The following is a 71406-nucleotide window of genomic DNA, read 5'->3' as shown; positions in this document are numbered from 1 at the left end:
TATTTTCTACTTGTTCAGCTGTAAATAGAGACTGACAGTTTATTTTCAAACATCCTGGTTTAAAAAAAAAAAAAAAAAAAAAAAAAAAGAAAGCATAGAAGAACCACCAACATTGGAAATAAATACTTATGAGCCCATGACAGACTACAGACGTGCAGTCAATGCTCCGCAGCAATCTCTCGGAGCTGTCACACTCCGTGATCAGTCTTTTACAAACACAAACACTGTTGATTTCTTATCAAATGTAAAACCTCCGCAGCTCTTTCGTAAGTGGTTACGGCGAGCATGAAATCGACATTGTGAATCACATGTGACACTGCCTTGTCTGCTTGTAATTGAGCCGCGCCGCGCCGGCATCGCGCTCTGCACCTCCAAGAGGGAGGATGAGTTGGTCTGGAGGGGTGGTGGGCTTGTTTGCTGCCTTATTTATGGCAGTAAGGGCTGATTCCTCCCCCATGGGTGGTGAGCTTGGGTTCTGTGTGTATGCTGTCACGCACAGGGATGTGCTGCTGTTGTCTTTGGGGGATGAGGGGTTTGTTTTATATATATATATATATATTTTGGAGATGGGCTTGGGGTGGGAGGTTGTGGAGGAAGTGGGTTCTGGGTGCTGCCTGTGCCATCCTGAGCGTGGCAGGAAGGAAAGCAGAGCTGCCATGATAACAGGATCCTGTTTAGCTAAGCGAATGCCTTCCGAGACCCAGAAGCTCGTCAGGATGTTGCTGCAGGCCCAGATGAAGGCTGTGGGTTCCAACCTCAGCTCAGACCTGTTGACACAGTCAGATGTCCCCTCCAGGGATCCTTCTCAGTTTCTGACCGTGCACTGGGAACTGCATGGCACATCCCAGTTTCTCAATGCCATCTCAGATGGGTCAAGTAGAAGCCACCCTCTCCCTTCCCTGTCTCTGCTACTTTTCAGCCTTGGCCAGATGAGTAATTCCTTGGGTGACAATGCCCAGGCATCCCTCCACAATCCAGCTTCAGTCATTACTCTCCCACGTCAGACGCATGGAAGGATCTGTTGTCTGATCTCCTTGACTTTGGGTCCAACTGGGCAGCTCAAAAATATTCTCCTCTTTGCATGGGCAAATTGTCTAGCTCAGATTGGTACAATTGGGTGACAACCTGTTAAAATAAAACACAGAGATACAACAGAGTTATGAAACATTTACATAGAAACATTTTCTGCATCTCTATCTATAAATAAAACTATGTCCTATTAACCAGGAGGTGGAAGATGAGTAGAAATAGAGTGGTCTATCTATTTATATAATGATATAATCTATCTAAATAAAAGTAATCTATTTTTCATGCCATCTATTTCTCTAATCTAAAATATACTCGTTACCATGGAGCAATGATGTCACTAAAATGAATGACACCCATAAATGCAGACGAGCTGTAGTTATTCTGATGATCCAGGACTTCTCTCTTTGCTCATTTGCTTAATTTTACACATGTGAGGAGTAGCTTGGAGCTAAATGGGATCGCACCAGCAGCCAGCACAGCAATGTTCCTGCTGACTGCAGTCTCAGGGCCATGATGCACCACAGCTGATGCAGTATTGTGTTCATGAGTGTGCCATGAGAAGGGCAAACAGACTTTCTTCCACACATCAGAGTTTCCCCTGTTCTGGATAGCTGCTGCTTTATTTATCAGTGTTTGGGAGCAGTATAGGTTGAGGCACTGCATGTCTTATCCATGCAAGAAGTTTAGCTTAATGCAGTGTTGCATTTAATTTATGGAAAGCAGCCTGTTGCTATGGCATTGAGAACATTAAAAAAAAAATCAATAAATAAGTGAGATTGGTGTCAGTGGGAGTTTTGTACAAAGACAAGCAGTAGAGTATGACTTTTAATTTAGAAAGTCAACTGTACAATTTCTTTCACCCTTTCTGGATGTAGTTTAACCCCTTCTTCTTTGGAGACGTGTGTTTCCTGACCAAGAGTTATGTCTGTATTGACTTTACTTAAGAATAATAAAAAATGTTTTCCTATCACTGAATTTATGGAGACCTTTGGCATTCTAGGACAGGATCTTCGTATTCAGGACTATAACCTACAATCTAGAGCATCCAAAGGAAATGAAGTTGTGTATCAGTATGACATACATGTTCATGGGCAAGTAGCGATTAGTGGGTGAGGCAGGCAGGCTGGGGCAAATAGGAAGGTTCTGGTAGCAAGATTCACAGAAGTGGTCAAAAGTGCCAGAGTGCTGTGTCCTGTCAGAGCGGCCTGTTTGCAAAGGTTTGCCAACAAGGTCAGTTTTCCTCCCCAGGATGTTGTTAAAACAGATGCTCACTCATCAGAGTCACGCTGGCTCCTCTCTGTGCAAAAATCAGGGGGAAAAAAGTGTGTGTGAAAAGCACAAACCCAAGGTACGAAGTTTGTTTGTGTGACCAGAATAAACACAGAATCATGATGGTTGGAAAAGATCTCTCAGATTACCGAGCCCAATCCCAGCCCATCCCCACCATGCCCACTAATCACATCCCTCAGTGCCACATCTCCAAGGTTCTGGAACACCTCCAGGGACAGGGACCCCATCTCTCACCACCCACTCACCAGCCAGGCTTCAGCACCTGGAGACCAACCAGAGGAGATTTGCCCTGAGTTCTGTGTGTAAGATTCCTTCTATTTCTCATTGCCTTTAGTTTTTTTTATCCTGCCTTTGAGGAGGCTGAAGCTGTGACAGATGCACTGATTACCTGAAGTCTGAGCTGCAGATGCTGCTGCCAGGACAGCCTCCATCATCCTCACCAGCACTCTTCTCTACCTATGTGCCATCTTAGAGAGCCATGAGAACTCCAAGCAATGTCTTATTTCAGAGGAAAGGCTTCTCCTGAGCTGCTGAGGGTGGCAGCAGGCTTGGGGGGAATTTCCTCAGCCTCTGAGGGTCTCCTGCTCCCCCCCATGCTCCAGGCAATCCCACAGGGTGAGGATGGGAGGAGGCAGCCTGCGTGGAGAGCAGAGCGACAGCCCCTGGCTAGCCCCTGAATGAGAGGGGAGGGAAAAAAATCAAAACTTTAAGGTATATGAACTGTGAAATTAAATCGAAATACTCAAATAAGGAATCACATAACAACATAAGCAAAGATGTTTACCAGGGCTTGAAGTTAAATACAGATTTTTTCATAAACCCTTACACCAGATGCAATAAAGTTCTCTGGAATGTTAAATATAATTTACAGGGGAAAAAATGTGCCCTGCTGCCATGAAGCATCTCGTGCAGCTCCCTTTCCAGGGACCAGTCCAGGAGCAGAAGGGAGCGCACACTGCAATGCCTCACTCAGGATCTCCCTATCCAAATTCATCACGGGGTGAGAGAGCAGCCCCTCCTAAACCCACATCCAATGAACAGGAGCTAATTAATCCACTATGCTGCTCCAGCCAAGGGCCTGCCCGGAGCGGCAGCGTGGCTCAGGCTCTGTGCTGATGCGGTCTCGGAGCCCTTCATTGCCCATCTGGAGCTCGTGGTGCTTGCATCAGGCTCAGTCTCAGGAACACTGCGGTCTCACAGGATGCTTATTACTTGCCTATTGCCCTCCTCTCTCCCCCGGCGGATCTGACATTAACACCCCAAACTGACAGCACAAAGGCGGCATCTGGATAGCATAGCCTGTGGCTCTGGAGTCACGGCTGGTGGACTTGTGGTATATCCAGATATATTCATTAAAACACTAATCAAGCAGAAGCTCATTTGTGGAATTGTCTTTGAATTTAAAGGGGAAAAGGATGGTCAAACTGCAAAGTCTCTGCAGTCCAGAAGCGCTCCCTCCATAAAAGACTGTCAGCAGCCCAGGCCATCTCCTGCCAGCCCGCTCCTGGATGCCCATCAGGGTTTGCCAGACCCTATCGAAGTGCCAGTGAGTGACAATTCAGGCACCGTGGTGGCAAACTGGGAACAAAGAGCCCCTCTGGCACGCTGTGAGCTGCTCCCATGCATCTACATGCAGAGGATGGTCCGAGCGTGCTTCTACATGGGCAGTTCTGCTGGGATCATATGGGCACGCGGCAACCATCAGAGGAAAGAACACAAATACACACTGTGCCCCCTTTGAGTGTAATGTTGATGGGTCTTCTGAAATTTTGGAATGCAAGAAGTTCCCAATGTATATCTTCAGCAATCACCTCAATTTCTGAGGAACAGATCCTTCATAAGGGCAAGAAAGAGCTGATACAGACGTGGGACATAAACCCTAGGCTTGGCACATCTAGTCCTGGGCCAGTGGCAGCTTTAAGCAGTGGATGTATTTTCCTAGAGTTTTAAGGCTGGAAATGAGAAGCATTACCTGAAGGAGCCCTGAGATCCAGCTCCTCTCCCTCTGTGGGGTTACATCCAGAGTCCTTGACACCACTGGGATAGGCTCCAAGAAATGACCAGAAAGAGGAGGTGCATCTTGTGGTTGTGGGCCTCAAGCTGATGAGCTGCGATATAGAACTGAGACTAACCTCAGGCTTGGACCCAGAAACTGGAACAGACCCTGCTCCAAAGGATGTACGGACACGTTGCTGGAGATAAACGTTTATGCTCCAGGGAGTTTTCCCCTAAGGACAAGTCACTGAGGCTTATTTCCACTGTGACTGGGGACAAAACCCCACCTCGATGTCAAGAGGGTCCCTGGGCTGTTTGGGACTCTGATGTCTGGAAGGGACATTCAGCATTGGGGTCTAGGTTTTGGGGACAACAGCAACAAAAAAAACCCCAAAGCCAAAATCCAAAACCCCAAAACCTCACAGGAGACCAAGAGCCCTCAGGACTTGTTCCCCAACAGCAACTTGGTTGGAGAAGAAGGTACGTCTGCTCTAAAACTAAACTAATTTTCAGCCTCTTGGAGGGAACAAAATGACTGTTGCTATGATGGTGTAGCGTGAAAGCCTGGGTCACGGGGGGACGGGAGACAATCCTTTGTTCCAGCAGTCCCAGGTGCATCATGTACTGGGCAGAACTTTAGCTTACAATTTGGGATTAAAGTAAATCCTAGTATTTTTCTGCATGCCTGCCCGCTCCCTGGCTCCCAGAGACTGCTGGGTAACTGCCTATTATCCCGTGGTTCCACTCCAGTGCCCTCCCCAATAAAACTTTTCATATCCTTATAAACGAACTAGATTGCCGTGTTATAAACATTTACACTGTGCTAACAGATCATCTCCGCACATCAGAATTGGCTAAATTCCCTTTTCCAGATGAATATATTGAAGGAGATTAGAGATATGATAGCTTTTCAGATTGCTGAACCCAGAGAAATTAGTTTAGTGAGCATTTACAGAGGCTAAATTGGAACCATTAAATAGTGGATTAAATTGATGGTACTTTCATTGTCTGTCCTTCGGTACTGCTGTAAAATCAATTAGCCGTCACTATTCCATTCTCCATATAGTGAGATTGTCAGCCTGGCTAGGAGCTGCAGAGCCTCACAGCAGTAGCAAGCAGTGTGAAAATACACCTATTAGGTGATGTGGCATGAAATAACATCATAGGGCAGAATGTCCCAGTGAGATTTATCCCAGCCTTATCTCTACTTTAACAGAGAGGGGACAGACAATAGACTCTGGTGACACTCTTATCCTCTGAACATGTGCACCAGGATGCTCTCTGGACTGACGATTATTGCATTGCCTCTCAACCATCCTGAATTTTGCATTGGAAATCCTCGCTTTGCCCCACTCTTAAACTGGCAGTGTCCCACATCAAGAGCAGAGGATTTGAGCAGAGTAGATTTCCATCTTACTTGGGACAAAAAAATAAAAAAATAATAAAAAAAAATCCAGCTTTCTCTCATCTGCTTCTGTTACAGCAGCTCCCAGTCCATTAGCTGGCTGATTTAGGCTCATGGCCCAACGTGTCCTAAAAAATGAGCGTGGCGCAGTCCGGAGTACTGCGTCATGAGTCCAGAGCATCCTCTAAGAGCTCTTAACCAGCCCTTCTCGGCAGCAGTTCCTTGCTTTGTTCCCATTCTGATGTGGGAGAAAAAGCATGGAAGGTTTAATCCCTTGTTCCCAGATCGTGGGGTGAGGTCAGTGAGATTCTTGGTCCTCAGCCCATCTGCTTCCCACCACTGCTCTGCCAGGAGGAGAGCAAAGCACTGCAGCACCGCATGCACCCACTGCACGCAGTGACCTCCAAAGGGGAAAAAGTGAAATATTCCCCCAAATTTGTGCCATTAAACTCTTCTTTTAAAGTGTGAAATTAAAAAGTAATGAGGAAAACAAGTATCGTAAATTTAAGCTTCAACCTTTTGACCTTACTCCTGCGGGTTTTGCTCCCACAGGAGGTCTCAGCCCTGGTTTGAAAAGCAGTTGTCCCCGTTTCCAGCTTTAGGGAGATTTTCCATCCCCTGAGAGCTTTCCTCCCAGTGTTTAAGTTCTCTATTGAACCTGGAAATGGAAAAAAAAAAAACCCTTCACATTTCCAATAAAGCAACATCCTGTTCCAATTTCTTGAATTGACGTGGCAAAGTTTTTAAATCCCTTGTCAACGTCTTAGTTATGCTTCATGAAGGAACCATCTGGAGCTGCTGGCCCTTGTATTAAACATTTGCTAGGCTTGTGGTATGAAGACTTCCCTCTGTTCTCAGCAACACTTCACTTTGTTGATTATCCTGGATCCAGAGGATGCTTGAATTTCCCTTTATCCTGGGCAGGGTATGGGGTGAGATAGGGATTTCAGCACAGTTGTGTTTTACGCTGTGCTCTTCTGCCTAAACTAATCCTCCGTCTCAGGTAAAGACAAGCATCACGTCTGTCAAGTTGTGTAAGACACCATACAAGGTCCCTGCAAGAGTTTGTTCCTCAGATCTCCATCTGTCCAGCCCCAGAATGACTTCTCCTCAGTGGAGACCACACAGAGAATGTGTGTTGATACTCTCACGTGATCTCAGCCCAGAGAAGCAGGAGGAGCATGGAGGATGATCATTAATTCCATCCCAATGGTTTGCCTGGGATTTGTCCATGTTTACAAAGACATTCTCCAGCACTCCCCTAATCAGTTCTCACTGTCCTCCAGCCGAGCAGTGCTTCATTATCACTGGAATCTCATCATTAATTGAGATCTGAGAACCTCTATTTCCTGGACATCTCATGCATGGTGGGGGCACCACCTTTCACAAATATATCATGTCATCACCTGTTTGGCATCATTCCCCTTTGCTGAGGGCTGTGGATCACAACAGCAATGCTTGTTTTCTCAAAGCCACTGCTCAAGGTTTCCTCTACCTCCTGGCCACACACAGCTCTCTCTCTTCAGATCAAGCTTCCTGAAGTGATCTCTGTTGTCAGTTCTGGAGTGAGTTTGTCATTCTGTGGGCAGCTGAGTACCTGCAATAGCAATTCCCCTGTCTAAATCCATATATTGACACCTGCATGGTTTTTTTTAATGCACAACATCTCCACTTTTTGCAATCCCTCAACTCTTTCTCTTGTCCCTTCTACAATCACCACCCTACTTTTCAAGTCTTGCCCATGATGCTAACCCTAACATGCAAACACAGCTGCATCTTAGCAACAGCTTTGCCTTGGTTTAGTGCAGTTTGGCAATGCTTCTTAAAGGTCTCAGCCTCACGACCATAGTCCTCACTGGTTCCCTGTGGATCCCATAGCAGATTGTAACAAGTTACACTTTTTGACTCGGCAGTTCACCCCTTGTTGCTGGTGAAGGGTGTTGTACCTCAATCAACAGAGAGCTTCTGCAATCAGCCTGCAAGATAGATCTAACTGCTTCTATCATTGCCCCATTTATCTTCATTTCCATTTTTGCGTTGATGGGTATCATACACCACAAAGAGCCAGCCCAGCCGTGAAATGACACCGGACTGGCAACCTCATAATTATCCGGGCTCACGTATCAATTCCCTTCAATCCCTTTGTGACACTCCATTGCTTCCTCATAACTTCCTCATCTGACAGATCAGCGCTGTGCACCCGAACCGCCTGAGAGCCCCGGGTAATAGCCTTAGGGACAAAGTTAGCCCTGGCAGAAGTGGGCAGAGAAGCTTGTTGGCTTCAGCCTGAGCTTTGCTTGCTTTGTGCCAGGCCTGAATTTTCTGCAGACCCTCTTCCCTGCACACAAAGACCCCAGTTCCATTATCTGCTCTACAGCAAGACTCAGGGGCTGCTGCAGCTTAAAGGTGCACGCCTGGCTCATGCCGGAATTGGTGCTGGGATGGCTCCTCCTCTGTGCTTCAGGCATTCCTGTCTCCAGGCATGTTTACATTTTTCCTCCATTATTTCAGACAAAGACAACAGTGAAAGGTCTCCCAGGGCTGGGGTTGGTATGGAGCAGCCAGCTTATTGATAAAGCACAGGAAGCCTGTACTCCATTGGTCCCTGCTTACCTAGCAATGCCACCAGGGCTCACTCTGAGGTGCTCACTGACCCCTGAGCCTCAGCATGGACCATTGGGTACGCCCTATTCTGTGTATTCCTGTTAATCTGGGCTTTAAGTGCAATTAAGTAACTCAACTCTGGCACTAAAGAAAATGTGGTGATCCATAGACAGGAACTCTAAAGCAATGTTTTCATCCATCATTCATCGAGTGCAAAACTCTTGGGAAGAGGTAAATATTCTGTGGGAGGCACCAGGCTCTACACACGGCCACGTTTGCAAGGAAAGGCTTGAATAACATTTAAAAACAGATTCCCAGTGCGGGATGAAAACATTTTCCCCAGGGGTTGGAGGTACCCAGGATGCACTCACCTCCACTACACAGCATCTTTACACAGGACGACAGCCATGGCAATGGAGAGAAGCCACCAACCTCCAGGCTGGGGCAGAACCTGGACGCTGTGCCAAGGCTTTTATTGGAGTTGCTGTCTATCCATAGGTATTTTCCTAATTTTGAGTGAAAGATCAGAAAGTAGCACATTTTATACCTGCCTATTGGTGGTGTGGCTCTGGTCCTTGCTGAACGAGACCTGTCTGCACGGGCTGCTCTCTGGGACAGAAGAGCAGATTGACAAGGACCTATTTAGATCCTGAGCTGCAGGGCCTCCTGCTTGCCCAGTGAGCCCTGGGGATGGCATGGCTTGATGCTTCCTTTTTCCTCTCTTTGGGATGCACTTCAAACTCTCTGTTTGTCCAAATGGATTGTACCGTGGATCGGGTCAAGATACGAAGATTTCAGGGTCCATGGAATTATGTTTATTTCCCCTACATAATCTGATTGTTTCTCCCAGACCGTCTCCCCTGTTTTGGAGCAAACAGATTGCAGGATGAGCTACAGCCGTGGGATAAACTCTGCAAGGAGGCTAGTGGACCTGGCTCATCTCTTTCAAACAGACCACAACCCTCCCATCTCCTTGGAGATGTTCCCATCCCCAGCACCCAGTCAAAGCTCATCGACAGTCCCTGCCACAGAGGTGGGAGGTGAAGGGATGCTGGGCAGAGAGCTGGCGGCCGGTCCCCAGAGAAGGGGGGGATTTCCATCCCTGCTGCCGCAGCCTCTGCTGCTCCAGGCAACTGCTTCCCTTGTCCCAGCTCGGGCCCCTTCTGCCCATCAGCCACGCACAGCGTGTGGCCCTGAGATGGGGGGACGGATCCTGCTGCCGGGGGGAAGAGGGAGGCTGGGGAGGCTGCATGCGGCCGGATGCGGAGCCGTTGGAGCCGGGGAGAGCCTTGCCACTGGTTTTTAATTTGCTTTGGATCGTGGCCATTATCATTAGAATAATCTCCAGCAGGTGATAGGCAGGAGTAAATTAATTCTGAATAAAGGCGTCTGGGGGTGGGTGCCAGGGGAAGGCAGGGCTGGGCAGCGGGCACAGCCTGCACTCGGGTCAGAGGGGAGATTTGGTGGCAAAGAGTTCTATGCCTCCTCTTGCAAAGAGCACATTTCGCCTCCGATGTGACATTTCTTTCTGCTAAATATACCCAGATTGGAAATGCACAAGGCGGTGTTCCACAGCAGCGTAGAGGGTGGCAGGAGCGGGGTTATTCATGCAATTGTATTTTTAATTCTCCCTGTCCACTGAAATCATGTGTATGAAAACAATTGAAAATAAATTATCTCCCATCTCCAGAAAGAACCTTTTGCTGTTGTTCCTGGAGCCACCAGGACACGCAAACAATTAATCCTCGGCTCTGGACCCAAGTGACTCAACCAATAAAACAGCTGTCAGCTGCCGGTCCTGGGGAGGTGCTGCCTAATATCCCAGGAGAGGATAATTATTCTTATCTGATTTGGCTCTGGAATGAAATCATAAAAAGCCTCGTCCCATTCTGTAAATTCAGTTCTTCTTAGCAGGTTAAGCAGAGCCCAAATGACTAACATTTCTGTCAGCACTGACTCTGGCTAAGGGCTAATATACCATGAAGAATAACCCAATAATAAATCTTATTACAGAGAAAGAAAAAAAAAAAAAGATAGAGGGAGTGCACAAGAGTGTAAAACCGATGAGGGTGCAAGGCAATTTAAGTGGCTGACAAAAGTGGTTTCAGATGGCTGTGATGCAGAGGAAAATTTAAGAATCATTTATTAAAAATTCCCAAAAATGCCAACTCAGATTTCAGTGTTTTGAGTGGAACTGTTTCTGGAGCTGGAATTTTTTGTCTTTTGGAGGTTCATCTTTGCTACAGTCGATGCCCCTTGGTGTGGAATGAGCAGATATTGTGATGAAACCACAGATGCTGTGAAGAAAGGGCAGGTAGACCGGGGTGGTCCCATAAGAAGGGACAGCCCAGGGCTGGGTCCTTTAGTGGCAAAGCAGCAAAAGATGAAGCCTGGCATGATCTAGGGCTTCACAAACAAGTATGTAAGACTCTCCCACGGGTGAACACAGGCTCTGATGCTGAAGTAGATGTCTGGGAAGTGATGAGTTCTCCCTCATCACAGCAAGATTTACAGCCAGGGTGGAAAGTGCTTTGGCAGGGGGATGGGGAGGGGTGTTGGGTTTAAAGTTCAGAATGACCTTTGTTGTTGCCTTTCATACCTCTGATCAAGAGGCTCCTGGAAATTATGACCGTGCAACTCAATCTGATGATGTCCCTGGGTCTCTGTTTCCACTGGTTCCCAGTGGAACAGGTTGGTGCAGTGGGGTGTGTGGATGGCTGGGGAGGGAGGCTGAGGGGTGTGGGGGGGATCCTAGGTTTGGGAAACTGCTGGGCTGTCTGGTGAGGGGGGGCTCTGCAGAAGATTGATGGTGGAAGGATGCCTCCAAAGTGCTCCTCCAGCACCTGGGAATGACGTTAGGGAAGAGCAGGGATCTTATGGCCAAGATGGGCTGGAGAGGAGCTCAGGGAAACCCCAGCTGCGGCCACACAAATCACATCCAGTTCTGCTCTTTGGTTTGCTGCTTCATCCTGGCAGCTGTTGGATGCTGGTGGAGGATGGGAACAGCAACAAAGAGCAGGGAGAGAGCTAAGGAGATGCCCCCAACCCCAGAGAGCCTCGAGGCCCATCTCAGCTTCCCCAGGGATGCCTGGCACACCACGGCGCTGCCTTTCCAAGGAAGGTGCAACCATGCCCAAGGCAAAAGGGCTGCAACAAGGTGCCATTCATCAGCATGCTGACCAACAGCAGATATTGGGAGCAGGAGGGACAGAGCCCTCAGATGTCACCCGGACACAAGGTCTCCTCTTGCCCCTCCAGGGCAGAGACGTCAGTTTTTATATCTCTTTCCTCTGTGGAGCTGCCCACTGCGTTGTGCTGGGAGCGAGGGCCCAGAGAAAGGCAATACAAATACCACGCATTGCTGCCTGCATCCCGAGCACCTCACAGCCAGGCAGACCAAATCTCTAAAAAGGTGGACAAATATTTGCTGAGAAAGGCTCTTCCAGGCCTGGCTTGTGCTCAGGCTGATGGGTGAATTAAATGTATAATCCGAAACAGCAAGGCTTGGGATCTGGATATTTTTTTTTTCTTTAAGAGATTTATCTGTTTATGGAAGAAATGTTAGGACAGCTACAATGTGCTATAATCCCTCATAAATGGGTGTAAATGTAGCATGGAAATATAGTATATAAATTTCTATAAATCACACATTCTTTGCTACAATCTGGGCACAATTAGATGATGCTACAGTAATAAAGCTCTATACAATTCATTTTCATTCTTAAAAATGCTCTGAAATTCTGTTTCTGGAACAACTATGGCTCACGCCTCATTTTCCCTTCCAGCCCAGCCAAGAACCACATGGGAACAACAGCTTCAGCTGGGGGTAAGCTTTATTATTATTATACGAAGATCTAAAAAGAGGAAGACAACTGGTGATGCACTTGGGACAGTAAGGATGTTCCACCTTCTCCCCTTGCAAAGTTGGATGTTTACATGCACATCAAATAAATTTACCCATGAGAGATCTTGGTCCCACGTAGCTTTGAAAAGTGTTCAGACCCAATTACCTTTATTAAGACCAATGTACATTTTTAGCCCCTCTCCTTTGACAGCGTGGTGCTCCAAGCTGTACCCAGCTTAGCTTTCATTTCAGACGTCTGCTGGCCAAAAAGCCTGGAATAGGTGGCACAGTAACTTCTTCCAATGAAAATTAAAAGCGGAGGTTTCTCCGGCCGAGGGAAGCAATCAGTCACCGAAATCAAAAGATCCGTCATCAAAGTCGAAGGCGAGGAACGAATAGCCTCCTAAATCAGTCAAACAATTTAAACATCCCTTTTGTAATTGGCAATTTTGTAATATTTATTCACAACAGATCTGATTGCCGGATTCCCACTGGCTCCCCTCAGGAGGATTCGCGTGAAATCAGTTTGAAATGGTGTGTCAATTTTTTTCTGAAGTCACCATCTGGCTGATAGACTTGAGTCTGTTCTAATACACTGACCCAGTGAATCGCTGCTAAACAATTCCCGGGGGTCCCGCTCCTCTCGCAGGCAATCCAGGAGAGCGCTGCCGGGAGGGAGCGAGCCTGGCAGGCACATCTGAGCGCGTTGTGCTGAGGGATTGTAGAAGAATTTGATTTACGTAAAGAAACAGAAATCTTGGGATGGTCCTGTTTGCTCCTGAGCTCTTGTGATGGTTTCAAATAGGAGGGGAGGCTTGGGCTCAGCTTTAATGACTCGAAGCCACCTGAAATTTTGCTGGGGGGGAGGGGGGAGGGAAAAATTAATAAATAAATACCTCACCTCCCCCTCCGAAAGAACTCCAACAAACCAACCCACTCCACAAAGCCCAAACCCTCTCAGATCCACAGCAAGGAACGCAAACATTTGAAAGCAGCAAACTCTACAACCTGAGTGGCAAGAATAATTCCTGGATCCGTTACATCGTACATCTATTTCAAATATGTGATAGCATATAGATGATGCAGGAGTACTGCAAAGTCAGCCCCTCTCTGTGTCAGCAGCAGTCCCCGGGATGAAATATTGTCAGATCTTCTGTGCTCAAAGACAGCTCAGTTTAACCTATAATGTGAAATTAGGCCTCTGCGTATGTGCTTTGTGTGCTCTCCTCCAGGTCCGTGATGAGCTCCTATGGCACATGTTGATAATGAGATGCTTCCTCTCACCATCCCTCTGCAAAGGACTGCTGCCACTGCTGTGAACTGTACTTGCTGCCATGTGAGAGCCTCCTTCTCACTGCATTCCCAGACCCAGAGCACATGTGTACACACTGTGAGACAGGCGTAATGTTGTGTGCACTTGCACACGTGTGTTGGTGTACGTAACCATCCACACACACACACACACACACACTCTAAGCATGATTCTGCACACTTAAGATGACTGATTTTTTTGACAGGTGAGCACATCATCATTACAGCATTTGTTTTTTTTCCATTCCCATCAATCATTACTGTATGTCTGATCGAGCAGAATTTGTCTCTGACTGCTTAAAATTTTCTTTGGCGTTTTTCAAGGCTAAATATCATCTCCAGATAAATAACACTTACTGTAATAACCTGCCTGCTAAAGAGATGATCCCAACCCCACTCAAGTCACATGGACAGCATTGGCCTGATGGACGTTGATTCAAATCCTAAAGAATCATTTGCTCCCAACAGAACTGCAGTAAAGACTGAACATGGCAAATGTTTCATAGTGCTTGACCAGGGCACCAAAAATGGGGAAACAAGTGTGGACAGGTGCAGGAACTCCAGGATGTCTCCCCCTACTGTACTTAAGAGATATGGGGGTGCTCCCAAACATCCCGAGATCCCCCATTGCTGTGGCTGTCCCTCCAGCCCATGTCTGCCCACCGGTGAATTCCTTTGTTGCTGCGGGGCCAGGCAGGATGGTCACTGCATGCCCCACAGACCACAGACAGCTGCAGGACAGAAGGACAAGCTCCTGTCCCCCACCATCCATCCCCACAGCCAGGTGCCCTGCCCAGGCCGGTGCTCAGCGTGGGCCCTTGTCAGTGTGGGATGTGTGTCCATCTCACTGCCATGGACAGATTGCTTTTCGTGGGGCTTTGCCAGCTTTTCCCAAGTCGGATCCAAAGAGAACAGCATTTTTTCTCAGGAATAGGCTTTTCGTCCTTGAAGGATTCTGCTGTTATCTCCTTACTTCTCTTAATTGTATAACCCCAAGGTATGCCTCAGATTTACACAGCCTAAATCCAGCCTTATTTGGTCGTATTTGTCATTATTCCAATTAATTGTGCATCAGCTAATTGTGTAACATGGCTATTTGCATGCCAAACCAGGGTTCTCATGCTGTTCTTTGCAGTGTAATTGCTCTGGCTAAGTGAATACCAGGAATATTCCTGAGGTTTCAGCCATTAATCAAGGTCTGTTGAAAGGAGTATTAGCACTCTGGGAAATAATAATAAAATAAAAAAATTAAAAAGAAGGAAAGATGCAAAATATCAGTGAGATTTTTAAGATTAAAAAGAAGTCATAAATGCAACAGTGTGAGTCTGAAGGCCAGGAAGGTCTGGCCAAGGTTGCAAAAGCCGCATCCTGTGGGGGTCTGGAGGCTCAGGAGGTGTTTATGATAAATGGAGGCACAGTGGTTGAGCTTTCTCTCCTTGGTGCTCATTTTAGGGGTGTCTGGGCAGCGTTGCAAATAGCAACAGGACTGTGTACAGTGCAGGGAGCCCAGGTGTCAGTGGGATGGTCTTTTAGAGCTGGACGTCTTGAGGAATCAAAGCATGGGCTATCCAGGACAGCTACAGCAAAGAGGGGAAATAGCTGGCTGTTGTGGCCATGGGGAGGTGAGGTGCTGCTGCAGGGAAGAGCTGCATTGGGACAGCAGAAGAGCAGAGGCACCCGGTGATGAATGGTTCCTTTGCTTTGGGCAAGGGAGGATTTTTATTGTCAGCATTGTTTGATGGATATAAGGTTGTCTTGGGAGGAACTAACTCAAGGCTGCAATGATGGAAAAGATTATTAATGATGAACTACTCCTTGGTGAACTACCACTAACTTAGTCAATGACTTAGGGACAGACTGGTGCCGAAACTCGGCCATTCCTCTGTTCCTGCCATGCAACTGGTCTGTCACATTTTGCTCCCCTACATTACACAGAAAAAAAAAGTCCTGCTTAAGGATTTTAGCATTAAGGGACATAGCCTTAGACAGCATTAAGGACATAACCAGGATCCTCGAGGATGTAACAAGGACCCCCAGTAGTGTAACCAAGATAGTATTCCCCATCAGAAGGAGGTTTGCAAGACACGTTGCCTTTTGCAACAGCATGCTTTCAGCCACACTTCGTTACCCATCCCAAGCTGAATGGGAGCCCCATAGATGCCCACGGTCCCATGCTTGGCTTGTTCAACCCAGGCTCCTTGAGGGCTCAGAGCTCCTGCTCAGCTGCTCCCCATCCCTCACACTGCGATGGGCTGCGGTTCTCATTTCTGCTGCTCTCCACCGAGGATGAAGTGAAAGCAAAGCTGGGGCTTGGCTGCTGTTTGCAAACAGAGATGAAGACAAACAGATGAGTTCAAGCTGCTGGAAGGAAAACAACCCTCGCTTAATGGTGGGAACATGAAAGGGTAAACAAAACCCTGGGCAGGTCCTCATTCCCACCGCCCCTTGGAGTCCACTGGTGTTTTTCAGTCTGTACCTCCTGGAACTGACTGATTTCATGCCAGCCTGTAACTCTGCTGGCGTTGTGGCTGTTTCACAGACAGCCAGGTGCTGTGGGCAGAGGAAGAACTCCCAGAGCTGGGACCGCTCCTGCTCCTGTTCTCCCAGAGCTGGAGGTCCCTGCAGGAGAAGCCTCGGGCTCCTTCCCCATTGCTGCTTTTCTACTGCTGGGTCTGTGACCATCCTGTACCTGCAGGTCTGCCCAAGCACAAAGATGCACACGAGCTCTTTGATAACTGCATTTCAGCACCGATTCCCAACGCCTTCAGCATCGTTATGAGACGTCCTACCCCCTTGAAACTCAGCAAAAGGCAGCATTATTCCAAAACATTTCCGCGAGGAGGTGTGAGCCTCTCTTACCAAGCCAAACTCCCCTCAGACTGCATTGCTGGCTCTTGGCTTGGCAGGCTGCTGCGTTCTTCCCCATGTGTCAAGTCAGAGAAGTGAACGCAGTATCTCAGTTCTTTTTTTTTCCCCCTTAATTAGCATGAGATTTGACGAAATTCGCCAAGGAAGCCATCCATCTGTTTTGCTGACTTTCAGCAACAATATTTATCATTGCGGAAGTGTCAAAACAATAAAACCAGATGACGTTTTATGCAAAGGACTCCAAACTACTTAAAGAAAGGCCCCAACCTTGAAAGCCTCCTGCAGGATTTTGCTGGGAATTGTTTGCAGACACAAAGCTGAGAGTGATTCCTTCTGTACCAGCATAAATATTTAAAATAAACTGCAGAAGAATTTTCCGAGGGAGGCACGAGGATGGCAGATGCTTCTCTGTAGCAACTTTGTTCCAAGCAGCCAGGCGAGAAAAAAAGGAATTCCCCACCCTGATGTGTTCTCCTGGTTTCACCCAAAAGATCAATATTAATTTTTGGTGAATGCTTTTCACATTCCAAAAGAATGCTACGTGTATTGGTTCGTGCCGGTGGTTCTTCTTAAGAATTTTAACCTGATCTGCCATGCAGCAAGAAAGGGGAATTTAAAAAACATCTACTTATTTAACTGTATGCTATTTAAATCAATATATAAGTGAGGATTGATAAACCCTCACTCCCCACTGTCAGCACTGGTTGATTACAGTGCTGCAGAGCCCTGCCAAAGGGTGCGTGCAGCACACTAAGTTCTGCATGTATTCAAATCCTCCATAATGAATTTTCCTAATGAATTCAAGTGTGGCTGCACCCTTCCCTTGTCAGAGCTGCTCTGGCTGTGAGCACTCAGAGCTGTGCTATGGCTGTGGGCACCCAGCAGGAGCTGAAACCCTGTTTTGTGGGTGATGGCTGATGCTTTTTTCTGGGGAAAGTGGCTTTGTTCAGATGTGGATGCGCTCAGCTCACACTTGGGTTGAACATTGGTGCCCATTCTTTATCCTCTGTCAACCTGGGATTTCAAAGCCATTTTGTTCTGGCAGAATAATTTCTGCAGATTCTGATCTCACATCTCTTGACCCCTTGGTGCTAAGGGATCTTAAAGGACATCTGGGTGTCAGCTCCAACAGGGAGCAGGATGTAGGGTGCTGCAGCATATTTGGGTACCGCCCCCAGTTTGGGTTCATGTAAGAGCATCCCACCAAGCAGTGAGCAAAGCCTGCAGGCAAATCTGCTCCCAGAGGAGCTTCATCCTCAGCACTAGGACTGGCCCATGCATCCTGCCTCAAAGGGGCAGGAGAGCCTGAACCCCGCAGAGCTGGGCTGAGCTTGGCGCTGATTGCAGGCATCTGTCTTCTCCTGACAGCTCTGCCTGTTAGTGGAGGGAGTCTGCTGCTTAATTTACCTGACTTGTTAACAGCTCCCTGTTTTGAAGTTGTAAGAAGCGGCTGATTTCACATTTACAGTTGAAGCTCTGGACTCCTATTGGGCAGCTACAATTCACAAATAATCTGATGATTTGTCCTCTGCCATGGGAGCCCATGGGGACACTGATCAGTGTCAGATGTAGGGCCAGGAACCCTACAAACAGAAACTCTGAGGGAAATCTCTGCCAAAGAAAGCAGGGATGGGAGCTTGCACAGCCCCATGGAGGGGTGCAAGGGCCTTGTTCCATGCACCTCTGCTTGTAAGAAGCTCCAGCACCATGTTTGCTGCCCTTTGTGGCTGGGAGAGAAGCAGAGCGCTGTCACAGGTGGGCTGGTTTATAAATTCCAGCCTTGGATCCCTCAGTTGTCTTGGGTTCGGCCCCATCCTGAAAGCAAGGGCTTAGGAAGATGCAGAGCAGAGCAGGTTGTGCACAGTCACTACAACATACATCTCCGATGGGGAAATTGGCTCTTAGGAGCTCTGGCACAGGCAGACATCACACCCAATAGCAGCAAACAGAGTAACAACTCTTGGGAGTCTCTCATCATTAATTGCCCACCAACCCCTGTGGCACCCAACACGTCAATAACCGGCAGCTCTGGGAACTGTAGGAGAAGAAAACACAGCTTGTGCACCTGGGCCATCCCCAAACACCCCATGAGCGAAGAGCAGGTTCACCATCCCTCACACAAACCATGGAGGAGCCCTAGGAAGCTGCTGGTCCTCTGCTATTCTCAAACCCCTTCCCCAACTGCCTGCCTCCACCGCACCACAGGCTTTGGAGACCTGCCCAAATGCAAGAGTCAAAAGGACCGTGTCAACAAGTGAATGAGCACATGGAATCAGAGTGGAGGGAGGACCACCAGAAATAGCCCCGGTGGTTCTGCCCATTCAGGCTTGCACACAGGACAGCACTGTGGCTGTGTTGTGCTCTCCTTTGCATTAACTACTGTTGTGAGCTATCGTGTAATGCATATTGTTCTTATTGTTCTTGTTGTAAATACACCTAGAGGCATCTTATAAGTGGAATTAATTAGAGTTGTTTAATTCATCAGTTAAGTGCATAGCACAGGCTGTCTGCTCACTGGGGACGTGTGGATGGCTGTGGTCAGGGCAGTGCATGGTGCACACATCAATGTGTCAAATCAACGTTTCAAGAATCAACGTTTGCCTCTCCAGATCTCCAGTTCTTGGCTTCAACCTCAGCACTGCCCTTTTCCTCAGAAGTTCATCTCAAAATTATTCATTTGCAAGAAAAGTTTGGAAAGGTTTGCCTAAGAGAGGACAGCAGAGTGGAGCAGGGCGGATGCAAGGCTTGCAGCTGAGGTTTATGAGCTCGTCCAGCCCAGGCTGCCCTGGCCAGAGGCTGCACCACAACTGAACAAACACAGCAGGTCAATACATCACAGGGTCTGCACATGAAAGGGAAGGGGAATAAACGTCCTGTCAGCAGTGCAGGGCAAACCCTTGATGTTTGGGACATCTCCAGGGCTGGGAACTTTCCTGTTTTGAGGATGATGTTGTTTGCTCAGAGCCTTGCTAAAGCATGGGGGAAGTGGGAAAAAAGTGAAATAACTCCATGAAGAGCAGTGGTTATTACCATGGGCACCCACAGGCACAGCCAGAGAGGGTGCTGAGATGCTCTGCTCCTGGGGCACGGCTGGCACCAGCCACAGCCCTGTGTACAACACAGTGGTGACGGAACAACTGGGAAGGAGATTCAGGGCAGGAGCAGCCAGGCTTGGGAGAGAAACATTTCCCACAATCCTTCCCCACAGCTGCAGCAGCAGCAAAGGGATCGTTTTTCTCCCCAGCCATCACGGCTGCTAAATCACTGCTCGAAGGACTTCCCAGGAATGTAGATCGCCCCATCAATCCCAGCCCCTCTCCCACCCACCGTGCTGCTGGCTGGCCCTGGGATGGGTCCTCACCCACTGCCTGCGCTGGGGACTGCTCCCCACACGATGATGATGCTCAAAAAGATATGGGCATCCCAAGCCATGGTGTGTTTGGGCACGGACCAATGCAAACCTGAAATGAAAACCACTGGGTGCCAGTCCGTGGTCCTTGAAAACTCTGGTCTAAATGCTGATGTTTCCATGAGCTGCAGCATCTCCATTCTCCCCTTCCCAGAAGAGGAACTATCAGGACGGAGTCTGAGCTGGGATGCGAGTGCCTCACTATGAGAAGCTCATTTGTGGTCATCAGGCCTTGTTCTGAATTAATCCCATCTGGAAGGAGCAAAAATGTCCAAAAAAAAAAAAAAAAAAAAAAAAAGGAAAAAGAAAGAAAGAAAGAAAGAAAGAAATAAAAAAGATAACATAATGTAGCTGGCATAGGGCTGTGGTAGTAGTTTAAAGAGCACCCCAGCTTTCACCCACCCTGAGGACACCACAAGCATCTTCAGAAGGCGACGTTACACCCTTCTGCAGGCAACTGCCATCAGCCAGTGCAGAACGGGAAACATTCCCAACAAGATGGGAAAAAATAATAACCAAAGAAATCCCAGCGAAGCCCCATGTGATAATAAAGGCTGACTCTAACTAACAGTTGCTATTCAGACACTGTTAATGATACTATAAGCACTACCATGTGCTAGGCAAGCTGTGACACGCACCCCGGTGGACATATGGATAATAAGATCACATGCCTATTTCAATCAAAGCCATAAGTACGAACTTGATCTGAATCAGAAGAAAGCCCAGGCAAGCTGTAGCTTTGGGAAAGCAAGCTCCTGCTGATTTCCTGGGGATTCGGCTCTTGCAGGAGCTGCTAAGGACCGAGGGGTTTGGATGCTTTACCTTGATTCACCTCCCCTGCACAGCAAGTTGCTCCAGCCCACACCTGAGCAGAGCCAAAATCACGGGCAGCTCGCTGTCATCAGAAACACTGAACATAATCACCAAATGTAATGTCTTTATCGCTGCTCAATGGATCAGCAAACAGAGGAGCTGAAAGAAAGACAATTACAAGCGTCAGTCTATGCTAAATTTTTCTTCCCTTGCCTTGCTTTTGTCTAAAGAGTTATTCATTCCCTAATTGCGAAAAGTAATTTTGTTTGGAGGCTTTTCTTCTATTTGTTTTGCTGTGTGGCTAATGCAGTTATTTGCTGCACACAGCCTCTTTCCTCCTCTTCAGCCCGTTTAATGGAATTCTTCAGCAGCTTTGATTTAAAACCATTTCGCTTTAGTGACCAGCGCATTTCTGGAAAGGGGGAATCAGATTGTTCATATTTTGCCTGGCAAGGTTCACTTCTTTAAATGCGTGTTTTCACAAAGGCCTTTAATCCAGCAGCTTTAGATTCTGTGGAGACGAATCTCAGCCAGAAGCAGCACCTTCACCCCATTCCCACCCTCTGCTGAGCCACAGGCAGTGACAGAGCTCAGACCTTCCCCTGCTTTGCTCAGAGAGCCCCATGTTGTGCCTCGGAAAGGGCTGCGCATGGACGGACCCCCAGGAGCTGTTTTCAGTACGTCCTGAACCACACCTGAAAGTTGTTTTTTCCACTCCTAGTGTTTAACTCGAAGGCCTCCTACAGCTCCAGAGCCCTGCTGAGCCTGAATGGCAATGCAGGGAGTGAGTAAATTGCCCTTTTAGCACGTTCTCACCAACAAGGGGATTTTCAGTCCCAGCTCCCCCCCACGTCACGAAATCCAGAGCGAAGGGAGACTGATTTAAAACCAATCACTAACACTTAGACGGAGCCCTTCGTTCGACCATCCCAAGCCTCATCTTAGACTATTGAATCAATCCTGTCTCCACTTTTCCCTCTGCTAAGTAACAAACCAAATCAGACGGCGGCACGGTCTGCTCTAATTGACTGAGCTGCACGAGCGTAGCCATGCCGCAGGATGTGGCCATCAGCTGTGCTGCACAAGGAAGACAAAGTGTGTGAAGCTATTGATAAATCCCAGTCTGAAGAAGGGAGAGAGCAGGACTGGACCTGGGCATTGAGGTCTGGGGGCCGCTATAGGGAGTGCAGCTTGTGGGTGGCACCTAGGATGGGCGGCCAGAGGTTGGTTTCTTTGTGCCAAGACCATGCGTGGTTTTTTGGACTCACGCTGTATGGACCTGAGACCACATGTGGAACAGGTCAGTTTGTCTTTAGAATGCACCTGAGAAGCATTGGGATTCATCTGATCTTAAAAGCTGTTTCCACTCCAAAGCTATTTCATTTCCCTGAGAGATGGAATTTTCAACTCGGTTGTGTTGGGCTCAATGAAAACACCTCCATCTGCTGCCTGTCCATCTGGTTTTCAGTGCTCACCTGTCCCCCCAGTACAGCCCCTCCAGCTCGCTTGAACCACACTGTTTCCAAGGTGAGCAAACCCATTTCCACACCAATTCCACCCCAGCTCCTTCTTGCCTTTTCCCTTTGGTCTTTTGAAGATGGGCTTTCAGGCTCCTGATCATGTGTTGAAGACATGCTTACTAACAAAGCATCTCTAGAAAGAGGAGATAAGAGGAAAGTGGGGAGAGATAATCAGGAGGCAGTATGGGTCAATGGTTGGACTAAAGTATCTTAGCAGTTCTTTCCAACCTCAATGATTCTATGATTGCAGGAGGAAAAGCCAAATAGAGCAAGCGTCCTGACAGACCCATTTACCCAGCAGAGCCTGAATTATGCAGCAATTGCTGTGGTCACACAAGGCAGGGACCACTGAGCTTGGATTTCTGGCTTGTCTGAAGGGAGCTGGCTGGGAGAAGTTCCACAAGGGGGCTGTGGGGCTGGGCAGGGCTGGAGCCATTCAAGTGGGGACCATGTTTTGGGTTTTTCCCTTTGCAAAGCTGAACCAAAGCATTTCCAATTTTGGAACCTCTGCAACAGCCCCCGGGTCTCTGCAGTGGCTTTAACCCTTGTAGAGCCATGCTTCTGAGGGGTGAAGAGCTGCCTGCCCATCTCCCTCAGGCTGCTGCTACAAAGCCTCGGCTCCTCCAGGAGAAGAAGGGAAATCACTTACTGGTTTGGCTGGGAACAGGTGTGTGAAAATCAGCACCCAGGCACCCGCTCCAACAACGTTGTTTTTTCCTTGCGTTCCATAAATCAGCACTCTAATCTTTCACTGTCCGGCGAGGTCTCTCACTGGGAGGGTGATAAATTGCCCTCCAGCCCCTGACAGCTGCTGGGAAATCACTCACGGCCTGAGACAAACCTCTAAATCTGACATTATAGAGTGTTGAAAGGAAGAATGTCTGTTTTTATAACCTACCTCAGTTATAATAAATATTTAAAATCCACATTAACATCCTCTTATAGTTACAATCTGCCCTCTATGGAACAGTGTCCAACTTAGATTTAATTAGCAACTGAACCTTTCCAGCCCAAGCTCCCAGTTAGGCTGAAGACCCAAATCTCCAGTGAGAAGCCTCTGTTTTCTTAAACTACCTGCACTGTCATAAATATCAGCCGTGTCGCCAGGCAGCCCTGCTGGAGACAGTGCTCCTTTTGTCTTCTCAAAGGCCAACATTTAATTTAAATGATAAGGTCTTTCCAGACTCCGAGGGGAGTTTTTTTCCTGCTCTCCAGAAACTTTGCCATACTTCACCTCTGAGCACCAGGAGGATGCAGGAATGGAAACACCTCGGTGCAGGTATGGGATGGGGAGTGGGGCAGTGGCAATAGTAAATCCAGACAACTCCTCTGGCAGCTGGCTGTGGACCCACATGGAGCAAGGTTTCCTGCATCCCATGCCTGGTCCTGCTGAATTTCAGTGCTTCTCTCCCACTACTGCCTATCTGCTGCTGTGTCAGAGGGAAGGGGCAGTGCTATGGCCAGAAATCAGCCAGATCCCAAGAGCAGCTTTGGGACCAAGGCCGGGGGAAGGCTTGCTAGGAGTCTGGAGACAGCAGCCACCCTGCACCCTCTGCTGGGAGCCCAGCTGCTGCTTGCATCATGAGCAGTGCCTCAATCCAGGCATCCCAAAGCTGTTCTCCCAAAAACAAGCAGACGTTTTCCTTCTGCTTGTCACAGAAAGCTACGAAGGGCTCCCAGCACTGTCTGGATTAAGGGTGAAAGGGACATTGCATCTTAGGCTGTGCCGTCAGACGTAGGTTATGGAAATCACGTGTCCCCTGTACCCTGCTCCTCCTGCCAGCTGTTTGCACAACCTGCTTGAGATAGCATCACCCCCCTCAGAGGCAGCCGGTATGTTGTACCAGGAAACCTGCTGCTCTACACAGGGCTTGCCACCATGGATCTGCCTCTGAGAGAAGTTACATTCTCAAGCATTCAAAGTTTGTTTTTTGATTACGTGGGAAGTGGTGCGAATGGATGTCACAGAGTTCTCAAGGGAGAGAGGTAACATGAATCCCTGGTAGCTTTCTTAACCTTTGCTTTTGCAGATGTTCTCAACTTTGCACAAGGAGATCCCAAGAAGCCTCAGCTGCACAACACGTGGGGTGAAAGTTGCCCAGATGCCCATGCTTCACTCAGACCCTGCATAGGTCCTCCTCCTCTGCTCACGCCAAGGAGCAAACTGGGGGTGCACAGTAGTTTTGGGGTGAGCAAGAGGAACTGGAGAAACTCATCTCAAAGCTGTAATATCCTATAAGAAGAGGAGGATTTTCCAGCTCTTTCTAGGCACCAAAATTCTATTTCATACAGAATTGGTATTGGAGGATAGTCCCCATGCATGCATCAGTGGGAAAAGAGTCCGCTGGATAGGATGAGAAGGGCTGCAGGACCACATCCAGGCAGCCTCAGCTCCTCTGAGCTGCCACTCTGAGCACTGCCCTGTGGGGGTCAGAACCCCTTGGGAAGGTCTTGGAGCAACGGGCTGTGCCCTGTGTGGTCTGAGGAGGACAAAAACTGAGGAGGGACAAGGACTTGGGTGGTGCTCAGGTCTCCAGGATATGTCTGGGGTCCTTAGGATGACAGACATGAGTAGCCAGACTCCAGAAGGAATGAAGGTCCCCTGCAGCTCTTTGCCCATCTTTCAGCTCCTGCCAATGGTCTAAGAGCGGCTAATGCCTCCTCCAGCTTGTGCCATCACCTGTGGAAGCTCAGGGAGAAGCTGAAACCACAAAGCAAAGAAGGAAAAGCAGCTTTTCTGGCCAAAGACTGCACCATCTTCCTGAGCGCCAGCACAGTGCTTTGTCCAAAACCAGCACCAGGTCACACAGAGGTCTGTCCCCAAGCAGGAAGGTGTCCGGAGTGTCCGTCAGGGGGCAAAGCCAAGCTGCCAGCTGGACCCAGGCGTGCAGGCAAGGAGCAAGCAGAGGTGAGGGATAGCATTGGGGCTGCCACAGGCGCCTCGCCAGTTTGATGTCTGAAAGCATCTTGCACACAGCCAGCACCTCGCTCGCTGCGAACACTGCTGCTCAGTTCCCTTATATACAGCCATTCCCTGCAGATTGCAGTGAGCAGAGCAGCCCGCCGGCAGGACGGAGCTGTGCGCCGTCATTAATCAACGTCATGCTTTGGGAGAGACGTTGAGTTCATTCTCATGTGTCTCTGCAGACCTCTGGGGACCGTGCTGTCTCTATCCGGGGCTGGTAGTCACCTGGAACAGTTTTCCAGCCCCCCTAAGCAGCAGGAGTGTCCATTAACTACCACGGATCGGTGGGGATGGTTTGTAAACTCCGGATACATACAGAGGGGCCCGGGCTCGTATTGGCTGATGCTTTCCGCTCTCAGAAATGGGTCATTTAAACAGAAAACTGTGAAGTGTTCATGCCTCTGAATGCAGGGAAACTATCAAAACAAGCTCCTGTCTCCGTGCCACAGACCCAGCATTCAAACAGAGATTTGGGGCATGTTGGACGGGAATGAACCAAGTGCTCCCAGCAGATTCCTTTCCTTTTTCTGATGTTTCACACAATAAACATTTCAGCTCTCCAGCGCAAGAGCAGACCTACCCCAATTACCAGGACAGCTTGTTTTGTTTGGAGTAATGGTTAAGGGTCCCATCCTGCATCAGTGGAGACAGAGAGAAAGCTCTCTTTGCTCCCAGTGGGCCTGAATCCAAGAGAGCCCCATGGTACGTTGGAGACGTGGCTGTTACTAGTGGGGTATTTTGCCTTTCCTTAGGGAAGCAAAACCAGTTCAAGCAAACTCTGCACGGCTCCACCTACACAAAGGTGGAGACAATGGAGGCTTCCCAATGAAACTCGAGGCGTCACCAAAGGATGCTGCAATAGGCTGAGCAGTGACAGCAGGCCACCAGCTTCATGGTGTCCTACAGCTGAGTGACCTTTTGTCCGTGTCACTTGGACATCTGCAAACCAGAGAGCGGTGCTGCAGTCCCTGGGGCCTCAGAAATCACTGCTCTGCAGGGCTATGTCTCAGAAAGGTGGAGGGGGGAGGAGGTAGAAAGGGACTGGATGCCTTGGAGGTTTGGAAATGAATGCATGCTAGGAAAAGGACTGGATTTATTCAGTGAGATTTGAATAAAAACAGATCATCAGTAATTGTTATGTTCAGTGTGGGCATGATACAAAGTTGGATTGCTTTCCCCAGTGCAATAAGGGGTGCATGCCTGGGAGGCTTAGTGGTATGGAGCAGTGAGCTGCCTGGTCCCAGCACAAGGAGACGTGGCTGCAGACTCGGGGGCTCACCAGGAGCCACTTGGAGGAAGGAGAACATGGAGGAAATGCAGAGGTGAGACAGGAGCCCAGAAAGAACACACATCATGGGGGTCACCACCCAGCCCTCCTGCAGTGCATGGCAGTAAAGGGGCCAGACTTGAAGGTTCTCAGTGCCAAACACAGTGCAAAGGCCTTGGAGAGCAGCTAAGAAGGAATAAGCAGCTAGAACTGCTGTGCCAGATGACCCAGTACAGTGGGAGACCTTTGTGAAGTGCCTCCAGGTTATACAGACTCGAGGGCTACGCAGACTCCATCTTTACCTTATCAGAAGGCTCTGGTGAAGCCCCTCAGCTCACTCATTTACCTTGTTAAATGCCATCTGTGCATTATCAACCATGTGTCACATCCAGTTATTCCTACCAGCTCCATCACTGCACTCAGGAAAGGTACATCTATAGCTGAATATTCACGAGCAGGATGGTGTCCATCTGCCAGTGCTACCAATATAGAGTAGCTTGTCAAGATGGTTCCTGTATAAGGCCAACATCATGGAGGCGATTTCATCCTCAAAGTAATCTGGTTTACCTTACTACAGTCTTCAGAAGCCACCACTTCGAGAAGAGTGGTATCAAAAGAGAGTAGATAATTCTAGGCTGTCAGAGTGCCTCAGTGCAGAGAGATGTCAGGGTTTGCTCCCTGTCCTTGCAGCTCTGAGAATACCCCAAACGTGCACAAATGTAGCCCTGCAGGATCCTACCTAGCTAGGCAGAGGCCTCAGCAGCTCTGATGTGGAAGTAATCTACCATCGAGCATCTTTCTGATCCTGCTCTGATTTCAGATTGCTGCCCGGATGGATAATCAAATATCACAAAGAGCCGATGCACTGAATATTGATAGAGGTCTCTGCAATGTGCTACGAAGTGTCTGCTGGATGCCTCTGGAGTCTCAGTGTTCCAACAGGGCCACAGGGCTGGTACTTTGAGAATGGAGGGATAAGCATATTTCCAGAAAGAGGTGAAGAATGTAAAATAGATTAGAAAGTAACCAAAATATTTCTATCGTTTTTTCCCCAACATCTTTATTTATTTACTTATTTATTTTCCCCCAGGAAAGGACGGTTTGTCAAAATTCACTCCACAACGACAAGTGTTTCTGAACATCCTCCAGTGACATTCCTTCCCGAGTCCATTATTTCCAGGAACACACACATCTCTGCAGAGGTGCCCATGCCACCAAGTGGGGTGAGAGGGGAGATCCCAACCTGAAACACCGTGTGGCTTCATGTCATTCGAGCTTCGGCTTCAGCTCCTTTGTGCCAACAGCCTGAGCAGATGCAGAATGTGGGATTTCATCCAAGCATTGCCTCCACCCTCCCACCCTTGATGAGGCATCAACCAGCACTAGTCAGTGGGTGGGTCCTAAAAGTCTCTGACTGGATGAAACCCAAGAACATAAACCCTACAGTGTGCCCACTCTGGGCCTTCCCTGCTTATTTTCCACTGCAAAGCAATTCTCTCCATGGTCTGGCTTGCAGCTTGCTGCATTGCTGCTGCTTTCTCCTTTTATCATGTGTGCTTTAGCACAGGGTGGGTATCCCAGGCTGTGGGGCATCCCTTCGTGTCCTGGAGCCCATCACCTGCCCAGGAGGACAAAACCTACAGCTCATGTCAAAGCAAAGGGGCCGAGAGCAGTGAGCCGTCAGTCATTCTGTCTGCCTGGATCCGTCTGCCTTTGTGCACCTTTCCTTGCAAGCAGCAATTTCTGACAGCTAATATTTCACAGAAACCAGAGCCAGCTCCCTCCCTCCCTCCTTTTTCCCCTCTCTCTCTCTTCTGTTTATGAAGCTGAGGGTAAGTGTTTAATTAGTTGCCTAATTGCCTGGGTAATTGGTAGACATACTCAGCTCTCCAAGTAATCAGTCTGAACAGGCCTTGAAAATATCTGGCCCAATATTCATTAGTGCAGTTAAATCGTTAAACAGTTACTGTGTTTGGTTCCTGACAAAGCCCTGCCAACGGCTGCACTGCGGCTCTGCAGGACTGGGATGGCACCTGGGGGGTGGGGGGGGGACCTCAGGGTGCAGCTCCATCCCAGTGATGTGGGCAGAGGTGGAAGTGATGGGGAGAGGGTGATGGGCTGATGGATGCGGGCAATGCCCCGCTGCAGGGGGATGGGGTGGGGATGCTTCCTTTCTCTGCTTGTCCTCTTGCTCCAGACTCCTGTAGGGCTGGGAGCAGGTTTTGCCAGTATCCCCAGGATCAATGTGAATACTGTCTGGCTGTGTTAGGGCAGGCTGCCCTCAACAGAACAACTCATTAAAGAGTTCTCAGAAGGTGCTGCTGTTGCTGCTGCTTGGTACAAAGGCACTGTGAGCATTGCCAACCCACTGCCTGTCCATTCGTCCGTCCGTCTGTCCTTCCTGCCTGCTGGCCTCCAAAGGGCTCCTCTCCTCAACACTCAGACTTCAGTTGGGGTCTAACAGCAGTTTCAGTCACATAGCAAATTGTGGGTGCAAATCCCTGCATAGCAACCTAGCAAAGGAGGGAGGCATCGGCTCAGGTGGCTTTTGGGGCAAAAGATTTGAGATGTAAAGAAAGCAAAAGGAGGAATCGGCTTCCCTCAACCTGCTGCCTTGGTCCCTGTGGTAGATTTTTGGATGGCACAAGGTGCTGCAGAAGAAACCGAGGTCCTGGGTAGTGGCAGAGAGGGAGATGGCAGCATCCAGGCCAGCAAATTCTTCATCAGATCCCACACCTTGGTTTTTGCCAGGCGAACAGTTGGGCTCCTGGCAGATGGGATGTCGACCTGAAAATGAGCACGGGACGCACTCTGCCCACACCGGTGCTGCCAAGGCCCAGCCCTGCTGTCAGGGTGGGATCTGGGGCAGGGGTAGAAGGGAGATGGAGGAAGGCACAGCAAAGACCAGAAGGTAGCGACAGAGAAGGAACTGTTTGGACTTAGGCTTAGACCCAGAGGTGAAAGGGAAAATTGGAGATGGTGAATTAAAAAGAGAAAGGATGTCAAAAAGAGATGTTTGTTCCCATGCAGAAGATGCTGACAGCTAAAGGAGAAAACCTGAGAAGGTGACATAAGTTTTTAAGGGGAAGGTAATACATTCTATGTGCAGGAAACAGAGATGTGCATGGACCCAGGCTGCTGCTGAGCCCTGAAGCTGGCCAAAGCACGGAGCTCCCTATAATGTTGGAGGATGTGTGTAAAGATGGGGATCAGGCCCTGCCCAAGGGAAGGCTTTTGGGCACAGGGGAGCCCCAGTGAGCCTCCTGGGGAAGAGGGAGAGCAGGTGAGAGCGGGCAGTGTCAGAGGTGATTCAGAAATAGGTATCCATCCATTACACTGCTGGGCGGCCCTTTCGAGTCACTGGCTGGCTTTGTTCCCACTAACATCTGTAAGAGATTACAGATGACTTCCTAGCTCAGGACATGTATGGGATCTATAAATATCTGCAGCCAGGGGATGCTGCTGTCAGAGGGAGCTCTGCCTGGGTGGCCTGGAGGCCAGAGCGGGCAGCAGGAACGCAGGCTGTGTCCCTGCAGGGGTGCTGGGAAATGGGACAGGAGCAGGCAGGTAGCACCACAGCAAGGCTTTCCCAAGGCTGAGCTGAGGCACAGCACTAGCTGGTTCTCCAGTGACTAACTGACTGAGCACCTCTTTGTTCACACAACTTTTCCCACCTAAAAAAGATCCTGATGCTGCTTGAAGCCCGAAGATCCAGCCCTGCACTAGCATGCTGATAGCCACAATTATCACCTTCCTAACAGTGAATTCCTGATTCGAGTTCCTGCATATTTATCTTCGGAGTGCTGGCTTTGTTTCTCAAGGCCAAGAACTGCATTTCTTTGGATTCACTTCCCATCCTAGACATAGATTACCTGGCGGGAGAGCACGAGGGAGCTGAGGCTGCTGGAAGCACTGAGCCCTCCAAATACTGCTCAGCATCTACCAGACATGTGCTGGCACAGGCTTTGTGGGCTTGGCTGGTAGATGGGCAGCTTCCAGAGATTCCAAATGTTTGGGTTGAAGAGCAGGGATCCCCTCCACATCCCTTAACCAGGGTGAGTGTGGGCAGCGACTTCAGCACAAAGCAAAATTCCAGTTCCAGGAGCTCCAGAGCTCCTCGTGTCCTCCCTGGGGACCCTGTCCTATTTGCCACTTTGGGAGAAGTGGACTTAGGCAGGAGGGAATATTTCATGGAGGAACTCTGGCTGCTCTCCCCTGATGATTCCTCCATTAAAAAAAAAAAAAGAAAAGAAGAAAAGGAAAAAATAATTACTTCTCAGCCTCTAACCTTTCCAGCAAGTGACTTTGTAATAAATAATCCACATGTCTCTCCAGTGCAATCCATCAGCAGGAGCTCCTAATTACTTTAGACTCACTTTGAAAACCCTTCCAGTGCCACTTTCAGATAAATAAAAAATTAGTGTGCAACTGCAGCAGTAACCCAGAGAAAGTTTCCCCACTCTCCAAGCCTGGGCTGATGTCTGAGAGGCTCAGTGCCCAAAGAGAGCTTCTCAACTTGTGCTGAAAGGTGAGCTGGGAGCACAGGGAATGCAGCCATGGGGTGTCCATGAGGAAACCCTGCTCCAAGTGTGCAGCTGCTTGGGGAAATGGCTGCAGACAGTTCCAGTGCAAGATTTTTTTTCCTGAATCCTCTTCCTTGGGAAGCATCTGTTACTACGTTCTTAGAAACAAGTAGATTGTGACTCCATGGCTGTGCCTGGGCACACTGCTGCTTGAGGGCTGCAAAGAAGGGGTGGGAACTGGAGAAATGATTTCCTTAGTGGGTCTGTCCCCATCCCTCCAGTCTTCCTGGCCCCTTTCCAGGTGCTGCATCAGTTGTGGCACGGAGGGATGAGTGCACAAACACAAATGTGCTGTTCTTTGCTAACGAGGGCAGCCAACTGCTGCAGCCAGCAGCGTTCAGATCGGAGCTGGGCAGCAACGGGCAGCAATTGGGGGGGGGTTTCTGTGGAATAAAAGAACAGAGCTAATATCAGAACTCCGTGCCTGAATTTCATGTTGCAAAGACTAGAAGTCTCATGCCTTTGGCAGCTGAAGGTTGGAGCTTTCTAAGGAGGCTTCGCCCACCTCTTCCTCCTCTTTCCACCTCGCTTCTGTGATCCCCCTCTTCTCTTCACCTCTCATCTCTGTGCTTAGAGCCTTGGGCAATACCCAGCAAACAAACACACACACACACACAAACAAAAGCATCAAAAAATGAAGCAAAATTAAATATCCGAGAAACACAGGCCCAGAACCAATAAGGCCTGATTTCACTGCAGTGTGTGTCAGGGGAGGAAGATGCTTGAAAAACCTCCACTGGAGAATTAATTAAACGAATTTCACTCTGCCAATTGTTTGTTATTTTTGCTGACCTCACCAAGTGGATTAATATTTAATTAGCCTTTAGGAGAAGTGGAAAGCACTTATTAACCTGTTATGTCAATCTGTCAGGTCTGGGGTCTCAGGACAGGTGCTGTTACCACGAAACAATAGAAGTATCAAGGTCTGTTCTCTGCAGCATGGCTGATGTCCCCATTGGAGAGCAAGGGGATGGATAGACCAGCACCTTAATGAGGGGTGTCTGACAGGGGGTCCCCAAATCCTTGCTTGTTCAGAGGCTGGAGCAAAAGCTGGGAAAGCCAAATGGTGCAGGTGGGAAGCACCTCTCAGAGGTGTTTTATGGCTTGGGTTGGATCTCTGCTGCTGTGAAGCTGGTGTCTAGGGGAAGGTTTGGGGTTTCCTTCATTTTTGTTGTTTAAAAGCTCTGTCTCTTTCCCTCATGGTGTGCTTACAGTTACCATAGTTCAAAAGATGTTAAAGTTGGTGTCCACACATCCTCATCTGTGGGGAGATGCAATGGGATCCTGCAAGATGCAGAGCTCCCACGTGAGTCTCCATTAAAGAAAAGCTCTAAAACAGAAAATAGAATGAATGCAGACAGCAGAATGAGAAACCTTGTCATGCTGGTGGCAAAGACCAGGGGGTCCCCAGCCAGCATCCGAGCTGCGGGGTCTCACTGGGGTTACAGCAGTGACTGCCTGTTGCAGGGCTGGGGCTGGCCCAAAAGAAATAAAACCTGAAGCAGAATGGAACCCTTAGGAGCCATCCTCAGCAAAGCAGTGAGATGAATGTTGTGTATGAGTTAACGAGACTGGGAGGAGCTTGGAAAGAGATAGTGGCTGAAGTGCTCAAGTGGCTGAAAATCTTTTTGTGCAGACTCTTGCAGTGTCAGTTATTAGCAGGTATCGTAACTTACTGCTGAGAAACCAAAGCACAACATCATGTCCAAACCTCCCCAAGTCCTGCTGGCCCTGAGGATCACATCCAGCTCTGGCTCTGCACTTTGCCCTTGGCTTCAGGAGCCAAAAGCAAACTTCAAGTTTAAAATAAAGCCACATCCACACCCTGGTGCTGTAGGCTATCGGGGACGCCACAGTGGTGCCAGGAACACTGCCCACAGTGCCATCGTGCCCACCTGGGTCCTGCACCTGGACTGGGCAATGCTGCTGCCATTCTGTGACAGGCCGTATCATTTATTTATTATTATTTTTTTAAATTAAAATCCTCCTGAGCTTTATTAAATAGGGATGCTGATAGGTAATTAAATCGCAACTTAATTAAATCTGTCTGCTCAATCTAGCCGTGGCACACTGGCTACTTTGCAGTCCCTGTGAGAAATGCTGCTGACTGGGAACAACCACACGAATTAAGGGCAGCATCACACTCAGCACCCCTGGGCACAGCCAGGACTGCAATAGGTGTCCCAAAGTGCCCACCTCTGGGCTTCCCCCAAATCTGAAGCCTGGGATCCCTCCAGGTCCCCCTGCAATCCCCTAGGAGGAGAAGGAAGAAAACTTCAAAAAAAGCCCAAAAGGCAGCAGCATCTGATGAGAGACAAAGCATCAAAGGGGCTTTGGTGTAGGGCAATGCAAATCCTACCAGGATTAATGTTTAATGCTTGGGTTGGCAGGCCATGCCTTGGGTTGGGATGCTTGGGTTCCCCACACTGTGGTTGAAAGAGGCTGGTACACGAGCTCAACCAGCAGCCATCCCGGATATTGGGGATGACCCTACACTCAGGCAAGGGTCAAGGAGGGGTTGCCAAGTTCATGATTCCCCACATCATTTGCTTAGCATTACAAAGTGCTGTGCGCTGGGGCTGCAATAACAGATGAGCTGTCCTGTCTGTATCTACTGGGGCATGGGAAACTTCAAACCTTCTAATTGTTTTATGGCCACCGATGTGAGGTGCTGGAACACCTGGGAGGGCAGAGCATTCCCACCACTGAGTTTGCATTACTGCTCCTGATGAGGCCACAGGTGATCTCATCACAGGTGACCACAGGGAACAGTGCTGCTGGAAGCCCACACAGGAGTCACAGCTCCCATGTTCCCTGCTGGGAGAGACAGGGATGAAGAAGAGGTCACCTGCATAGAGAGAGATGGAGAGATGGGGAAGGACCATCACAGAAAGACAGGCACAGGCAGACCTCAGGACATACAGACAAGCACTTTCTGAAACAAAATTCATGCTAAGAGTGCCACCCATGGAGAAGACTCGATTTTCTCTTCTCCTCTGCCACCAGGACAAAAATGAGCTGGTTATACTCCAGGACTCTTTCATGCACACTGGAACATCATCTTAGCAGATACTTACAAATGTGCTGGTTTTGCTTACTCCTGAAAAGGGTCTGCTCTGATAGGTGCCCTACTGTGCTTTCAACCTCTGGGAGACCCTGATGATGAAACTGGTGATGAACCTTCTTCTACCTCTTGAGAACAGAGGTGCGCAGAATGGCTCGGATCTCCAGGTGATGAAACAGAGATGAATAAGCTGTAGATGTTTGCTGAACTTTACGGCCACGGGTTTTTTGAAAACAGGGTTGCCCAAGTCACATTTCTGGAATGAGAAAGTTCTGATCTGCACCTAAATGCCACCATTGTCTCATCACGACAGAGGGCAAATGTATTAAATGCTGACCTGAAGCCTGGAGAATTAGAGTTTGGGTGCAGAAAACAATCTACATTTTGCGGTGTAGCCCTTCTGTTCTTTGAAATGTTGACAGATTGCTTGGTTTTCACTTTTTTATGTGTCCCAGGTCGTGCTGGGACATGTCAGACCACAGGGTAGCTTGTAGTTATGGGACAAACCATAGGTAATTTGGCAGGATAACATTAAAAAGCAAGAGGAGGAAACTATAAATTCAGAGTGTAACCACCATAAAGTATTCTCTTAATTCCCAGCCAACCTCTTAAAACCACAGACAGTTCTTCCCCTTGCCCATAAGATGACTTTCCCTCCCCGTAGGATGTGGTGTTACTGCACAGACAACAAAGCACTGCAGGAGCAGTGGTGCTGATGGATTTCAGATGTGTTTCAAGACCTGATGGAGGTTCTGCCCTTTTGCATGCTGGACCTTTCTCCTGTGCAGCAGCAAAGGTTTGGTGTCTCGTAGCCCTGTTTCATTTCTCAGTGTTTTCTAGGGGACTTCATGTCATTCCTCCTCTTCCCTTTTGATTGGAGAGGACAAGCCATGTGCCTTTAGAGGTGGGTATGAATCATAACCCAGAGTCAGCAGCAACTCCCATGGCGACATCCAAGAACATTCACCAGGCTGTTTCTGGGAAAATAACAAATATGAGCTACATGTGAGCCTAAGGTCTGCTTTCCAGTCAGTCAGAAATGGCAAAGTGTCCTAAACTTTCCTTTCCCCTGCTACGAAGAATTCATGGAGCTGCTATAGTTCTGTATTCAGTCCTCTTAGCCAGCAGTGAAGCTCTGCACCAAAACAACACTGAAGTGCCTAAAACCACATTTTTCGAGATTCAGAAGAATTTATGAACCCAAATGGCATCGATTTCCTTCCAAACCATTACCCCAACAATGCCCTTTTCTCCCAGCTAGGCCAGTCTCATCTCATTTGCACTTTACTCTCTCTCCATTTACCCCCTCCCTATTATCTTTTAACTAAGGATCGTTGCAGATTCTCATTCCTGGTCATGCTTTAAGGGCCAGCATTTTCTCTGCAAGGAGGAGCAGGAAGCACTCAGGCCTCATCCATCTGTAGCTGGTGGATGCCCTGTCTCCTTTTTTCAACACCACTCCACTTATCTGTCTTTTCCTACTCACAGAATACTGCTGGTGAGCCTCCTATTTCTGCTTCAGGGCCTGTTTATCTGAACTGCTGCCCTTGCAGGCAAACACCTCTGATGAGGTTTTAGTTCCAGTTAAAGTTCAGTTCACATTTAAAGTTTTCTTTTAAAGGCACAGTTATTTTAAATGTACTCATATAGCTGAGGGGAAGTTTTCTGATATCAAATATTAGCTTACATTATGGAGCTGAGAATTTACATAGGGAACACCAGAAAAAAAAAGAGGAAAGTCAGGGAAGGGCAAATGGAAAAGGACCTTTTTGAAAGGCAGAAACAGCTGGAGCCAAGCTCAAAGAGCTGGAAGACAGTAGTGCAGGGAAAATAGAGGACAAGGTGAGAATGGGCAAAGGAAAATCGAAAAGGGGAGCTGATAGATTGAGGAGGAGTGAAGACAGAGAGAGAGCAAGAGCAAATGGATAGAATAGCCAAAAAAAAAAGAAAGAGAAAATATAAAGCAAATCCAATATTTAGTAATTTTGGAGAATGGTAACATTCACTTTTTGCAAAGTTTTGGCGTTTTTTTTTTACTGTAGGAATATTGCAGAGGACAGGAAGAGAAAGCAGAATGTCTGAGCACTACCAGTGAAGTGAAAGAGTTGTGGATGGATATTACACACACAGAGGTGACTGCATCTTGAGGTCCCAAAGCACTCTGGAGCCTCACATCTCCCTGTAGCTGGTGCTGCCTGCTGCCATCAATGATTTCGGTGGTTCTGAGTCCTGCTAGCAATAGGAACAACCAGGTGTGTGGAGCACAATGTCTCACAGGCCCTGAAAAACACAGAGATCTCCCTTTGAGCACGAACCATTCTCCTTCTCCAGCACTAATCCCAAGGGAAACAGCCAAGAGGGACTCCGGAAGGCGATAGAATGCAATTAAAACCAATGAGATGTTCTACTATTTAATGGGTGCAGAAGAAACAGGGTCTGCCTCCTGGGTCATTCCTTTCCCACTCACAATCAGCATGACAGACCCGCAGCCCTTGCTCCATCCCATCGCACCTCTCGTGGCCCTCATCGTCCTCAACACCACCCCTTCTGATGTCCATGTCCAGCAATTCAAAGACAATTAGGTAAATGCATAAGTTTGGAGGGGAGGGGATTTACACCTCCTGTTGCCCTTGCAATGAATTACCGGGGCTGGTAATGGGCTGCTGCCCCAGTGCCTCGTAAATCGTGCGACTGAGGCCATGCAGTGATGGGTGGCTTTGATCAGGACACGCTGCCCTGCCACAAACAGGAAAAGGAAGAGGTGATTTTTCATGGGTTACTACTCACTTTGGCCTCCAAGTTTTCCACTCTGTTGAAACTTTGACAGTGCCTAATAATCCATCAGCAAGGCTTTCCCTGCTCTGCTTCCACTCCATTACCACCTTCATGTTCCCGTTTCACTTCTTTCACACGGACCCCGGAAAGGCCGACCATGTCCCACCATCCCAAAGCAGCCCTGGGGATGGGGGAAAGGGCAGGGGTCCCTCCATGCATTTCCCATGAGGAAAGGAATCAAAAAGCAGGAGCCAACACAAAGGGAAGGTCCTGAGTGACCTCAGATGTACCTCTGAATGCCTGCACCTGAAGAGGAGCAGTGAGGCTCCAGGGGACGACTTGGGACCTCAAATCAGATGTTGCTGCTGGTGGTGAAGCCCTGACATGCCTCAGAAGGAAGGCAAACCAGAGGTTACCTTCAGTGCTAAGCTGTCACCTGATTTCTGAGGGCTAGAATTCTTGGGGTCCATGCTCTAGAGCACTTGCCATGCTGGAGGAGTGTGGGTTTTCTCCAGGTCTGTTGTCACATCTGCCAGCCATGCCTGCTGTCTCAGATACCTCAGGGTGCTTCAAGTAGCACAGTACCTTTGGGTACCTGAGCACAGTCCTTCGTTTCCATGTCTTTCACAAAACTTTGCTGCTTAGATTTATCCTCCAGACTCATCCCTTCTCTTCACAGGTCATTCCTTGTGTCTCCTATGTATTAGAGCAACACATTGTGTGTGTTCAATTTTACACATTCTGCATTCTGAATCGAACAAAATCCTCAGAACTGCACTGTTTTCTTAACTAATGAATTCTTTTCGAGGGGTAAAAATCACCTCAGTAATAAATCCAAACTGTGAAGGCTTGATGTATCTGTTTTTCTGTTCACCTCCACTGCTGCTAGACAGAATTAGCCCTCACCTAATGCAGAGTGCAGACTTGATACAACCTTGTTTAGCACAATTGGTTTGAATCCATTATATTGACAATATCAATTTGTGTAATTCCTGCATTAGGATTTTCTGCTAAACTGTATTTGAAAGGAGCTGTTGACCTTGATTAGCTCTTTAATTGTGGTTAAAATCCAAAGTAATTCAGATACCAGCTTTGACTGTGGAAGGGAAGGGCCATGCCATGTGATGGCACAGTCAATAACTGCTGCGTTCCCCACGGACAGAGCTCCCATGCTATATTGGCTGTGGGTCTCATTGCTGCCACAGTGCAGCCTTCACTCTGACCAGACCCTCTGGGCTTCACCTCTTGGGCTGCATTGCAAGAGCAGGCACTCCATGTACAGCCTCCTGGAAAGCTTCCAGTCAAGCCATCCGTGCAGATCACAACATCTCTGCTTTAGCATGCAGCTGGGATTCCTCCTCATCTCCCATCCTGGAGCCGTAACAGCGCTGGGTACTACAAGGGCTGCTCAGAAAGGGCCTGGACCCCTCTGTCTACACAGTTAATCTTGATTGCAAATACTGCCTTTCTCAATTAGTGGTCCCTTAGCAGCAAAAAAAAAAAAAAAAGATACACCAAAAAAAAGTGTGTTATTAGAACACATTAAGGAGCCCATGATTGTTGGTGCCCAGATATCTGCATGGGATGCTCGTAGTGTTATGGGCACCCAGGGGCAGGCTGGTGCTCTGCCAGCACCCAACTCTGCCTTAGCAGGAGCTGCGTGCCACTTCTCCAGGTTGTAGGCAAAATTCATCTGTGTGCTGTGAGCTCTGCATTCATGCAAGTGTTCTGGGTGAAAAATGCCAGGCACAAGGAAAGGCCATTTCCAGGACTGCCATGTGCTGAGGGGGAAAATGGGTGGGATGAAGCCTGGGGGAGAACCCTTTTCAGTCAATAAGGAATTGTGCCAGAAAACAGCAGAAGGAGCAGTTCAGCAGGAATTACAGAGAAGAAAAAATACATATATCTGGCAAGAGATACAGCTTGAAAGATTGAGCACTTCATTTTGGGCAAACCAAATGTTTCAATTAAAAATGACAGAGCTACGGCCCTTTAAAAGCAGTCAGATCTTAATACATTTTTCGTGACTGGAAGCAGCCCATCTCCTGAAGATCTTGACAAGCTCTCCGCTCTTTGGAGATTGTGTTTCCTCCTGGATCTCTGTCTTCCTGGCACCAGACAGCATTGCCAGACACGGATCATAGAGAGAAGGCACAAAAAGGCACGCCAGGCATCTTGTGCTACATATGTGTGGAACGACACGTGCTGCAAGGAGCAGGATGGCTGCTGGTGGGGGAAGGGCTTCCAGGGAAGCAAGAAGAAAGTAGGAGTGCAGAGATGAAAGGCCATGAAGAAGGAGGCAACCAAGGAGGAGAGGAGTGGGTGCAGCAGAGTTTGTGAAAGATGGGAGCAGGGCTGTGAAAGTGGAGAAGAGAGGGAAGGAGGGGGGGGAGGCAGGTCTGCTGTGTGCCTGGGAAAAAGACAATAAAAGCTGCGGACTCCTGTCACGCAGGACAAGCCCAGCACTATTTACTGTTTGCTCATTTAACCTGGTTAATATTTAATAATGTTGAAATTTTCATTTTAATAATTTAGGTAAATTATTTATTAAACCACGGGATAAAGGGATCATAGCAATTATGAATTGACAGTGTTACCTGAGGCTCATGAAAAGGTAAGGGGTTTTGCAAAGTCCTTGTTATTGGATAAACATTAAATTAGCAACAACTTCACATCCAATTTAAATTACCTTCTTCCAAGTCTAAGGTTGCTTGCTCTCCTGGGAAAGACCACGGTGAGCAGAGCAGAGCCATGGCTGCCCTGAAGGGGACGAGGGTGGTCCCCCAGCTGTGCCCCAGGCAGCCACGAGGCCATCTTTCCTTCTGAAGAGTCAGCAAGGTGACATTCACTGCTCTGGTAATGCAGAAACTGCAAAGCTTTTAAGAAAGAATATGTTAGTAAATAAATGGGTCTTGCCTGGCTCTGCTTAGCAGAGAGCTGATGGCCTTCCTGGTATTACAAACGCCAACAGAACTGTGCTTGCAATTCCTACCTTTTGCAGGGCTCTTCCTCATTGCATTTTGGTGACCATACAGCCCCGGATCAGCTCTGATCACAGGAACAGTGTGATGCCAGCTGCCTTCAGAAGGGCTCCCGAGGAAATGCAGAGCCACTGCTGGGAGATGCCAAGGGCGTTCTGGAGAAGTCTGTGTAGAAATCTTCAGGCTGTCTCTTGAGCAAAGCAAACATTGCGGAGCAGAAATCAGTGCTCTACACTGGGATAGTTCACTGAAAATAATGGTATTGGTGCTGAGAAGGCATTAAGTATCTGAATGAGTGGAACTGCAGTGGCTTAAAAACACTTAGGGAACATAGCATCCAGATACTGCCTGATACAGGATCATACAATCATAGAATGGCCTGGGTTGAATAATGACCATTTAGTTTCAACTCCTCTGCTGTGTGCAGGGTCACCAACCACTAGACCAGGCTGCCCAGATCCAGTCTGGCTTTGAATGGCTCCAGAGAGGATGGGGCAGGATTTGCTTTGAATTAGAAATTTAAATGGAATATGGAGAGAGATGGGAAAGTGGAGAAATGGGAAATGGGAAATGGGAGAGATGAGAAAGTGGATGGGATGCAAAACCTGGTGGTCTCAGACAGAAAAGGGCTGCAGCCATTGCCCCACTTCCAGCAGTGATACAGACCAGTGGAAATCAAACCAACCATCCAAAGCTTGAACAGCAGTCCCAGGTTTTAAGCTCTGTAATGAATCAGAGCCAAGTTTGCATTTTCATATTTTGGGATGTTTAATTTCCAAGCATTTTGTTTTAATTACCAGTTTCCAATCATTTTTATGTTAGCTCTGAGTGCCTTTCCTACATTTTCTTCTCAATAATTAAAACTTTTTAATAACAATACTTTCAATCAAAGGATTTCAATTTATCTTCTAACTTAGTTCTATCCTAATAAGATTTTGTCCCTGGGAATTTCCTAACTCGCAGTAAAGGAAATAAGCATTTCTAAAGAATTATTTTATTTCCTTCCAACATATTGAGAGCTCAGATCTCTTAAAAACTTCAGGAAAGCGTCATGACACATTCAGAGCCCCAGATACTTGGACACAGGATGACTCAGGATACTAATCTGGTCTTCCTTCTTTTTGGTTAACCAGCAACAGCCACCGATGCTGTGCAAAACAAGGTGCTGAACAGATGGGTCCCAAGGACTTGAAAGAACTCACTCTAAGATTTGAAATCTGTTTAATCCCGTTTTGGTGGCATGCCTTACAGGTGAGAAAATAGAGCCAATTACACAGCAGTCAACAAATGCTTAATCCACAATTCGTTGGCGTCTCTAAGCTCCACGTGAATCCAAACTTGCCAGTCTCCAGAGTTTATTAATTGCCAGAGTTTATAATCTGCAGAGAGCCTCTCCAAGGGATGCACGTTCTGTACAAGTGAAGTCACAGAGAAACCCTAGAAACTTATAGGTAGAGACAGGAGGTAGATATGAATTGCTGCCTTCTCACCTGCATGCTCAGCACCCATTGGCACTGTGGGCAGTCCATTATACCTGGATCAGCGTCGCCCTGAGAATAGCATATTAACTACAAACGAACAAATCAGCAAAGTGCTTCCCACGGCTATCTCAGCTCACCTCCTTCCTTTGCCCTCAGTCTCCCCTCCGATTCTTCCATCAGGAAATTAGGTGATTTAAAGTAAAGAGCAAAACTTTTTTTGTTACTGTGAGCCAGTGATAAAGAGAAGATATCAGAGCTGAGTGCCACAACTCGACAGACTTTCACTACCAAATGCTCATTCCACAAAAGCATGGAGTTTGCTACGTGTCAATCAGCAGGCTGAACTTTCCAGTGAAAGCTGATCAGAATCCTTTTTTCTCCATGAACCAAGCCCACTATGAGAATGGTGTTACAGCCTGAAGTGGAAGCTCTGGAAGCAACTCATGAGTCAAGAAGAAGGGGCCGACCATCTGAAACCACAGCTGGTTTGCTGTATGGTTATTCACCGCCTCTTTAACTTCCTTTTGTTAAAACTTCCAATCCACCCCAATGAAGACAGTTTGGTTCGTGTGTTCCCCAGGGCTGGGACTAATTTCCCATAGGACAGCTAACGAGCTGGGCTGTAATTAGCTGCCCGTTGGGTGGAGGCACCCATCCCACGTGCTCATCCTCTCAGGGAGCGTGTGGCAGACAGTGGCTGCAAACAGAGGAAGGATTTTGCAGCTTGCAGCTCTGACTGAATGCATTCTATTAACAGACATCTTTCCTGCTGCACACAGATGAACGCAGCAGTGCAGGAAGCAAGGAAGAAATTAATAACAATGTCTGGGTACTCGGAGGCTCTTCCCAAACTCCTGCTTGGCTCGCAGTAACAAAGGCCCCCTCTGGTGCTCTTCCATCTCCCGTCCCTGCTGCGATCGCTCCCAGACGCCTCTGTTAACGGCTATGATTTTTCAGGGACGGGCTCTGATCCAACACCTAACTGCAGATGAGGGGAACCATCCAACGGACAGCAGCGAGCTTCGGCTCAGTCCTGTGGGCAGGAGCAAGGAAACAGAGAAATTCAGATGCACGGAGCCCACATTCAGGAGCAGCACAGCCAGGGGCAGAGGCCAGGCTGTGCCTGCGCTGCCAAGACCCCCCCGGTGCCCCCAGGAGAGGGGCCCTGCTGCATCCCAGCACCCAAACGCTCAGTACTGCAGCCCTGTCCTCTGCCTTCCCTTCCCGCCTTGCTCGGGAAGGCCAGTGAGGATGCTGAGCGTGTTTGTCTCTATTGTAAGTTGCCAACCCTCCCCCCCCCCTTTTTTTTTTTTTTTTTGTTATTACATTTTTTCAAAATGGAAAAAGTGAATCCCTCCCCCTTCCTTGTCCCTCCCTGCCACGTTCCCAAGGTGCCAACTAATCTCCAATGCCCAGCTTGTACACAGCCACCTCTAATTGCTCCTGCATTTTCATCTGGTGTAAGTTCAGCCATCGCTACAGCTGCCCCTCCTCCCCCCGGGAATTCACACCTTCATTATCACTCTTTACTGCAGAGCCGTCCGCAGGCTCCCGGCTCCGAACAGCAGCTCCGATAAAAAATAGAGCAGCTTTTCAGTGGTTTCAATTTTAATTACCAGCATCAAGGCAGCTCGCATTCTCACCAGGCTGTTTCGCACTAATTAAAGTGAGGAGGAGTTTATGGAAGGGACACCAACTCCACTTCACTCCCTCATCTATTATTTACAGACAGTAATACAAATAATTTCCAATTTAAACAGTCTGAGCTGGCCAGCAAAGAGGAGGGAGAGCTGGGGAGAACGCTAAGCAAGGAGAAACTCAAATAAAGAGCTGAAACTCCAAGAGGGGACAGAAAATCGACTCCCAGTGCCCTCTAGTGGGGTGATTTCTTGAGGGGTCCCAAGGTCGGAGGTGTGAACATGCTCAGAAGGACCAGCCAAGTGCCAGATGCTGGTTTCTCCCAGCCTGACCTCGCCAGTGACCTTCAAGATGGGACCAAGATGCAGCAAAGGATGATTTTGGCCAAGTGACCAGCTTGTGTGGGTGCTCACCCCACCTGAAGGCACCATCTGTGGTGGGGGGCCAGGGAAACGTTGAGCTGCAGGTCTGAGATAGCATGGGAAGGCTTCTCCCATTGTGGAGGTGGGCTGTCCGTGTGATGATAAACTCATCCATCAAGAGATGCAGTTTCCCAAGGCCAGGATTTCTTCCCTGCCCTCCTGTTGGATGGGAAATGATCTGCATTTCCCAGTCAATCTCTCAGTGCAATGAATGCCAAACCTGGGAATTTCATGGATTTGCAGAGAAGAAACCCCATAGATAGGGCAGCATGGAGGTGTGTGGTTCCTACCTCGATGAAAACACTTCCCTGTGATCATGGAACATTTAAGATTTTTCCATGTTAATTAACCAAGATGCGACAGCAACTCTACCACCTTGCTGTGCTTGTTTTTGGCACAGGTGAGGCAACTGACACCATGAGCTTTGTGTTATGGCTCTGACCTCTGCAAGGCGCTGAAATGGTGTCATCTGTGGGTCACATTCGGATTTCATTTAAACCAGTGCTGATCAGGAATAACTCCAATAAGAACAGGGTTACCCCGGATTTACACCAGGCTAAGGCAGATAAGCCTGAAGATCAGTGACTGAAGGAGATGAAGTTTCAGCATAAATGATATTACTAGAGAAAAGTAGCTTGATTGAAGCACAGGTGTTGAATGTTAATCGCTGTAGGCTTGATCCAGCGTCTGTGTAAGTCAAAAGCAATATCCCATTTACAGCAGCATCTCGGAATTAGATCAACGGCAGGTAAATACTCAGAGACTAATTCATCTTTCTCTCGTATCACCTCTGGAGTCTGTGAAGTGCCTGCGACTTCAGCAAAAGCATTCCTGACTTCTGCCAGGGTGCACTGGAGAACTGGGCTGCCTGCTCTGCAGCAAGTGGCTCTCACACTTGGGGTCGGGTCAGGGGGTGTCGCTGGGCCTCAGGATCAGCCCTATAGGACTTTTGCTCCACATCTGACTGTGCCTGTCTGCGCAGAGGGGAATGGACTTGCTCACATGCCGTGGGCAGGTTGGACCCGATGGTCCAATGCAGCTGGAACACAAACCACACCACGACTGCGGGTGTTCCTGGCTGCTCCGGTGTAAAAAGAAAGTAAATAACCAACCAATACAAACAGCCACAAAGCCATAAACGTTTGACAGCTGTTAAACTGTGGATGCAGACAAAACCCCAAGCCCTGGCCCCGTGCGATGAGCCTGGCCTGCAGGTGGGGGCTTTATGGCCGGGCTGGTGGATAAGCATCCATGTGACTGGTTCAAGAACGGGCTGCTCAGCACAGATCACAGGGAGCCCCTTCACGGAGCTGGAATGCCTTTGCACCAGGCCTCTCATTCCCAGCCAGAAAGTCTGTCTCTCTCTGATGAGAACAGGGGTTTTCTAATTTATTGCTTTTATGGGATTGTTCCTCCACAGAGGCACAAATAGCAGCATATCAATAAAGCCAGTCGTTTGAAGTTGGATATTTCCACCTCTGTCACAGCAAAATAATTAAAAAAGGATTCACAAGATCATAAATTACATGTCACCAAGGACACAGCCTCTTTAACCCTTCAAATGCCAGGCTGTGCCCACCCGAGCCACATCCTACTCAAGGCAGGAAGCCACATTTGTCATTTTCAGCTTTTTGGCCACTGGTGCTTTCCTGTCTGAAAGGAGACACACCAAGGACTTGTCTGCACTGGGGATGGCTGGCAGGAGCTCAGCCCAGCTCCAGAATGAGAATGCTCACATTGGTTTGATTTTCAGCCATGCCAACAAGGATCTGTGCTGCAGACCTGCAAGAGCTGAACATTTAGTCACATGGAAGTTGAAACACTTACATCAGGCTTTGGGAAAAACAGCTTCAAACATATTTGAAGAGTGGCAGCGTAGAGAGGGCCTGAAAAACATTTGTTCTCCTTTAAAAGCTCCTCTGGCTCCAGCGAGATGATAAAAAGGATGGAGCCCATCTGGGTTGGAAACTCCCGTTATCCTGCTGATCCCTCCTCAGCACAGACACAGCCAAAGCATACAGGAAAAGGAATGTAAATGCAAAAGAAAACCAATGAATATTATTTTCCAAGCAAGTGGCCACTTAGTTCCTGATATGACAGCCAGCTCGTGCTCTGGTCTAATTTGATCACAGTCAAGGTTAACAACCATTGTTAAACTCTGCAGGTCAAATCCTGCCCTCTTGTAAATCCAGGGGAACTCCACGGGAAAGTGTAAATCTCTGGGTTTGAGTCTCCATGGCAGGTGGGAAGGGGGTTCCCCAGCAGGGCTGAGGATGGGGACACGGACTGCAACCTGTGTGTGCTGGGCCAAGGGCAGGGCAACGAGTTGGTGTGGGTTGGTGGAAGGGAGCCCACCCTGGGCACATGGTTCCAAAAAGACCCCTCTCTGTGTCCCATGGGAGTCTGCAGCCTTGGGAGAAGTCCTGCTGGAGGTGGATTTGTGGGAAGGGCAGTGCTGATAAGCTTATGGCAGGGCTGTGAAGTTTTGTGCACGTGTCCCATGGCTGTATCTGCTATGATCAGCGTGCCATGGAGGCGTGTGGGTTTGTCTGCATTGTCTTATGAGAATCTCAATCCTCCTGATTCAAGACAAAATTCCCCAAAAAAGGTGCTTTTATCCTTTTTGTCATCCCAGCAAGAGCATGGCACAAAGTGGTAAAGGATGGCCACCGTTTGCTTAGGCTGAAGCTCATGTTTAAGTGCCTTAAGGGAAGTGAAGAACAAAACTCTTCTGCCATCCCCTCCTGACAAAGCAACCTAAAAGCTTACCTCTGGATTACTTACATCTGGTTGCTTCTGGAAAAGCAAGATCTCGAGGTTGTTACTCCACTTTCAGAAGCTCAGGCAGCAGTGACACCCAGCTCCAAAGTGACATCAGCTCCAAAGTGACACCAACACCAGCAGCAGCCCTTGCTGCAGACTGTGTGTGCAGCTCTGCAGTGAGCTGTGCAGCCCCAGACCCAAGGTGTTGAAATGCCCATAAAACCAATGGGATTCCTGTTTGCTCATGCTCTGTACCACCACAAGTGATAGCAAGGCTACGTACAGAGGGGAGAAGGAAGAGGCCTCGTGTTCAAAGCCAAACACACTCAAACATTCTCCTTAAAAGCCACAAGACATAAGAATTACGCATTGTTTGAGATTATATGTGGTGCAGAGAGTCTAAAGCTGATTCCATCCAGGTACAGGATTACTTCCCCCATTACAGACTCAGAAAGTCAGATGAGCTCAATGTATTTAAGCCAAAACAGCATCAATTAAGTAATGACCGTGAACAAACACAATAACATTAAAATCTTAAGCCTGGATGCTGGGAGGAGGAAAGCAGATGCAGAATAACAGCACGGCCGATGGCGCTGGGTTTCAGTCACCTTTCCCAGTCCTGTTACACATCCACACAGCAGACTGCAAGGGCAGCAAGGGGAAGGGGCTCAGCCTTTGCAGAGCCTTTCCCGTCAGAAGCCGACCCTGGCCCCGGGGAGCCCTGCCCTGCCTCTGTGCCCAATGGTACATGACACCAGATTAGGACCCTTCAGAGCTGAGCTGCAAACCAGGCAGACAGGGCTAAACGGCCCCTGGGTACGAGATTACAGGAGGCTGCAGAGGGACCGGGAAACGGCTGCTCCTTCCCCACCGAGAGGGGGGGGAAGAGGATGAGGACGTGCATATGGAGCAGGGCAGCAGCTGAGCCCCTGTCAGAGCTCCCTGGAGGAACTGGAGGAGGCAGAGCAGGGGCTGCACAGCAGCGCTCGGAGCAGGACTGATAAATGCATGCTCATCACGAAGGGAGAAAGTGCCCAGCGTGTGGCTCTGGGCAAACAGCAACAGCAGAAACAGAAGAGAGGACTTCTCTTAAGACTGGCACCAAATGTCTGCAGAAATGGCCGTTTTTGCTGACTCAGCCCTATGCCATGGGCAGGTTTGTGGAGCATCAGGAGTCCTACAGCGGCAACAAACCCTGTGGTTTCTGAATGGTGGCCTGCAGACCCCTATGGGCTGTGAAATGAAGGCTGTGGAAGGCCGTGAAAGGAAGCAAAATCTTTCATGCTCCAGTGAAAGCACAAAGAAGTCTGTGCCTCTGCTGAAAAACTTTGTTTAGCAGCCCACAAACTGGAATAAATCAAAATCACAGTTTTAGTTTTAGGAATCTATAACTGCCCTTCATACAATTTTTCTATTATCTATCCAAAATAAAAATAGTGCAGATAAGTAATGAGATCTTGCAGTACCTATCAGTGTAGCTATAATAAACATTTTGAGTGGAGCACTGCGAGATGAAATGATGTCTTATTAGAAGAGCTGAAGGTGTGAAACTTGCCACCAGCACCAAGGCATAGAGGTGCTCCTATGACATCTGGCTCTTACTGTTTATTATCAAATTGATGGTTAATGGAACCAGAACCTTCATGTCATCACTCAGCTGTCACTGGTGCTTGTGTGGCTCCATCTCCATAACATCCATTGCTCTCTGGCTCTAGCATCCCTGCAGTATGCCCACAAGGAGCAGCACGATGGCTGTTCCTGGAGAACAAACATAATCCATAGCTGAGCCTCTGGGCCAATGGCCAGAAGGTCTGAGGGAGGGGAAATCCTTTTCCATGCAGGCCTTGATGGTGCAGTTGATCTGAACACTTGGGGGGCCTCTGAGCTGAGTCCCAGTCCTGCCAAAATTAGTTGTCTGAGGGGAAGGTTCCCTGTTTTCACATTGCAACAGCAACAAGCAGATCGTGTGGGCACAGAGGGGTCAGAGGAAATCTGCAGGAGGTAAATGGGAATAAAGCTGAGGGAATCTGCCTCTCCATCAGCTGCATTCGTGAAGGGTACTCTTTGGTCTTGGGCAGATAAGGGTAATGGGGTTTTGCTATGGCCCTCCTGATACCACTCTTGACCACCTGTCAATGCTTTGTGGCACATGGAAACCCCAGAAGCCAAAGCAGAAGAGGAGGCTTTGTGGCACCTACCTGGTGCAGCAACAACAGGAGTGAGTGGCTGAATCCTTGGCAGTGAAGCTCAGAGCTGTGAACACCCAGCTGGGATTTCTCCAGGTTGGTGAGGATCTTGGTGGTGGGCACAGTGACATCTGCATCAAACTAGAAAGGTCAGGGGGCAAGAAGAGGGGCTTGGATAGCAGCACTGCCCCAGCCGTCCTCACCTGGCCACCAGGGCTGCAGCCCCCTCCTCCCCTCCAAGCCCACCATCAGCACACTTATTAACCCCCTTTTAATTTAAGAATTAGCAAATGTTGTTGTAACACAGCAAACATCAACCAGTTTCTTCCAGCAGTCTGCCATTCGGGACCATGAAGGGAGGGAGGCAGAAAAGCTGTAGGAAATAACTTACCTAGTCCATGGAGCACAGCGTTTCCCTACCTGCAACCTCAGCACCCAAGGGAGCCAAGAGCAGAGCTTCCCTTGCCTCACTCAGCCCTGGGGGGAGGCAACGAAACATCATTTTCTCCCTCCAATCCTTTGAACTATACTCCTGAGTAGAGAGAAGACAAGGGAAAATATAAGGGGGAAATTAATTCCAGGCAGTTGAGTGCATTCCCTGCTCTAGCTCAGTTTGGAGTAGGTACACATAATAACAACTTTTTAATAATAATTTAATTTATAATGTGCCCCCCTGCCTAGGCACTCAAGGCACTGCACAAACAATTAAAATATGATTATAATAAATAAACAACAATAATTAAAACATCATAAAACAGACAGTATTAGCGCCAAACCAAACACCAAAAAGCAAAACAAAGCAGCATCTACGGAGGAAGGAGATCCTTGCACAATTCATCTTCCAAATCTCCTGTTGATGTTAGATTGAAATTCTCCTGCGAAGCTGTTTCTGCATTGCAAAGATTTTGGCAGTGTCATAGTCGTTAAAAAAAATGGATTTCACACCACTGTAAATTAACCGGAGTTTTGCAAGGCTGTAATAACGCAGCGTTCGCTCCTGTCTCTAAATTCCAACGCTCCGTTTAGTCGGGAACTCAGCTTATGGCACCGAGTTTGTGTTGACTGCCCCGAGTTTGGGAAGAGCACGCATTCATTTTGCTCTCAGTTCATAAAACGGGCTTCATTACAGTCGTAAGAATGCTTCCATCGGCACAAGGATGGCGTGTGAAGATTTAAACCCAACCCCAAATGTGAAGAGCAGACAGCCCTGCCCGCCCCTGGCCATAAGCTCTTTGGAGCCGAGGGGATCGCCTTGTCCCAGCGTACACAACTGGAACCAAAAGACCTCGACTAACAAAAGAAGCAATCTTCCTCCAAAACAAATGAAATCCCAACTTGTGCCAGGAGAAAGCCGTGCACTGAACTCTAATGATTAAAGGAGACAGGCTCTGTCAAGGCAGAGGTGGAACTGAAACCCAGCCAGTCGGGCCCTCTCCTGACAAAACCTGGCCACCAGCCCTCAGACAATTACATCCAGGATCCGTTCACTCGAGTGCCTCGGCTGATCTCAGTTGTTGTGGCAGCGCATGAAGGGAAAATCCTTCTTGCAAACCCAAACCACGTGGGATTTCTCCATATTAGCAAAAAAAAAACAAAACACAAACAAAATGGGTTAGGAAGATGAAGCCAGAGGTTTTCTTCCAGCACAGGGAACCAGGAGGATGCTTTCCGTTCCGATCTGTCTGAGGCTTGGTGCTCACGGGCCTTATGTGGAGCTTCATATCTAAGTGGGTCTTCAAAATCAAAGGGATGACAAATGAAACGTGGTTCTCACACACAAAGCCATCTTTTGGCCAGGATTCATTCAAAAAACATCCCTCAGAAGGGCTCATGAACCTCAGCTTAGCATGCTGTGTCATAATTTCACGTTTTTCAAACCGGAGAAGATGCCTTCAGAGAGGATGCTTTCATTCATTTCTATTTTCCCCTACCAGGACACTTGAAAACGGTTTGAGGCACAGGCTGCTGTTTCACACAGATTTCCACAAAAGAGGTTGAAGCTCATGCTCTTGGGGATGCTCCACAGAAGCAGATTGGTTCTGCCCCCTCCAGGAGACGCACCATGGGCAGCAAAGTTTGCACTGCACCTTCCTGCGTATGGTTTTTATTCTCCTTGGGGAAAGGATGCACTGAGATGTGAGTGGCTCCTGTAAGCCTTCTGTGCTCCCTCCTGCCTGGTCATATTTTGGGTAAAAGATTCTGATTCTGGGATGAATTGCAGAAAATTTGCATGCAGTTTTCTGTACCACTTTTCTACCATTGTCCTTCGTGACCTTGAGGAGCTGACTCAGAGTCACAGCATGAAAAATATCAGAAAAATGCCTCACTCTTGTTTTTAAAGAGAAGACAGCATTTAAGTGCCTTGGAGGACCTGGGTCAAAGCTTTGTGCCTCAGTTTCCCCATGTGCTTTCCTACCTTTCAGGGCAGATTGGAATTGGACAGTGAAGAGAATGGGACATGTGTCAGCGTGGCCAGAATGGACCCACTGACCCTCACTCACTTCACCATCACTGTTTTCAAATCAGCTCTGGGCAATCACCAAGTGCTGATTCTACACCATCGCACGCCAACAAATCAAAGATCCCTCCCAGGGGCTCTCCGGGTCCTCCAGGGCTGGGCTGTGCAGCACCAGGGCTGGGAAGGCATCAGGAGCTGCTGCAGGAGAGAACAGGCTGGCACTTGAGAGCAGAAATGAGAAGATCGAGGTGGCAGAATATATTTTATGACAAATCCTAAAAGGAAATTATGCAAAGTAATAAAATAAAGAAGAATTGTAAATGAGGACAAGAAATGGGTGAGATATAGAATAAATTATAGGAAGACAGGAAGGTGCAGGAGGAGAATCGAAGGCAGAAGTGCTGAGTTAAAGGATAGATATTAGAATCTGGCTGGTAGACAGAAGGGGGAGTTTGGTTAGGATGGATCTCACCAGAGGGACTCGTGCTGTACCTGAGCTGTGTGGTGCTGTGCAGTGCCAGCAGCAAGCCCTGCTAGAGGCATCCTGGTGGGGGTATGGGACAACAGATAGCATCCATTATTGGGGTGTGAGCCCAGATTCCGGGCAGAAGGCTGCCCCTGCTTTCATCTGCTGTCAAAGCAAAATCAAACACGGGGAAAGGAGCCCTGCAAACAGCGGTGCAGCCTCAGCTCTCCCCAGCAGCCTCCTGCAGCCCCTTGGATGGGGTATCCCCAAGCCCTGGTCGAGGTTCCCAGGCTCTGAGTTGCTCCAGGTTGGGTTTCCGGAACCCTTTGCAGAGCCGTCGGGCCCCAGGTGCAGAAGGGGACGAGGGAAGCCCTCGCACAGGGCAGGGACCCTCAGTGGGTGCAGGAGGCATCCTCCGATGGCAGGAGGAGCTGGTCCCAGGCCCGCGGCCCCAGCTGTCAGTCTGAGCGATGAATTACATGCTATAAGAAGGTGTTGACAGGAGCAGCTGGACATCAGAGAGTGATGAAAAGGGAACAAAATTCATTCCGAGTTCAGACAGACTGGCTCGTTAGGGGCACCGGCGGCAGAGGCCACAGAAACACTGCTCCATCTCCTGGACATGCACAGAACCGGCTCCCGAAAATCCGCCAAAGCACGCGGAGCCCCTTCCCCAAATCGGAGCAGCTCCGGGGAACACAGCGCATCCCAAACCCGCAGCATCGCCACCGCATGGGCTTCCATTCGGATATCTTCAAAAGAAGCCGAATCGAAGGGGGTTTTGTCCCTCTTGTTTAAGGCTGTAATTTGTATAAACTGTACGAAGAGCACTGGGGGGTTGGGGGGATGGGGAGGGGAGGGAGGGAACGGGAGCATTTGGCGTCAAAACAATTATCTCCATTTTAATGCAAACTAAACGACATGCTAAAGGGGAATTGTTCCCTACATATGTACAGCAAGCGAACATTAAACCATACGGCTAATAATTAACCGGCTCGGCGTTGCCCTTGCTGCGTTAAATACAAGGGTGTCCCCTTGCATCGAATGTGCGGAGAAGTTTGAGGACGAGGAGGTCCCGTATGAGATTATTCCTAAAGCTGTGAGAATAGCAAAGAGATGCTTTTTGTTTTTGGTTTTTTGTTTGTTTGTTTGGTTTTTTTTAAAGCCAAACTACTTCTTGGCATTCTGAAAAGTTGGCAGAGAGAAAAAAGTGTGGGTCCTCCCCCCACCTCCTTCTCCCTCCCTCCCTCCTCCTCTCCTCCCTTCCCTCCCTTCCACCTCTTTCTGCTGCCGGAGAAAAAGAATAGCAAATTCAGAGAAAATTTCATTGAGGTTATTCAAAGAGTTTTTCATGGATTATTTACACAAGTGCTGTTCAAACAGCCTTTGTCTGAACATCCCTTGAAATCTGCACCCAATCCTTTCAGATTCAAAGCAATAGCTCAGGGGAGACAAAGGGGAGCGGCTGACATGGGTTTCCTCTGCAAGTGAATGAGAGGTCTGGCTAAACACAGAAGGGCTTTGGGATCACAAGCGTCCTTTCAGCCTGGAAAATAAACACTAAGCTGAAGCCGGGCAGCTGTAACTCCGGGCAGCCTGGCTCGTCCAACACCGTGCGAGGAGGATGGGGAGGCAGAGGGCTGGAGCAGCACCCCGTCCTGCATCCCCAGCCCCAGAACTGTTGCCTCAGTGATGGAGACGGGGCGACCCGGTGTCCTGGAACCACTACGTGCCTGCGCTTCCAGCCACGGCACACGTGGACACACACGACACGTTCCTCTTCCTTTCAGGCCTTTCTCATCCCTCCCCACCGGCTTTCACACCGTCTCTGCAAAACGGATCACTTCTTCCTCTGCCCGATTCTCCTCTTCCCATCTCACCGCTCTCAACCTGTTCTGGAAGCCACCACAGGTGTATGCATGAACAGAAACTCAGCACTCTGCTGCAAACTGGGGATAACACAGCCCTGTTTCCAGGTGGCCCAGTACTGGTGGGTTGGCTGAGTCCCGGTACCCAGAAATCCTCCACTCTTTGCTCTTTCTTCTTTAAAATATTGATTATTCTTTTATCAATACTGACACTTGGAATATAGCTATCCATAGAATCACAGAATCATGGAATCATAAGGTTGGAAAACGACCTTTAAGACCATCTAGTCCAATAAAGTCCAATCGTAAGACCATACAAATGCCCAACCTCTACTTGAGCCCCGCTGAGCTCACAGCCATCATTACAGAGCAGCCGCTTCTCGCCCACCTGTGTGTCCACAAAGATGTTTTATCTCTCGTCAGCTCAGAACTGACCAGGTTTTCCAGCTCCATCCATCACGAGGAGACAGAGGAAAGAGATCTCCCTGCAAGTCTGTTTTATCCCTCCTTGAGTCCCACACAATCCTTGAGTCTTATTGAATTATCACTTTTAACTTTCCCGGAGCGACGCTGCTTGTGAGTCACCTTTAGTACTGGAGAAGTAGCCTCTCCTAGCAAGAAGATTAAAATCCCATCACTTGTTATTCACGTGTTATTTAATGGCATTTTTTTCCATTATGTATTTATTTATTTTTAAGTTGCTCGCTTTGAATCTCGAGTTGGCGTTTCTAATACTGAGTGTAGTTTCTAGTTTGCTCTCCTAATTGGAACGAAATAAAAGCAGAATGGAATTTTAGAGCGGGTATTTTGATGCTTATTAAAGGAATGACAAAAAGCAAACCCCAACAACCAACAACCAAACCCCAATAGGGCACTTGTTCAGGATAACAGCAGTAAGGCAGCACTTTTACTGATGGAAACAGAGAAAATGGAATTGAAGACAGCTCTGGAGTTCAACTAAACACCAACAGCCCTCAGATTCCATGGTGTGCCCTGCTGAAGCCCATTACCTTTCTTGCAATGATTTGGCATCCAGGTGGTCGCAGATTTGACCATGTCTTGAGGACAGGTTCCTCCTCTTCTCATACAGTTGTTTCCTCATCCACGGGGAAGATGGGATGAGAGGAGATCTGCAGATTCTGTGAGTTTTTTGGCTATGGCAATATCCAGTATGAGGGAGGACATCTCTTCTTGGTGAGCAGACAGGTCTGAAGATGTGCTGCCATGTCCACGTCCAACAGAGATCTCATACCACAAGAACATTCCTCCAAGGCAATGTGACCAAGGCCTGAACGGAAACCTGAGAAAAAAGGTTGTTATTGGTGAAATGGAAAGCAAAATGGAAGCGGGGCAAGATGGGGAGATAAGAGAGAAAAGACTGAGAAATCTACAGAAGGAATATGAATGGTGGAGATAGCATAAAGATAGATCTTGACTATCTATCTTGGATCATGGAGATCATGGAGAAGTGGCAGGGAGCCAAATGGAAGAGTCAGAAGAGAAAGTGCTGCAGAAAAGAAAAGGCAGGTATGGGAGGAGGAGGAAAAGAATGATGGGGAGGGAGCAGGAGGACACAGCGTGGAAAGAGAGTTGGAGAGAGGAAGAAAGAAAGCGAGGAGGAGGGTGGAGAACAAAACTTTCCCCCAAGTGTAGTGCAGCAATCCTCTTGCATCTCTCGGACGCATGTAGAAGGGACTTGGAAGAATCTTCATTTATCAGGAATTCAATTAAGTGGCATAGCCATTATTAATTTTATAGGAATTATTTGTGCACGAATGCCTGGAGCGAGGAAAGGACTCCCGGAGCCATTTCTCCTGCCAGTGCCCCGGGTCAGGTAGGCACTGGCAGCGCAGTCTCACCAGTTGAGATATTAATGAGATGCCTCAAGGTGCAAATGATAGTTTAATAGGTGTTACTTAACGGGAGCGCCCCTCGCCTGCGCACGCCAGCGCGCGGCTCCTGACGAGGCTGCCTCCTTGTTAGGATAAGTAATTAGAATGTAGGAACACTCACTTTGACACTTTAATAAAGTGTCAGCCATCATCAATTTAGTATTTAATAAAAATAAAATTAAATATTTACCAGGTTTTCATAGCATCGCATTTTAAATACATATTCCTCAAATTTAGGTGGTTTCAAATGAGGTCTCGCCAGAACTCTGGCCTCAGAAAATAAGTCCCATGATTTCTTTCTTGGGCTTTGTCTTCCATGGGGAGGAGGGACTTTCTTACGGACATCAAACCCAGCAGCACACGAAGGGAAGTGTTGCTGAAAGGGGTGGAGAAGAAGTTTCTTCCTTTGTTCTCTGGGCCTCCATGTGCTGTTTGGAGGCTGAGGATGAACCGAGTTGAGCAAATCTACCCCTGCAATCAGCGGGGCTGGTGGGACGTGGTAAGGCAGCCCGGCAGGAGCAGGTCCCTCCCTGCTCAGCATGGATGTTCCATCCCAGCACAGCCAAACCTACTGCATCTCCCTGGGACGGACCTCCTTCACAGCTCTTCCCTTGGATGTGGGGACTTGGGCTGGGGATGTTAGACTGCCCCAGCCAAGGCATGGGGGCAAGTAGAGCTTCATTCCTATTTTGTCAGAAAGCAAAGCCTTTCAAATCAGATGTTGGAAAGAAAACAGAAGAATATCCAGAAGGTTAAAGCATGCCTTAAGCTTCGAGGGAAAGTGAGAGCTAAAATAGCTTGAGTTTGTTCCCTGCCCATCTGATCATTCCAAATTCTCTTTCCTAGGGATGCCCACCTGGCCAAGGACAGCCCAACATCCCCTGCCATGCTGGGCCCCCAGCATGCCAAGGACATCCAGGTGACAAAAGGCCGCAGGTAACCCCCAAGACACATGGTGTCACAGCCAGATATCTGCTTGCAGACCTTCCCCAGCCCCTCCTGTCTCTTGAAACAGAGCCCTTTTGGGGCATGCAGAGCTCAGCCCCATGCACGTACATCGTGACCATGTTCTGGAAAACAAAAGGAAGCAGCAGGAGAAGGTGCCGGTCCCTCTGGTCGAGGCGCCTGGCAACACGGAGCGGGTGTTCCCCAGATAGCCCCTGCTGACAAGGGATCCTGTCTCGGAGGCCGTGAGTCAAAGCTGAAACCCCGGCAACAATTCTTTCCACGGGAGCTGCAGCCCTGCGCTGTGAGCGGTGCTGGCCCCTGATCTGGGGGGCGGCACATCCCGACACGCGTCTTCTGATGACGATGATGATGATGATGAAGAACCCGGCGCTGCTCGGGCAGCTGCAGATCGGAACGCGATGCTCCGCTCTGAGCCTAGAAGGAGAAGCGGCAGCGGGGGCAGAAGCCGGACCCGATGGGGCGAGCGGGGCCGGGGAGCCCCGGGGCGGCCGTGGAGCAGGCGGGGACGCGGAAGCCCGTGGGTTCCGGGCGCGGTGCTGCGGAGAAGAGTGCCACGCAGTGTCCGTGCCGGGCCTTACAGCGGGCAGGCAGCGCTGCGAGCCTCGCGGCTGCTCTCGTGTTGTCTTTTGCTCCCCGACGCTCACGGCTCCGCGAGGACACCCACCGGCTCTGCTCCCTGCTCCAGGCTCCCCACGTTTGCTTTCACCCATCTGAGCTGTGCCACCCCAATGCACGGAGGTTGCCTGCTGCTTCCTCAGGTGACCGCAGCCTGTCCCTACCCAAATATAAAGAAACATCTTTACTTTTAAAAAACAGGGCTCACCCAGTCGCCCCCAGCAGCGCCTGTCATTTGGCAGCCTATGGGGCTGCTCTGGCCTCAAACACCTTTCGTGAAGTTCGTTGAAAGTCTGTCTGATAAAGGAAAAGCAATTAGGAGATGGCTTGGAGCTCAGGCTGACTTCAAAGGCTCCGTGTGAAGCACGAAGCAACACCCAGAGCTTCTGAAGAACCTGAACCCACAGCATGCCGACAGCCCTCTCTGGGAGCCCTCACTGCCCACCTGCAAGTGAGACGCAGAGTGCTCAGCTTTGCAGGACCAGCCTCCTCGTGCAGAGCTCCTGGGCTACAATGCAGCTCCTGACAGCCTCAGCGGGGTGTCAGCACGATGCAGAGGCCACGGGAGGTCCAAAGGATGGCAGAAGATGGCTGTGCTGCCCACGCTTGGTTTGCAAAGCACCACCGAGGGAGCAGCCAGCTTTGCCTGGTGACGCTGGCAGCCCCTCACCCACGTTTTCACAGGCAAACCCCACACTGACCTCCTTCCGGAAACACGAGGCAAATGCCTGCAGTCTGATTTACATCTGCCGCGGGATCCTGTTACATTCGGAGCAACCCCTGTCAACGCTGAATCTGTAACAATCAATAAAGAGAGAGAGTTTGTTTATTCGGTGTTGGGTTGTTGGCTTTTTGTTTTTTGTTTTTAATGTTTTCTCATCCCTAATAGCGTTATTTTGCTGCTCCAAGTTTTGCAAGTTTTGTGATCGCCCCCCCCCTCCCTTCCTTGTTTTCTTTCAGGACGAGCTGTCTTCTCGCATCTTTTCACCCGGCCACTGCAAATGTAAAACTGTAAATTGCGGGATTGTGCAAATAGCACTAATAGCATTTGCATAAAAATTGGTTGCGAAGAGCAATTAGCACTTCATTAATAATCAATGAAGGGCCAATTTACACATTGCCCAAAAGCAAATTGTAAATTCAATTTTGTCTATAATTGAGCATTTGGTGCTGGGCAACTGCACTGAGTGCCAGAAGAAACCCACACAGCAGTACGAGGGTCAAACCTCCATCAGTTCACATTTCAGGTATCTCCCAGCCTGGCTCCTTGGGCCCCAAGCCAGCACCTCGCTGACAAAGGAAAGATGCTCCGTGAGGTCCAGTGGTTTCAGCTTTCACAGAGAACACATCTCAGCCTATTACCAGCCCTGCTCACCTGCAGCCCTATTGCAAGGAGCACGGATGCTGCTCACAGGGCAGAGGTCCTACTCCTGTCCCAGTGCACCCTGCGGTGCAGCCGTGGGGAAGGGGAGATGTCTGAAGGACGTGGAGAAGAGACATCACTGCTGTGATGAATAGATCTGCACATCTCCCTGCTGCAGTGTCAGCCGGCGCCCTGCAAGGGACACCAGAGCTCACCCAGAGGCAAAGGTCTCATGTGGGCCTGATGGGTTAAGTGAACGCTGTCCCATTGACTCAGTCTGCCCTCTGTTACTGCCATCCACACCTTTCTGAGACATCCCAAATGTGTGCAGCTGCTAGGATGCAAAAAACTCATTCATCCTTGCTTCTCCTCTTTGATTTCGCCATCACTGAGTCATTCCTGGGTTTCTTTCGGCCCTCAGGAGGTGCAGCCTTCAGTTCCCCCTTTAGCAGCATCCACAAAACCAGGCAGCTCATCCAGGGCTACAACTTCCCCAGTCCCAAATTCACTGCTATCTCATCCTCCACTTAAAAGGCACAGCCAGCTCTGCTTCCTGAGCGGAGTCTGACTCTAAACCACTTGACATCTGAGGTTTCCTTATCACATTTTACGTGGATCTCATGAATCTGGTGAAAAGCCCGACGATCATTTAGCAGGGGTTGGTCGCTTTATCTATTTTCCATAATAATTTGAATATTATTACAATGGCACCTTTCATCTGGGGATATACATGCACTTTACATATGTTACATTAATTTCACCGATGAGCTGGGGAAGCACTCCTTATCCCTATTGTGTGGGTGAGGAAATGGAAGCACAGAGATGAAATACTGCTTGCCCAGCATCACGCAGGAAGTCTCTGACAGAGCCAGGAATAGAAATCACATCTCCCATGTCTTATGCAGGGGAATATCCTCACGTCCCTGCCCAGTAGCTGAGCCCTTAATCCAGACTAAGGCACCCACACAGGACCTGCTTTGCAAGAGCAGCGCAGCGCCGGCGATGCTCTGCTCTGAGACATCTCCCAAATTTCCCCCACCTTGAGGGCCCTCCGTGAGCAGCAGCTCTGGATGCTCAGGGGAAGGAGGGGCTCTGGGAGCAGTTTCCATCTGAGGTGGATGTTATTGCTTGCTGTAAGCAGATGCTCGACATGGGATGCTCAGGACTTCTCAGCTTTCACCCCACGCTGTCCCACCTCCCTTTCTCCTTGCCTGTTCAATCCACCTCCACTGAGAGATTGAATTTACAGTGGACTCGAACACATTTAAATCCATTTATTGCAAAATTACTTTTCAATAATTACATCACTGTGCTGACTGTGTTGCATAATGAAATTAGCGTGAGAGATATTAGGAAGAATATAAAATTATAAAAAATATTGAAATACCTCTTTCCCCGTCTGCCTTAGCACAGCCCATAGCTTAACTGGAAAACGACCGTTGCTCCTGGATGGGATTTAAATGCACCAAGTGTAATTTTATAATGTCTTTTATATAAATTAATTATAATGGTTATTGCTGCTTTACATTATTAGATTGAAATTTGCCTCCACTCCAGCGCGTCAAAAGAAAGCTGCACCCATCTTGCTCAGCGGTGCTGTGAGTTCCCATGGCACAGAGCCTTTCTCCCCACGTTGGCACCACCGACACATTTGAGGTTTGGAGCTTTGGAAATGCGTTGGCATCACAAATCCTTCAGCCCCAAACCCAGCCCAAGGCCCCGGCGCAGTGCTGGCAGCCCATGGGCATCACTGCCTGGCACCCAGAGCAAAGGTTGCTTTTCTGAGCTTCAGTCATACAGGCGCCTAGGCTGGGTTAAGCAATCCCACCCAAAAGCTGTATCCAAAGAGCTAGCTGTGGTAAAGGAGCTTCATTTTGCCTATCCCCACTTTTCCATGCAGTCGTTGCATTTCTGCTCTAATATCTGGGTTATCATACACACACAAAACAGCATGGAAAGAAGGCACTGAGCTCCCAGGAGGCTAACGAGCTGCTCGATAGGCTGGACAAAACACCCTGGTGCAAAGCAGAACGAAGACACAGCAATGTGCTTTTACTGCCTCTTAATACTCAATAGAAGTCCAGTAATATTCAATTTGTGACGTTATTTGCACATTGAATTAATCCAGAAGCTAAAGGGCTAATGAGTTATGGAAAGTAGCACATAGCTTAATTGCAACAACAAGGGCTGTTGGGCTATGCTCAGTCCTGGATAAAAATAACATTCTGCATCCAGTATTGCACAGCAGATGGGCAGGTCCTAAGGAAGTTGAGAAGTCCTGGCAAGCAGCAAACCGAACATTGCAAGCTATCGGAAAACCTGTTCTTTAAATACCCAAAGTTGCCCTTTTTTTTCCCCTCCTATTCCTCCCAAAACACCTCAGTGTTTGATAAGCAAAGCTCAGAAATGCCATGATGACCAATGGGAAAAAAATAGAAATAAAAATAGTTGACCTTGTGCAGTTCTCTGAGGAGGTGATTGTGCTGTTCCCCACTTCAGAGGGTGCAGAACTCTCCCGAAAGCCTTCCCTGGGAAGAAAAGCCACAGAGGATCCCATCTTCTGCATGGCCTTGTGGATCCTAGCCCTCCTCTGAGCCCTTTATGTAATGTCATGGTGTGGACAGCTTGAATCATTAAATCACAGAATATCCTGAGTTGGAAGGAATCCATAAGCAGCACTGAACCCAACTCCTGGCTCCAGACAGAACTACCCAAAATCTGACCTAGGCAAAGAAAACAAACACGGAAAGTGACACAACCAGCAAACTCAGCCCCAGCATCCCCAGCTGGACTACACCAGCAGTCCTGCTCTTCCTCCCAGCACTGCTTTCCCCAGCTCCTGGATCAAGCATGGAGCTGGCAGGAGGAGGGCTGGAGCCCTGAGCCTCACACAGGGCAGGCTGGGGTCAGGAGCTCAAGAGGTTGCACCGTGTAATAGAAAAAGTGAATAAATCTAAACAGCACTTAATTTATTGACGAAATAAGAAAGACTGTTTAATGTGGAAAACATAAGCAAGATCAATAGCAGAGAACGCAAATAACTAAAGCTATTGACACTTAAGTATTTTAAGCCTAATTGCAGGCATATGCACTTTCTAAGGGTATCTCACCTTCTAATAGCACCCTTGAGATTACGGGGTTAATTGATGCAGCTGTTTACTCCTGGCTCACGTGGTCCGGATTGGGATTCCCCGGAGGATGCTATTAAACTAAAGTGTTTAATGAAGTGCTAAAGAGTGGAGCTTCTAATATTCTCCCCTTGAAGGAAATTGAAAGGAAACGGGAGCAAACTTCTCTTCCCCAGGTGGGAACTGCAGCTCACGTTGGAGAACATCACCTTATGGTCCTCATGGAGGGAGGCTCACATGCAGGGCCAAAGGGCTTCTTTAAACTGAGAAAGAAGCTTGGGCTTCATTAGACTTAAGCTTTCTTAGACTGAGGCTGTGGGAAGGCATTTTGGTGATTTCCTCCTATGTCACAGGTAGGAGAGCAGACCCACCTGCATGCTCTGCATTTCACGGATGCCTCAACTTGACCATGGTGGGGCAAACCAAGACTGCCAGAAAAGAGGCTCTTAGAATCACAGAATGATGAAGGTAGGAGAAGACCTCTAAGAGCCCCAACCCATCTCACAGTGCCCACTGAGCACGTCCCCCAGTGCCACATCTCTGCAGCTGTGGAACACCTCCATGATGGTGAGCCCAGCGCTCCCTGGCCAGCAATGCCAGTGCAATACAGCTCTTCCTGAGTAGAAATTGTTCCTGCTACCCAACCTGATTCTCCCCGGTGCAACTTGAGACCATCACCTCTCGTCTGCCAGCTAAGCACCATGAAGGCAGGTTTAAGCTAAGCTCTTTTATTTCACAAACAGAGCATACAGTCAGATAGCAGGGCTCTGCTGGTGTGTGCTAACTCATTAAATGACAGCAATTTAATTGCCTTCAATTGTCTGTCCAGCCCCTCCACCCCACGCTGGCTGCTGTCCCCCCTGGAGCCACTCCTCAGCCCTGTGGGGACGATGTGGGAGCACCGCAGCCCCTGACACCAGTCCTGCAGTGCCGACAGCCAGGATGGAAAAACGAGGAGAGAGGAAAATTAGCAAAGAAACACGCAGCCAGCCTCAATGCCGATTCACTAAAGAATAATTATTGTCCTCTCACACGTCTTGCTTGTCCTTCTGACAAATAGAATATTTCTGAGAGAGCGCATCTCCCTTTAGCACCGCTGTCTCTCGCGCCCTTCCTGTCTCGCTAGCTCCGTCTCTGCCTCCCTGATTCCAACTCTGACAAACCGTGCGATTCTGATGGAAAATTCATTAGTCGTCCTCTTTTTTTTTCCCTTTCCCATTTTCCCAGTCAGCTTCGCGCCTGATCTGTCAGCCTCTTCCATCCTGATTATCTGGAGACGCCAATTTCAAAGAGACATCTTAATAGTGATGTCAACGAATTAATTAGATGTGTTAATGAGCTAAAAGCAACCCAAATTAAATTAATGCAGTAATAAGCACAGACAGCAAAATTAGCTCCAATTTCTGTAAATGATTCTGAACTGTACACAACATCTCATCCTGCTAGAACATTACCATCCCCCAAAGCTAATCAAGAACTCCAGTGCAATTAACTGCTTAATTACAAAACACACACACAGCTCATAGATCCAGCAGCAGGAGGGGTGCGCCGTGCTTCCGAGTGAGCGGAGAAATTCTCTGCAACCAACACCATGCATCAGTCCTGCAGGAAAGGCTGTGGTCCCAGACAAGAGAACCCCAAGGAGCCCCAAAACGGGGTTATTTGGAGCCAGGGCAGGGAATGGGGGCAGGTGTGGGGCTGGGAGCATCCCATGCTCTGGGCAGCAGCAGGGGATTGTGCGTGTGGCCAAGGATGCTTGTTGGCCAACCGCTCGGTGTTGGTTATTGTGTTGATCAGAGCAGGGGCTGCATGGCAAAGCCTAATTGTCCAGCTCTGCTCGTGTCCCCTGGGATGAGGTGGGAGCCACTAATAACATTGCGGAGCTGCTCAGGTATCTGATTAGTGCTAATTGCAGGCGGGAAGAGAAAGGGAAGGAGCGGATGGGGCTGTGATGGAGGGAAGGGGGATGAGGATGGTGGAAAGAGGGAATCGCTGAAGGAGACCGATGGGAATCCTCAGGATGGGGAGAAAGGAGAGCTGAGGAGGGGAATGATGGATGTAAACAGAAGAAAAAAAAAAAAAGGAAAAAAAAATCATGCAAACAAAGAACCAGAGCCAGAAACAAAGAGAAGGAAGGTGAGATAAAAGGGCATTGTGCTGCCAGAACCCATGGATCAGTGGACAGGAGGGCGATGGGGACATGCAGTCAGCTCTGTCCCAGCCCCACCATGCCGGTGGCACTGGGCTTAATGGGAAATGCTGGTGGGTGATACTGTTGGTGCAGAGATTGTGGAGTCACCAGCCCTCAAGCAAAGGAGGAATATTGCTGATAAAGAGGATAGCTTCCCTATGCCTTTCTGAAATACCTGTTGCTATGGCCCTCCTGTGCTTTCTACAGACCATAAACGTACCTCTTGCCTATTCCTTCTCATGGAATCATGGAATTGCTTCTGACAGCACTCATGCCATTTCACAACAATCTAACTTTTCCCTGGGGCGGATAAACCAGAACTGTCCACCACTCAAAGAGCAAAGCCAAAAATTGTATCACACCAGAACAGGCGCTGTGCAAACAGAACCCCATGGGCTGTGATCCGCATAACTGGGTTTGAAAGGAGGTGCAGATCGTGGCAGCAAGAAACGGAGAGGCTCTTGGCTTTCTCTGCATTGTCCTCACAGTGTGTTGGGGGACCCATCATACACACCATGCTTTGGCACAACAGCCAACAGTCGTCAGGCCTTGGAGAAGAAAAAGCTCAAAAAGATGTTGGTTTTGCTGTTAATGATAAAAGGAGAGCTGAAGTCGGGCTAAGAACGGCACATAATGGAACATACTAAAAGCTCTATACCTGGCCAATTCCTTACAGCTCTCACTGTGATTTTAATAATTGGAGTTATTTTTTAAGACAAATAATGCACTTTCATGGGGATGCTAAGGATGCCATTGCAGACTCTGGAGGCTTCGTACCGTGGCAGTGACAGACAAATTTCTTGCTCTCTGCTCCTGACATATAACTGAGGACCTACCTAATGGAAGAGCCCAATAAAAATAAGATGTTTCAGAAAGCACATGCTGAACCATCTTCTGGAATTGGGCCTAATAGCAAGCCCTCTGTGCCAGGAATATGCAGCTCATCTTCATGCCGTTTCCTCTCTTCCCAACTTTATAAATGGGGCAATACAATGCACTCTCCAACTAGAAAAATCAATGGAGATTTCCTTGGCCAGGAGCCCCACGGGCAGCCTGCAGCAGTGCAGGACAGGTCCAAGGGGGGGAGACTCGTCTGTAACGCCACAAATTGACCTCACTTTAAAATGCTGGTCCTTGACATGTCAGCATATGTCTGAAGAGCCCGCGGTGGACTTGGCAGGTGGCTGTGATGTAGTGAGTACTAGGTAGGAGAAACACTTCTGAAACAGAAGTTAATAAATGCCGGGAGAACAAGGAAATAATTGTGTCAAAACAAGCCTTAATCACTGAGTGTTACCTGTTTCTCAGTGCACATGAGTTTGCAAACACGTTTCCCATCAAAGCAAACGAGAAACACGGGCATTGGTCGGTGTGCCTTGAGAAGAAAATACTTCTCACAGGTGCCTCCTTGCTGCTGCCTGATCAATCTGCCATCTCCTTGTATTTATTCACAATTTCTTAAACTACTGCAGCAATATCGACATTAAATACAGCTTTGGCTTATTTTTTTTTCATTCATTTGTATTTTAAGTTGGCTTTATCGACCTCTCCTTGGCTTGCTCCTACACACATAACCCACGTTTCCTTCCCAACTCCTTACTCCTGCTCCAGGTAACCACAGCACAGTCATCTTCTGCTCCCGGTGCCCTGGATGAGCTGATTTAAGACCTCACTGGGGTACGGCACGCTGTGTAACTCAAGGCAGGTAAGGGTTAAGTCTCTTTGTCCCCTTTTCTATCTCATTGCTCCCACAGTGCCATGCCTGGCTGGCGCTGTGCAGCCCACCTCTACCTTCCACCCATCCCTTCTCAAACTTCAGCTCATCAAGAGAAGGATGGTGCTCGCCCTTCTCTCCAGCTATCTTCCTTTTTCTCTTTCTCTTCCCCATTCCCACCACGGGTTCATACTCCTCCCTCCTTGTGCTCTGCTCCCTGATCACTGCTTCCCCTCTTGTCATATTCCTCACGGAGAAACAACCTGTCACACTCGTAACCTCTTTGCACCAAAAGTGTTCTTTGATCTCTGCAAACTACATTTGATGCTGAAATCCTCGATATTAATATCTTTTGTTTGTGTGTCAATGTTCTCTAGAATCTAATTAAGCAATGTTTTGAGAGCATTATATATGTTTGAACAATTTGGCGGAGCAGACAATATGAGCTATTGACCTGCAAGGATAAATTGTGCTTGCAGATTCAGAGAACTGACACGTGCCTGCTTCTGTATGCCATTTCTTCTGAAATATGTGCATGTGTAAAAAGGCCTTTTCTGTAATAATCTCTGCAAGGCTTAATCAAGGAATTTCCCCCGCTCTTTGCTGCAATTGCAGCGGCAGATTCAGCAGGGCAGAACAGCAGCAGGTTGCAGCCAGCGAAAACAATAATAACATAAAGCAGAGCGAGTTCCACCCAAACGCTAATAACGGAGATTATTCAATCAATAGGCTCTTGCTATGAATGAGCAGGCTAAATTGCCTTTGAATGATGTAAAGATTGACAAAGTATAGGTCAGTGTAATACAACCACTTACCCTAATTTGACTTCAGCAGTCTGAATGGCAGCACGGGCTGGCAGTGGGGTCAGGTCCATGGAGTGATGCTCAGCTTGGCCTCTAGGGATGCTGGCAGGTGGATGGGGCCTGGAGAGGGGCTCAGAAGAGGGAAGGGAGGAAGAAGAGCAATGGCAGAAGCTCAGTGTTTCTGAGCTTCCTCCACCTCAACAGCAAAGCCTGGTCAGATGTAGATGCTGCGTTAGAGTTGGCCCTTTGTTAAGGAGAGCAGCACATCGATGGTGATGCTGGGAGATACCCACTGCGAAGGGCAACGCTGGGCTCTAAGAGGCTTCCCAACGCTGGGTTGGACGTGCTGTAGAGATGCAGCCTGGAGAACAGCAGAGGGGAAAACTCACGCTGTACCACACTTCTGGGCCTGCCAGGAGGCACAGCTCATCACTGGAGCTGCTGATGTGCCTCTGCTCTCAGCAAGAACAAAGCTCCAGGACTGGCAGAACAAAAGTCTTACCCATCCAGCACAGCGAACGTAGCAGAAAAGGATTCTGCCCCCCTGAGCAAGGCAGGGGCCAAGTCTGTGTCTTGGTTTCCCTTCCCAAGAGGCGCAGCCAACACAACTGTCCCGTGTGCAGAACCCTTTCTAAACAGCACATGAAAGGCCTTACACAAGTAATTATTAATATTAATAATAATAATTGTTGTTGTTACTAAGCCAACTACAAAAATAATTTTTCAGAGAAACAAAGTGCCCTGTCTCCCGGTGATAGATGGCAATGATGTTAGAAATTACTCACAGTGTGAATCTGGTTTCCAGTCTGGTTCCTTTCAATAAATTACAGGCTCGAGCCTGGAGTGCGCACGGTTTTAAAGTAAATACAAAGTAGGCAGGAAGTCTATTCCCCCATCAATTTTGCTCGCGGTCATTTGGGGTTTTCTCCAAATATCCCCCAGCAATTCTCAGCACATTTAGCTGGGGTGGTGGGGCTGTGCACGGGCAAATGGGGGTCCTGGTGAAAACTGGGGTGCTGGTGCAAACGTGGGCATTCCTTGGCCATCTCAGCCCAGCATCTTGGCGTCTCCCCCCGCCGTTTCCGACTCCCTCTGCACATTCTTCAATTTTACACTTTTTTTTTTTTTTAATTTTTGGGGGTTTCACCGCTGCTGTTTATCCGTTAAATTCCTTCCAGATGGGGCTGTGCTTTTCCTCCTTGCTTTACGCCGGCAGCGCGCAGCGGCTGCCCATCAGCAGGTGTAGGGCTGGGCGCAGCATATGCCGAGGGTTTGGCAGAGCCGGCTGCCCGGCAGCTCCTGCGTGCATCTCGCCGGGCAGCGCTCAGCTGGGACCTGGAGCTCCTCACAAACACCATCTGGCCTTGGCAGGCCCGTGGAGCCCTTCCCAGCGCTGGCAGCCTGTGCGGATGGATGGATAGATGGACGGATGGACGGACAGATGGACAAAGGGATGAAAGGATGGATATGTGGATGGAGAGACGAATGAATGGACGGATGGGTGGGGATGGATGGATGGACAGAGGGACAGCTGGACGGACAAATGGACAGGTGTTGGACAGATGGACGGACAGACAGATGGATGGAGAGGTGGATGGATGGACAGATGAATGGATGGATGGACAAGTGGACTGGCAGACGGATGAATGGACGGACTAATGAATTGGTGGATGGACTGATGGATGGACAAAAGGATGGACGGATGGAAAGATATGCAAGCATCCAAAAAATAATGAGCAGCAGAGGAAAGCAGAGGGAGACTCACAGGAAGAACTGCTTCTTTTCCACTGTGTGTACCAAGGGATCATTCCCACACACCAAGATGGCCTCTGCAAAGCCAGCACAGTGAGACAGGAATGGGCAAATCTTTCCAGAATGCTCTTGGCTTGCAAACAGCTTGGAAAAAAAGGTTTGCTCACTCCCCTGAAACTCTCCACGGTCAAATAGCAACAGATACTTCAACAGATATGCCTGGGAACATCAGTGGGCAGTATCCAAGCTCTGTGCCTCCAGGCAACAGCATCCCTGAGGGTAGCAAAAGACTCATTTTTACTGTGATGCTGCAGGTGAAGAGGTGTTATGGGTCCACATCTCAGCAGTCTACCATTGCCTGCCTCCATTCCAGTATTCTTCCATCTCCCGTAAGACTTCATTTCTTCTAGTCAGGGCCATCAGAAACTGACTCATCAGTACAAGCAGCTTGCTCCCACACAGAGACATCAGCCATTCAAGACACCTGTGATTGAATGGCTTGAACCCTGGAATCCTGCAATCTTACGGGAAACGATTTTCATTTGGAACTGCATAAAGAACAGAATCATAGAACCACTGAGGTTGGAAAAGAACTCTGGGATCACCGAATCCAACCCCAGTCCAAGACCCCCAACTATGGCCCTCGGTGCCACATCTCTGCAGTTCTGGAACACCTCCAGACAAGGTTACCCCGCCTCTCCCTGGGTAGCAGAGCCAGTACATCACCACTCCTTCTGAACATAAATTGCTCCTACTATCCAACCCGACCATCCTCTGGTGCAACTTGAAGCCATCACCTCTCATCCTGTCACTAAATACAAAGCACATGAAGCCCCCATTGCAGCAGAGCAGAGCTTCTCACCAGATCCAATTCCTGCTGCTGCCCAGCAAACCCCAGTGGCAGTCAAATTCACACAAAATGTCTCGAAGACAAGCGTTGGTGACACTGCACTGAGCCTCACCAACACATCAGCCAACAGAGCCAGAGCCCCTTGTTACAACCTTCTCTCTTTTGAACAGGACGCCATCTGCCTTCCTCCCTGCCACATCCCACCCTCCAAACTTCAAACCAAACCAAATGGATTTGTTGAAATATCCAAACCTGTGAATTCACCCCACAGAGCACAAAACACTGCGTTTCCCACCCAGCCACTGGAGCGTTGCTGATTTATACAGAGGCGTGCAGCGCTGATGTAGTATTTCAGCAGATACACATCTCCATTCTGCAGCTATTTCACACATGGAGTGATGTCAGGACAGGCTGACCTCCTGCCTCCCTGCATGGCGCTGTCTCTTGGGCAATGCCAGCCTGAGAGGGCATGGACAGAGGAGGAGGAGGAGGAGAAACAGATGCTTCCCAGGCAAACAGAGAGGGGCAACGGGAGAAGAGAGCCAACAGGGACAGAAAGGAGCATGCATACACACAAAGGCAAGCAGACAAAGGGAGTGCAGGGACAGGAGCTGCAGAAAGGACTCAGCTCAGCGAGGGCTGCTCTGGGAGCTCTGTGCAGGATGCATCCAAACAGCATCCTGACGCAGCCCTGTGATAAATATTCGTTGTGCCTGGCTCTATGGCTTCAGTTTCCACCAGGTTCACCTCAATTCTTGCAGAAAAAGTGCCCTAACGTCCCTCACGCCGCTCTGGCCTTCCTCCTCCTGATCTCCCATAGCCCCACTCCCGTGCAGCAAAGGAGAGAATTCTCTCTCATCAATCAGGATTGTGTTTCTCCCATGCCACGTAAATAATTTAGAAGCACAAGCATCCATGGCACTGCTTATGTGCAGCCCAAACCCAGTGCCAGGAATCTTGGGAAAAGGGCCCAATAATATTGTACCAGTCCAGAGTAATTAAAGTGCATCATTACATATAAATTTGTAATTAAACACTTTAACGTAATCATCCCGCACAGCACGATTCCTGATGAATTAATTAAAAGAACTCCAGAAATTAATGTTTTACTTGTCACCATTGTTGTGCTAGCTGTAGCCATCTCCCTGACTATTCCTGCAGCATGTTGTGAAGTAATTATGTCATTACTGGGGAACGGAAAGGCTCAAAGTCCCAAAAGAGGAGAAACTTGAAACAAAGTGCAGATAGCAACCACAGAAGGCAGAAGTGGAGAAGCACCAGCAGAGGATGGGAGCACCTTGCTGACTCCCACGCGTGTGCCATGTGTGAGGGTGCTCCCATGCTTGCTCAGGACAGGTCACCGCCTCCCAGATCCCTCCCTTATACCTCATGTTCCATTGCATTGCACTGCATGTTCTGCTTCAAACATACTGGACGATTCAGAGCCCTCAGGACCGGCCACGTCCTCCCATCCTGATGGAGACGATCCCCCGGATGCACCCCCAGCATCATCTGCCGGGGTTAAAGGGGTTACAGCTGAACCTAAATGGAATTGCTGGATGCAGCAGGCATTGCTGTCCATCTATCTGTCTGTGTGCGTGCGCACGCATACATCTGCATGCAGTGTGCAGCTCTGTGCCAAAAATCCTGCCTGGGGATGCAGGGTGCTACCACCAGCCAGAGCCCAGGCACTGACTGACAGCAAGGAAAATGTAAGAAAAGAGAAAATGTAAGGAGAGGAGAGGAGGCAGAGAGGGAGATGGGCCCACCAGTGTGCTCCAGGACGGACTGCCAGCCAGCTGCATGGGGTCACCCACGGCTGCAGCACTCCCCATCCATATTTACACACTCAGGAAGGAATAGATTCTCCCACAGCGTATTTCCCATGAATTATATTCCCAGTGCTGGTTACTATCACTTCTCATCCTTCTAGCAGTATCCTGGGCATTGTCTCAGTCTCACTCTGGTCTCACTCCGGTTTTCAACCCATGCAAAGCCCTGAAGTGCTCACAGCTCAGCTTGCTGGGGAGGAGCAGAAAAATTGTGGCATTTTTGGGGTGAAGCGTGGGCAGAAAGCCAGCATCTCCAGGCTGACTCAGTTTCCCAAACTAGAGATGACATTTAAGTGAGGCATTAGTTAACATTTGTGCAGCTCTTTGAAAAAGAAAACGCTTGAGGCTTTAAACACCGCCAGTGGGAACAGATCAACAAGATTTCTAACCCTTCTGAAAAATTAAAGCTTTTGCCAATTAAGCTGGCAAATGCATGGACGTGAATCTAAAAACCTCTTGAGCTCGAGACCAAGATGGGAGCCTCCTGAGAGCAGCTCTCCTGCTGCTCCTCGTGCTCACCATGTCAGAGATGGAGCAGGGAGCCCAGCCACGCACTGCCCAGCAGCCACACGCCTGCAGCACAGATCTGCCTGCACAGAGCTGCTGCTCCTCACGTCGCCACGTACAGCAGGAACGTGCAGATAACGTTGCCTCCTAGATTGCTTCAACTGACATTGCAAAAATGTCATCGTAAAGCGTAATTTCCTTTAATTTTTCAATTAGCCCTCTAATTTGGGTTGCAGCTCCGACGCCACGAGCTACCAGGGATCTCCAGATATATTCACACCAGTATACCTATCGCCTGCATTTGGGTGATGTCTATGGCTTCAGTGATTAAATCTCCTCATCAGCTCTGGAGCAGCCGTGATGGATGGCAAAGCAAAATGTGTGACACCTGAACATCCTTCCCCATCCCTTCCTGGCTTGGCCCTGCTGATCAGTGCCCAGCTGCAGTGGGACACCACATCACTGCGTGCTTGGGATGCAGCCTTGTGCATATCCCTGGACAGGGGAAAGGATAAAACCCACATGTTTAAGCACAGAAAGCATACAGGCATCACTCATCTGCACAGCCCTGGGCTGGACAAGGACAAGGGCAAACACCCACATCATTGCAGGATCTGAAAACCAGAAGCCTCCAGCAGCACGGTGTGCATGCAGTGCACTGATGGACATGGCACACATGCTATGATGCATTGCCTGAGCACAGGCACCCAAAGCAACGCCACCTGCAGGCACCAGTCCTGGATGAAACCATTTATTCCATCACCTGCAGTGGCCACTCAGTCCTT

At 48.8% G+C, this 71406-nt stretch overlaps 2 long non-coding RNA genes across 4 annotated transcripts; both read right to left on the bottom strand.

Moving 5' to 3' along the window:
* Nucleotides 1–47226: 47226 nt before the first annotated feature.
* On the bottom strand, nt 47227–56269 carry LOC128079226 (uncharacterized). 3 transcript variants are annotated; one of them, XR_008206048.1, is made up of 3 exons: nt 54016–56269; nt 48226–48745; nt 47227–47925 (listed from the first exon to the last, which is right to left on the bottom strand). It is a non-coding gene; the product is annotated as an uncharacterized LOC128079226 (long non-coding RNA). The 3 variants fall into 3 exon arrangements; XR_008206046.1 differs by having other exon boundaries at nt 47227–48745; nt 54016–54305; nt 55754–56269; XR_008206047.1 differs by having other exon boundaries at nt 47227–48745; nt 54016–54305; nt 55954–56269.
* A 161-nt stretch (nt 56270–56430) lies between these two features.
* Nucleotides 56431–68492, bottom strand: LOC128079289 (uncharacterized). The gene is made up of 5 exons (XR_008206063.1): nt 65693–68492; nt 60298–60567; nt 59232–59289; nt 57183–57276; nt 56431–56641 (listed from the first exon to the last, which is right to left on the bottom strand). It is a non-coding gene; the product is annotated as an uncharacterized LOC128079289 (long non-coding RNA).
* Nucleotides 68493–71406: the final 2914 nt, after the last annotated feature.

The sequence above is a fragment of the Tympanuchus pallidicinctus genome, unplaced genomic scaffold, assembly GCF_026119805.1.
Source record: "Tympanuchus pallidicinctus isolate F22 unplaced genomic scaffold, pur_lepc_1.0 scaffold18, whole genome shotgun sequence".
NCBI classification, from domain to species: domain Eukaryota; kingdom Metazoa; phylum Chordata; class Aves; order Galliformes; family Phasianidae; genus Tympanuchus; species Tympanuchus pallidicinctus.
The sequence above is the reverse complement of the archived record's forward strand: the minus strand, read 5'-3'. Positions and strand labels throughout refer to the sequence as shown.